Genomic DNA, 72,089 nt, shown 5'->3' on the forward strand with positions numbered 1-72,089 from the left:
CAAGACCCTTTGCTCTTTGATTAGGCAGTGGCAGGTAGTAACCTTTCTCTAAATGTCTACTATTGGCAAAGTAAAAAAATTTCCCAAGCACTAGGAGCAAGCTTAGAGCTAGTACCAGCTTAACTGATATTAGGGAAGACCCAAACGAAACTCAACTCCAGGTAGTAGGAAGTGCACCTTCACTATCTTCAATGACTTCGACTCAGAGCTCTTCAGGTTCTAACCAAGCCACGTTAATGCCAAGCCAGGCAGACATCTTTTCGTCTCTAAGAATTCAAGACCCAATTCGTTTCTTGTCACCTTATGATGGCACTCTAAATAAACTACACGACTTTATTAATAACGTGGAAGAAATTCTAATTTCACACAGACAAAACACCATACGGACGCACCCTCTTGAGGGCGATTAGACAGAAACTGGAGGGCAAAGCCGAGGATGCGATTCATACAGCAGGAGCTGGTCTTAATTGGGATGAAATTAAAGACGCACAAATTTTGTTCTGTGCTGACAAGCGAGACGAGCAAGCCCTAATGGCCGAATTATATGGTCTCGCTCTACTCCCAATCCAGATTTTGTTCAAGAAAAGCTGTGAAATTAAGACAGCTCTTTTCAAACTATTAGATACCCTAGACCTCGAACCGATAGTAATCAGATCAAAGAAGGAATTCTTCGGAGAAACCTGTCTAAATATTTTCACGACGGGCATTAAAGGCCCACTTGGCCTAGCGGTAAGGTCTATGAGACCTACCAACCTCCAAGAAGCCTTTCAGTGGGCCATGAAAGAAAGAGACATTTATTTCCAGGAGAAGAAAAGAAAACAAGAAACTAGAGTGACAGATTACAAAAGACAAACGGACTATCGTGGTTATCAGGGCAATCGTAAGAATAACTATGACCCAAGATATAACGAAAGAAAGAGGGACCATAAACAATATTCCTCGAATGACAGAGATTATTCCCCACGTAGAAAGAATAATAAATATATAATATTAGGGAATAATAAGAATATAAATTCGAAAATCTGAACTCCAATAAAAACAGGGGTTCTGTTCATAATATAGAACAAGATTCCGAGAAATACACCCAAAACTCCCAACTTCACAACATAGACGAGGACTCAAATTTTCCACAAAGTGCCTCGAGAGACAGACAGGATACTTAATAAAGAAACAACCCGGGTCCCCCCTACCATACATTTTGATCCACCTCAAATCTGGATATCCGCTAAAATTCCCCCCCTGAGTCTACTAGGGGCGACCATGTCATTCATCAGCCCAGAGTTGATATCCCACACAGACAGAATTAACTTGTCCGACCCAATCTCAATTAAAACCGCACTTAACGTGCATCAAGTTTTTCAAAAAGTAATAATACCCGTATTTGCAGAATTTTCTGATAACACGCGTTACCAACTAATACTATTCAAATTTCACCCATTCTTTGATGGGTTAATCGGGATGGACATTTTACAAAAGTTAGGAGCAACAGTTAACATTCCAAAAGCAATTCTAAAAACTCAACGTTTCAATATTAAATTACACTCGGAAAATAACACAACTTCAGAACTACACGTTTTAGACGAAGTTTCTAAAAACATAGTTAAGCTACCAGTCACCATCGATAACGGGGAATTCTGGTACGGAACTACAAAAATCTCCGACAAGTATTTTTTGAACAGTTGTATTATTTTTCCAACTGTTCTATGATTAAACGGCCCTAATAATTTATTCGCTGGGTTGGTAGGTCCTTTCGCCGGAGACGGGAACGGCTGCTGAGCTGGATTAGACCTCGCGCTAGGTGGTTGGGGTGCGTGTAAAGCTTGCTATGGTATTTTTCCTTAAGTTCCGTGATTGCGTTGGTAACTGATGGGATATTTAGGTCTCTTTGGATGTTTTCACTCCGAACGTACCACGGTGCCCCAGTGATGGTTCTCAGAATCTTTGATTGTGCTCGCTGTATGATGTCAATATTGCTGTTGCTGGCATTGCCCCATAACTGTGAGCCATAGGTCCAGATAGGTTTCAATATAGAATTGTAGAGCAAGACCTTGTGATCTAGGCTGAGCGGAGAACCAGAGTTGATGAGCCAGTGTAAGTTGTTGGCTTTGAGTTTAAGTTGGGTTTTTTTGGCTTCAATGTGCCTGCGCCATGTGAGTCTTCTGTCAAGGTGTACTCCTAGGTACGCTACCTCATCTGCTTTCGGGAGTGGTATGTTGTTCAACAAGAGCGGAGGACAGTCTTGTCTGTTTAGCGTAAACGTCACGTGCTTGCATTTTTGCTCTTTTACTTTTATTCGCCAGTCAGAGAGCCACTTCTCAATGTCGATGAGGTACAGTGCCAACTGTGCTGTAGCTTGGATAGGGGACCTTGAACGGCTAAGGATAGCTGTATCGTCGGCAAATGTGGATACCGTTAAGCGACTATTTGTAGGGATGTCGGCTGTATAGATTAGGTATAAGGTTGGTCCAAGAACGCTGCCTTGGGGGACTCCAGCCTCAATTGTATGATCAGTAGAAGTGGCAGTGTTGCACCGTACTGCAAACTTTCTGTCATAGAGGTAAGACTTTAGAAGTTTGTGTGTGCTTTCGGGTAGGGATGTTTTGATTTTAAACATTAGGCCGTCGAGCCAGACTCTGTCGAATGCTTGGGATACGTCTAAAAATACTGCTATACAGTATTCGCGATATTCAAATGCAGTTCTTATTTCCGTTGTAATACGATTCACCTGTTCAATGGTTCCATGGCTTTCGCGAAATCCAAATTGGTGGGCTGGGATTATATTGTGGTATATCAGATGTTGATTAACACGGATCAGCAGGCATTTTTCGAATAGTTTCGAAATACATGAGAGTAGACTTATTGGTCTGTAAGATGAAGCGACTGTGTGGTTCTTACCAGGCTTTGGAATCATTATGATAATCGACCTCTTCCATCGTTGTGGAAAGTAACCAAGTTTGGTGATGGCATTAAAGAGCTTGGTTATGTAGCGAACTGCAGAATGTGGCAGCTGGATGATCATTTCCGGTGTTATAAGGTCGCAGCCGGGGGATTTTTTCGGGCTGAGATTGTCTTTGATTATTTTAGTTACTTCTTTAGGACGAAACACAATTGGGGTGTGTTGCTGGTGGCGGTTTACGGGATAGGACGGTAGCGCGAATGTGCTAGTATCCTGGTTTGGCGTGAACACATTTTGTAGGTGAGCGGCAAATGTGGTGGCTCTGTCTTCATCACTACGGGCCCAGCCACCTGAGGAATTCCTTATCGGCAAAACGGTTTCAGTCGGTGGGCGAAGAGTTGAGTGGGCTCGCCACAGTGACTTTTGTTTTGTGCCTGTCGGTGTGAGTTGCTCTATGTATCGGCGCTGATCGTCGTCCTCTTCTTGTTTCAGAGCGTTGGCCAGTTTCCGTGTGGCTACTTTTAGCTTTTGTTTTGCAGTCGGGGATCTGGAAGATTGCCATTCTCTGCGTAAGCGTCGTTTTACGTGGACGAGTTGCTCGATTTGTACGTTGGTCTTTTTTGAATTAATTGTATTATTTGTTATTTTGGGTGTTGCAGTAAGAGCTGCTGCAGTAAGGATGGATTGCAATGCACACGTGCAGCTCTCTATATCAGATTCAGTATTGAGTTTTGGGCTTAGCTCAATATGTGAACTTATATATTTTTTATACCTGAGCCAGTTGGTTTTGTGAGAAGTCAATCTGAGTGGTGGTTTCACGTTTTCTGCGTACCGGCGGAGGTGAATTAGTACAGGCGAGTGATCAGATGACAGATCCGGCAGACATTCAGCTTTAACCAAACTGCGGGAAATATTTTTCTGCGATATTTGATACCACAAAAATTTGGTTTCTCCCGATTTTATGATTTGTTTAAACGGCGTACCAAGTATCCAAAAATCATCTGAGAGATCGCGTGCGGAAGGAGGCCGAGTGTCGGAGTGTTAACAGAAGGATCTCGGAAGTGTGAACGCGCGGTCAAACGAGAATACCATATGCACAATATTGACCCTGATGTTGAAAGAAGAAGCACCATTATCACCCCTGTGGAAATTCCGTTAAATTACGTTTCGGCCATTCCTTCGATGTGGCCGTCACTTCATTCCAGGGGGGGAGGAGTTACCGATATAGCAGTACAGAGTATAATAAATGAAATGAAAGTAAATGAAATTTTAACCAAGAAACCTCTGATTAAAGTGTGTGGTAATCTGCTGGATAGGCTGAGTGGTGTGGAGGCACCCGAGAAAGCAGCCCAGAGGATTGTGTGGCAACCGTACCATTAGTAGGCCAAGGCCAAAAAGGAAGAATACGGACCACCGCGCCCAGTTCAACTGTTCACTAAATTCACTCGTCACAAATGAAACATAAACGAGCATTAAACATAAACTAATATAAAAAAAATATTGTCCACAATTATTATTCGAATTTTCTAAAAAATCTTTATCTTTTCTCAGATTTTAAGATGAGTACACACCTCAACACGCATACATCAATTGTCAAGGTTGAGTGAAACCACATTTACATCCAGTTTACGCTCTTCGAAGATTAAAAATAAATACCGCAAATACCTTATAATTAGTTAGCGCTGATACGTTTCAAGTATTAAGTGAACAACTCCGGTGCCATTGGTGTAGTATGCGCCTATGTAATATTAAGAACATTTAAGTATAATAGCATACTAACATATAGCAGCACTTTGTTTCTATGTTTATGTTTATGTTTATGCAACCAATAAGGCCCAAGGCGGATGTAACACGATCGTACACTTGAAGGCTACAAAGTATAAGTGCATGGTCAGCATTCCCACGCCGACCAAATGCATAATACATAAGTACATAGATCGCTCTCTCGATAAGCCTAGATATATAAGATATACATAAGAAAGCCGCTCCGCCGCTGGCGTATCCGGCAGCGCAGCTACGCGGCTTAGCCTAAGACGAAATATATTCAAAAATCACAACGCAGACACTGTAAAGACGTTGAACTGGCAGAACCATTTCCGCCAAACAAAAAATTTAATAAAAATCAAATAAAAACCTAATTCAGCCTGACGGCTGCAATCAAAACCAAAAGACTTGTGTTATCAATGAACGACCCATTACATGGCACCCATTACATGGCGACCGTGACAGTCGTCCAACGATGGACAAATTAACGAAATAAAAAACACATATTGGAGGAAAACTGGAATGGAAGGCTGAGGAAGAAGACCGAGGAATCATTACATGGAACTTACAATTGCCAAAACTAAGGAAATATCTGAGTGAGTAGAGTTGTATTGAGTTATGGGAAAACACCGTGGCGGTCTAAATACCAAGCTGAACAAACGAATAGCCCACGTAAGGTGGCTAATATACGGTCAGCAAACGCCACCGGTTTGGTCGAAAGCTCTAAGGCTACATGCAGAGCAAGACCACTTGCTTCAATATCAGGAAGAATTGAAGACCCAAAAACTCGAGAAAACTTACTCAGAAAATACTAAAAATATAACAATAATTAATGAAGTTCCAAAACCAAAAGCATGTCCAGCACCAGCACCAGCACTAACGAAGGCTAAAAAGTCCTGCCCCCCGGACTGCGAAGGAGTCTGGAGTCCTCACTGCCTGGGGACTTGTGAGCAGCCATCAACATCATCAGCAGCCCAGAAATAGACAGCAGCGAGGGAGTATCAGCGTGCCACCCCCGGCGACGCCCAGCTGACACCAGGAGATGAACATCAGCAGCACTAAAATATTAAGTAATTAACAATAAATATAAATATATATATATATATAAGAAAAATTTTAAGACACATTGTAAAATGGAGCATAAACTACTATGCCCTGTTAACCCAATATGTCCCGTGAAGCCATAGCTAGATTCAGGCAGACAATAATGTAAAAGAAAATTTTTTTTTTTGACTAACATTGACAAAATAGAAAAAGAAAGAAAGAAAGAAATAATTCCCAATATAAATGTATATAGAGACAAATGGAATAAGAAAACTAAAAACATATATAAAAATAAAGAAGATTTTCTACCAAACTGTAAAAGTAGTATTGTAGTATGCACACATATCGGTTAATTACTGTACTGTATAATCATAACTTAAAAGCACATTGTAGCACTCCGTTACAATGTGTACTTATACAGTCAAGCCCTAGTGTATGTGTAATACAAAGCTCCCACCTGCATAGATATCTCTCTGTCTCATTAACTGTCTCTCTCTCTCTCTCTGTGCTTGCTCTTTTATTACAATCCGCAAACTCCGACCGACGTTCGTCTGCATCAAAGAATCGCTCCAAAGCAACTGAGCGTCTATAGAATCGCCGGCGCGACTTAATGGCTCGATTTTCTTATCGCCGAACCCCAACACCAATGCAACGAGATCCATGTGTGTGCGTGTGCGTGTGTCTGTGTATGTGTGTGGGCTTAGAGTCGAGTATAATGCTGATTTTCCAAATAGCTGATAACCGCGCTTAAGTACCATATAGTATAGTAGAATTCATTTTTGGCAATCTATAAAGCTATGCTTATTGCGTGACTTATTTTTATTGGTCCTATGGACCGTTTATTTTGCTATTTACAAAAAAAATATTTTGGCCATTCTCCACCTCCTGGCATCCAGCTCCTGCTTATCCTTCTCATGCTGCTTATCCTGCTCATGCTGCTTATCCTGCTCATCCTGTGATCCTGATCTGTGTCTCTCTTTCTCTCTCTCTGGTAGGTAGCCTCTTTATCGTCTTTTTGGCCGCACTGCTCTTTTTGGTGACTTGTGTGTGTGTGTGTGTATGAAAGTTTTCTTGCTTTTGGTGGAAAAAACCTATAATTCTGGTGAACACACCTCCGTGTAACTTGCTCCTCCTAGTATTCCAAACGTGTGTGCATTGCGTTGTCGTCGTCTTCAGTTCTTCTGTGTGAAAATATAATTTTCCGAAGCAGCCACTTCACAAGTGGTTTACTGGAGTGTATGCCTTCTTTTCGGCGGTGTTCTGGTTTCAAAACTATATTGGTTTATAGTTTGATTCTCTTCCTCCGTGTCCCATTCCTTATCGTCATCCACATCCATCACCATTATGCCATTCAGTGTGGGAAACTTTATGACGGGCAAAGTTATGCCCTGCTGATTGCCTTCATTCATCAGCTTCTGGATGAGATTGGCGATATCCTCGCGCTTCTTGGTTACTGTGAGCAGGTCAAACCAATCGATCAGCTCCCTAATGGGCAGCTTATAGTTAACGATGGGTTTTGTGAAGAATTGCTCCGCATACTGCAGCAGATAGAGGCCGCAATCGGTGAGATTCTCCTGCTGCGGCACCTCCACAATGAGACCTGGCATATTATCCCCGTTGAAGATGCGCGCCCGCTCTTTCGGATACTTTGCCTTGTACTCGAAGTTGAGGTAATCATGCAATATGGCAATATCTCGATCGCGTGAGTTGCCCTCCAACGAATCGAAGATGAGAATCAATGGCTGTTTGATTGGAATGTCTTCGCCGGGTGTCTGTACATCATGGTTAACCACGGAAGTCTTCAGGTTTGGAAAACATATGATGGCCAGTATCCAATGGGACTTCTCGTTGAATGGTATTATGATGAAATCCTTCTCGAATATATTCACGGTTCGTGTCCACTTCTTTACCCTTTCGTGACGCCTCTTGGCCACCGGCTCCTTCGTGTTGTTGGGACTCGTCTCTGTGGTCAATCTCATGTGGAAAAATGTGCTAAAGATGTGCGTCCTATCGCGCTGACCCTCTGGTATGTTGTTATTCTTTAGCCAGCGCAGATAAAAATCAATGATTATGTCGTTCAGAAATGAGCCTTCCTTGAGACACATATAGTCCTTAATGGTGATGCTCAGGCCACCGGATCCGGTGGGCGGATATGTGAAAAGCGTTGGATTCTCGTCGACGGAGAGTCTTCCCTCTGTTTGGCCATTGGCGGCGGCGGTGGTCTCCTCATCCTCGCTGCTCAACAGCACAATGACTTCATCGTCAAAGTCCCTGCTTATTATCCAGTTGATGTTCCGGCGCAGGCGACTCTTCTCTGCGCGTTCTGCAGGTGTGGGTATAGTGTCACTAGTTGCTTTCTCGGCTGGCGCCGGTATGGATGCAACATTCGGTTGCACCCGCGATTGAGATCCACCAGCTGTCTCTTCCGATTTCTTGCTAACAGTGGCATGTGCGACTTGGTCCTTCGACTGGATTGACTGGGAGCTTGCGACAGCGTCTCCAGCTGGTTGCACGCCCTGGAGACCATTGCTCTTCTTTGGAGAATTTGAGGTGTTACCCGTGGGGGTTTGATTTCCCTGTTTATTGCCAGATGAACCTGGGTTGTCTTGAGCACCAGCAACTTGATAACCATTGCTGTCCTCTGCAGAATGACACTTCTTCTGTTTCTTGGTCTTGGGAGTATTGGCGTCTTGATTCGCCGACGATATCGCTTTGTCAGCATTGGTGTCTCCCGGAGCGCGATGTCTTTTCTTGTGCTTCTTGCCTTTGGTTGCAGATGGCTGGCAACCATTGTTGGCCACCGAAGTCTCCGATGGCTTGACAACCGCACGAGATGGTGGCACTTCAACGGGCACCGCGTTGGGAAGAGCGGCACCAGCGGACGCCTTTGACTGATGCACCTTCTTGTTGAACTCCTCCGCATTGGCAATCGTATCGGCAATGGTATCACCGATGGCGAAGCCCACCGAGACCCCCGATGGCTTGACAACCGGAAGAGATGGTGGCTCTTCAACGGGCACCGCGTTGCGAGGAGCGGCATCAGCGGACGCCCTGGACTGATGCACCTTCTTGTAGAACTCCTCCGCCTTGGCAATCTTATCGGCAATGGTATCACCGATGGCGAATCCCACAGAGACCACCAAATGGATAATACCACCGGCATTCTCCATGCAATCAATCGTGATGTTATCCTCCATATGAAGGTTCATCTTGAGAAACAGCTTTTGCACTGTAAACGCATGGATGGGCAGCTTGAAGGTGACGATGTGCTGCTTTCCAGTGCTGTAGATAATGAGCACCTTGGCACTCCGTTTGTCCTTATCCGTGTCGGCTCGATTGATCAGCAATTGACGGGAGACTATAATGAAGTCGTTATGGGCGATTCGACTTACCATTTTCGGAGCCGATTCAACACAACATATGTACGCTAACGTTATGAATGTTATGAACGTTATGGGCTCATCTGAAACTGAAGTTTCAGAATACGATTGCAAAGTCTCGGGCTGCTTGATGTACAAGTTCACTGGATGGGTGAAGTCACCTTACACGGTGACTTCGATCACTTATTTTTTTTATTTTATTTTTTTTATTTATTGAATCTTTTTGTATAAGAACTAAAAATAAAAATAATAATACTCCTAGGTACGCTACCTCATCTGCTTTCGGGAGTGGTATGTTGTTCAACAAGAGCGGAGGACAGTCTTGTCTGTTTAGCGTAAACGTCACGTGCTTGCATTTTTGCTCGTTTACTTTTATTCGCCAGTCAGAGAGCCACTTCTCAATGTCGATGAGGTACAGTGCCATTTGTGCTGTAGCTTGGATAGGGGACCTTGAACGGCTAAGGATAGCTGTATCGTCGGCAAATGTGGATACCGTTAAGCGACTATTTGTAGGGATGTCGGCTGTATAGATGAGGTATAAGGTTGGTCCAAGAACGCTGCCTTGGGGGACTCCAGCCTCAATTGTATGATCAGTGGAAGTGGCAGTGTTGCACCGTACTGCAAACTTTCTGTCATAGAGGTAAGACTTTAGAAGTTTGTGTGTGCTTTCGGGTAGGGATGTTTTGATTTTAAACATTAGGCCGTCGAGCCAGACTCTGTCGAATGCTTGGGATACGTCTAAAAATACTGCTGTACAGTATTCGCGATATTCAAATGCAGTTCTTATTTCCGTTGTAATACGATTCACCTGTTCAATGGTTCCATGGCTTTCGCGAAATCCAAATTGGTGGGCTGGGATTATATTGTGGTATATCAGATGTTGATTAAGACGGATCAGCAGGCATTTTTCGAATAGTTTCGAAATACATGAGAGTAGACTTATTGGTCTGTAAGATGAAGCGACTGTGTGGTTCTTACCAGGCTTTGGAATCATTATGATAATCGACCTCTTCCATCGTTGTGGAAAGTAACCAAGTTTGGTGATGGCATTAAAGAGCTTGGTTATGTAGCGAACTGCAGAATGTGGCAGCTGGATGATCATTTCCGGTGCTATAAGGTCGCAGCCGGGGGATTTTTTCGGGCTGAGAATGTCTTTGATTATTTTAGTTACTTCTTTAGGACGAAACACAATTGGGGTGTGTTGCTGGTGGCGGTTTACGGGATAGGACGGCAGCGCGAATGTACTAGTAGCCTGGTTTGGCGTGAACACATTTTGTAGGTGAGCGGCAAATGTGGTGGCTCTGTCTTCATCACTACGGGCCCAGCCACCTGAGGAATTCCTTATCGGCAAAACGGTTTCAGTCGGTGGGCGAAGAGTTGAGTGGGCTCGCCACAGTGACTTTTGTTTTGTGCCTGTCGGTGTGAGTTGCTCTATGTATCGGCGCTGATCGTCGCCCTCTTCTTGTTTCAGAGCGTTGGCCAGTTTCCGTGTGGCTACTTTTAGCTTTTGTTTTGCAGTCGGGGATCTGGAAGATTGCCATTCTCTGCGTAAGCGTCGTTTTACGTGGACGAGTTGCTCGATTTGTACGTTGGTCTTTTTTGAATTAATTGTATTATTTGTTACTTTGGGTGTTGCAGTAAGAGCTGCTACAATAAGGATGGATTGCAATGCACACGTGCAGCTCTCTATATCAGATTCAGTATTGAGTTTTGGGCTTAGCTCAATATGTGAACTTATATATTTTTTATACCTGAGCCAGTTGGTTTTGTGAGAAGTCAATCTGAATGGTGGTTTCACGTTTTCTGCGTACCGGCGGAGGTGAATTAGTACAGGCGAGTGATCAGATGACAGATCCGGCAGACATTCAGCTTTAACCAAACTGCGGGAAATATTTTTCTGCGATATTTGATACCACAAAAATTTGGTTTCTCCCGATTTTATGATTTGTTTAAACGGCGTACCAAGTATCCAAAAATCATCTGAGAGATCGCGTGCGGAAGGAGGCCGAGTGTCGGAGTGTTAACAGAAGGATCTCGGAAGTGTGAACGCGCGGTCAAACGAGAATACCATATGCACAATATTGACCCTGATGTTGAAAGAAGAAGCACCATTATCACCCCTGTGGAAATTCCGTTAAATTACGTTTCGGCCATTCCTTCGATGTGGCCGTCACTTCATTCCAGGGGGGGAGGAGTTACCGATATCGCAGTACAGAGTATAAGAAATGAAATGAAAGTAAATGAAATATTAACCAAGTAACCTCTGATTAAAGTGTGTGGTAATCTGCTGGATAGGCTGAGTGGTGTGGAGGCACCCGAGAAAGCAGCCCAGAGGATTGTGTGGCAACCGTACCATTAGTAGGCCAAGGCCAAAAAGGAAGAATACGGACCACCGCGCCCAGTTCAACTGTTCACTAAATTCACTCCTCACAAATGAAACATAAACGAGCATTAAACATAAACTAATATAAAAAAAATATTGTCCACAATTATTATTCGAATTTTCTAAAAAATCTTTATCTTTTCTCAGATTTTAAGATGAGTACACACCTCAACACGCATCAATTGTCAAGGTTGAGTGAAACCACATTTACATCCAGTTTACGCTCTTCGAAGATTAAAAATAAATACAGCAAATACCTTATAATTAGTTAGCGCTTTCCTAAAAAAATTAAATTCCGCTGATACGTTTCAAGTATTAAGTGAACAACTCCGGTGCCATTGGCATACTAACATATAGCAGCACTTTTTTTCTATGTTTATGTTTATGTTTATGCAACCAATAAGGCCCAAGGCGGATGTAACATGATCGTACACTTGAAGGCTACAAAGTATAAGTGCATGGTCAGCATTCCCACGCCGACCAAATGCATAATACATAAGTACATAGATCGCTCTCTCGATAAGCCTAGATATATAAGATATACATACATAAGAAAGCCGCTCCGCCGCTGGCGTATCCGGCAGCGCAGCTACGCGGCTTAGCCTAAGACGAAATATATTCAAAACTCACAACGCAGACACTGTAAAGACGTTGAACTGGCAGAACCATTTCCGCCAAACAAAAATTTAATAAAAATCAAATAAAAACCTAATTCAGCCTGACGGCTGCAATCAAAACCAAAAGATATGTGTTATCAATGAACGACCCATTACATGGCGACCGTGACAGTCGTCCAACGATGGACAAATTAACGAAATAAAAAACACATATTGGAGGAAAACTGGAATGGAAGGCTGAGGAAGAAGACCGAGGAATCATTACATGGAACTTACAATTGCCAAAACTAAGGAAATATCTGAGTGAGTAGAGTTGTATTGAGTTATGGGAAAACACCGTGGCGGTCTAAATACCAAGCTGAACAAACGTATAGCCCACGTAAGGTGGCTAATATACGGTCAGCAAACGCCACCGGTTTGGTCGAAAGCTCTAAGGCTACATGCAGAGCTAGACCACTTGCTTCAATATCAGGAAGAATTGAAGACCCAAAAACTCGAGAAAACTTACTCAGAAAATACTAAAAATATAACAATAATTAATGAAGTTCCAAAACCAAAGGCATGTCCAGCACCAGCACCAGCACTAACGAAGGCTAAAAAGTCCTGCCCCCCGGAGTGTGAAGGAGTCTGGAGTCCTCACTGCCTGGGGACTTGTGAGCAGCCATCAACATCATCAGCAGCCCAGAAATAGACAGCAGCGAGGGAGTATCAGCGTGCCACCCCCGGCGACGCCCAGCTGACACCAGGAGATGAACATCAGCAGCACTAAAATATTTACTAATTAACAATAAATATAAATATATATATATATAAGAAAAATTTTAAGACACATTGTAAAATGGAGCATAAACTACTATGCCCTGTTAACCCAATATGTCCCGTGAAGCACAATACAAGTAGTATTGTAGTATGCACACATATCGGTTAATTACTGTACTGTATAATCATAACTTAAAAGCACATTGTAGCACTTCGTTACAATGTGTACATATACAGTCAAGCCCTAGTGTATGTGTAATACAAAGCTCCCACCTGCATATATATATTTGTCTCCAATATATCACTAGAATTAATTTCAATATAGATGTCTTAAACAACCACATAAGTAACATAGCCGAAAGCATCTTAATAACTAAGTTAAATCTTATACCCAAATTAAAATTGTCAGAAAACGAGATAAAATCTATCAACGAATTCATAATAAAACAAGATCATTCGAGCAGATGAATATAAAAAACACTTTCGAAGACATAAACCTGCACAAACTCTATATACAAGCCTTATCAGGCCAAGATGACATCATCACCATGAAGACTTCGGCTACAAGTCACCTCTTCACAATTTATATATTATTCGTATTCCTGACCATATGCACAATATTGACCCTAATGTTGAAAAGAAGAAGCACCATTATCACCCCTGTGGAAATTCCGTTAAATTACGTTTCGGCCATTCCTTCGATGTGGTCGTCACTTCATTCCAGGGGGGGAGGAGTTACCGATATCGCAGTACAGAGTATACACGATTCGGTACCACCCGCCAAGCTGCCAAAACAGTCATTGCCCTTATGAGCTGATTCGAAACTGCTACTATGTTGCAAATGCAGACACAGCACTTTGACAGGATGTGATTGCGACAATTCTCGATTAAGAAACAAGAACCGCCGCACCAGCACTTCGATATATACATGTTGCCAACGAACACTAGAATTCTTTTGTAAACATTTAGCTTAGCTTAAGTCTGGAAAGTAGAAGCACAATCAGTTCCATTCTGGACGCCAAAAACTGAGATTGACTTTTTTCGGAGATCTTCTTCGGCGCTTCTCTTGCAACGCCTTGCCTCCGTGGTACTGCTGGCTCCTTGACGTGGACGACGAGTCGGCCCGGCCGGGACTAGGATATTATGGGGCACGGTGTATCGTCCTGGGGCGAGGCAACGCTCGTCCTGGGACCACCTGTACCGACCACTGACTCCACTGTCCTTCTGGAACCCGCTTCGTCGCAGTCGTCTCCTCTGGAAGACCACCCGCCGGTCGGTCTGGGTTTAGGATGTTATGGTGCAGGGTGTATCGTCCTTGGGCGAGGCAACGCTCGTCCTGGGACCACCTTCGCTGGCCACTGACTCCAATGATCCTTACGACACGTCAGATCCTTCTCCTCCACTCCCAGGATCTCCACTTGCTTGTGGTGATTCGTCCTTCGGGCTTCTTGCCGCCCGATGCTTGCACTGCTCCTTTTCTTCTCGTTTGACCGCGCGTTCACAATTCCGAGATCCTTCTGTTAACACTCCGACGCTCGGCCTCCTTCCGCACGCGACCTCTCTGTCTCATTAACTGTCTCTCTCTCTCTCTCTGTGCTTGCTCTTTTATTACAATCCGCAAACTCCGACGTTCGTCTGCATCAAAGAATCGCTCCAAAGCAACTGAGCGTCTATAGAATCGCCGGCGCGACTTAATGGCTCGATTTTCTTATCGCCGAACCCCAACACCAATGCAAAGAGTTCCATGTGTGTGCGTGTGCGTGTGCGTGTTTTTTTTTTTTTTTTTTTTTTTTTTTTTTTTTTTTTTAATTCGTTTATTGAATTCTTATGATAAACTATATACAATACAACATAATAACATTTAGGAGGGCAAATCCAGGACTCCCCGCGGTATGGCCGTGAAGCATTGCTTCGCGAGGACGATCAGGATTTGCTCACTCGTGGACCCTCCTGGCTCTCTCGGCTCTTCTGAGCTCGGTGGTTATCGCTGCGGCGAAGCTGTTGACCGCTTGCCATTCCGCCTCCCCCTGCAGCATGAATGGGACTAGGTTGTCCGCATTCAGTCTGCCGCCAAGTACGGTTTCCAGAGAGCTCCGTTCCCTAGCGTATTTAACGCACGAGAAGAGAACGTGCTCAGCTGTTTCGCTCCGACCACCTCCGCACCATGGACAATCATCCGCATCCTCGTGTCCAAAGCGCATCAGGTAGCTGCGAAAGCAACCGTGCCCGCTGATCAGCTGCGTTAGGTGGAACGTAATATCGCCGTGCTTCCGCTCTAGCCACGGCTTGAGGGTGGGTATCAGCTGCTGCGTCCAGCGACCCTTGGGCTCGTTGGTCCACCTGTGCTGCCATGTCTCCAGGGTGTGCTGCCTTGCTTCAGCTCGTATTGCCTTCTTGGCGCCGGGGGAGAGTCTTCGACCGTGGGTTTGGTTGAAGACCACTTCGTTTTCCTTCGCTAACAGGTCCATAGGCGGTATCCCTGCGATCACCAATGCCGCCGCGTTGGACACTGTTCTGAAGGCGCAGCAGACACGTAAGGCCGAAAGTCTGTGGGTAGCATTTAGGCCCTGGGCGTAGCTTTCGGTACCAAGCGCTTTTGCCCACACCGGGGCGGCATATAGCATGGTCGCTCGGGTGACGCTCGTCAGCAGCCTTCTGCTCGCCTGTTTTGGGCCTCGGGAGTTCAACATTATGTTTGAAAGCGCCCGATTTACTCCTGCTGCTTTGGAGTTAGCGTAGGCAAGGTGTTCTCGGAACGAAAGCCTGGTGTCTATCATGACTCCCAGGTACTTGATTGCCCGAGAGGAGGACACCTTGGTACAGCCTACTTCGACAGTGGCCGTCTCCACCGCTTTCCTTGAGCTAATCAGGACAGCCTCGGTCTTCTCCGGCGCCAGCTCTAGCCCCATTGAACTGAGCCAGTGTTCGATGGCCCTGATGTTTTGGTTGCAGCTTTCTTCGGCCTTGCCGGGATACTTGTCGACAACGAGCAAGGCCACGTCGTCCGCGAAGCCTACGATCTCGCTCCTCCCGACAAGCGGTAGACGAAGTATTCCGTCGTACATGGTGTTCCACAGAAGCGGGCCGAGGACCGAGCCTTGCGGGACTCCACCGGTGACCTGGTGCCTGAAGACGCCTTCCGACGACTCGCACAGTAAGACCCGATCAGAAAAATAGCTGCGTATGATCCTGACTAGGTAGGCTGGGACGCTGAAGCCAATTAGTGCTTCTAGGATCCGGTCCCATCTCGCTGTGTTGAAGGCGTTCCTGATGTCTAGAGTGACCATGAGGCAGTACTCTTTGCTGCCACCCTTCCATCGGGTGCCGTCGATTGCTTGGGCCGCTACTTCGACCACTCTGTTGACAGCGTCTACAGTGTGCGTGTGCGTGTGTCTGTGTATGTGTGACACGCACACGTACACTGTAGACGCTGTCAGTGTGCGTGTGCGTGTGTCTGTGTATGTGTGTGGGCTTAGAGTCGAGTATAATGCTGATTTTCCAAATAGCTGATAACCGCGCTTAAGTACCATATAGTATAGTAGAATTCATTTTTGGCAATTTATAAAGCTATGCTTATTGCGTGACTTATTTTTATTGGTCCTATGGACCGTTTATTTAGCTATTTACAAAAAAAATATTTTCTATTAATTTGGTGACTCTAAATTTAGAATTTTTCTTGATGTTTGGCCATTCTCCACCTCCTGGCATCCAGCTCCTGCTTATCCTGCTCATGCTGCTTATCCTGCTCATGCTGCTTATCCTGCTCATCCTGTGATCCTGATCTGTGTCTCTCTTTCTCTCTCTCTGGTAGGTAGCCTCTTTATCGTCTTTTTGGCCGCACTGCTCTTTTTGGTGACTTGTGTGTGTGTGTGTGTGTATGAAAGTTTTCTTGCTTTTGGGGGAAAAAACCTATAATTCTGGTGAACCCACCTCCGTGTAACTTGCTCCTCCTAGTATTCCAAACGTGTGTGCATTGCGTTGTCGTCGTCTTCAGTTCTTCTGTGTGAAAATATAATTTTCCGAAGCAGCCACTTCACAAGTGGTTTACTGGAGTGTATGCCTTCTTTTCGGCGGTGTTCTGGTTTCAAAACTATATTGGTTTATAGTTTGATTCTCTTCCTCCGTGTCCCATTCCTTATCGTCATCCACATCCATCACCATTATGCCATTCAGTGTGGGAAACTTTATGACGGGCAAAGTTATGCCCTGCTGATTGCCTTCATTCATCAGCTTCTGGATGAGATTGGCGATATCCTCGCGCTTCTTGGTTACTGTGAGCAGGTCAAACCAATCGATCAGCTCCCTAATGGGCAGCTTATAGTTAACGATGGGTTTTGTGAAGAATTGCTCCGCATACTGCAGCAGATAGAGACCGCAATCGGTGAGATTCTCCTGCTGCGGCACCTCCACAATGAGACCTGGCATATTATCCCCGTTGAAGATGCGCGCCCGCTCTTTCGGATACTTTGCCTTGTACTCGAAGTTGAGGTAATCATGCAATATGGCAATATCTCGATCGCGTGAGTTGCCCTCCAACGAATCGAAGATGAGAATCAATGGCTGTTTGATTGGAATGTCTTCGCCGGGTGTCTGTACATCATGGTTAACCACGGAGGTCTTCAGGTTTGGAAAACATATGATGGCCAGTATCCAATGGGACTTCTCGTTGAATGGTATTATGATGAAATCCTTCTCGAATATATTCACGGTTCGTGTCCACTTCTTTACCCTTTCGTGACGCCTCTTGGCCACCGGCTCCTTCGTGTTGTTGGGACTCGTCTCTGTGGTCAATCTCATGTGGAAAAATGTGCTAAAGATGTGCGTCCTATCGCGCTGACCCTCTGGTATGATGTTATTCTTTAGCCAGCGCAGATAAAAATCAATGATTATGTCGTTCAGAAATGAGCCTTCCTTGAGACACATATAGTCCTTAATGGTGATGCTCAGGCCACCGGTTCCGGTGGGCGGATATGTGAAAAGCGTTGGATTCTCGTCGACGGAGAGTCTTCCCTCTGTTTGGCCATTGGCGGCAGCGGTGGTCTCCTCATCCTCGCTGCTCAACAGCACAATGACTTCATCGTCAAAGTCCCTGCTTATTATCCAGTTAATGTTCCGGCGCAGGCGACTCTTCTCTGCGCGTTCTGCAGGTGGGGGTATAGTGTCACTAGTTGCTTTCTCGGCTGGCGCCGGTATGGATGCAACATTCGGTTGCACCCGCGATTGAGATCCACCAGCTGTCTCTTCCGATTTCTTGCTAACAGTGGCATGTGCGACTTGGTCCTTCGACTGGATTGACTGGGAGCTTGCGACAGCGTCTCCAGCTGGTTGCACGCCCTGAAGACCATTGCTCTTCTTTGGAGAATTTGAGGTGTTACCCGTGGGGGTTTGATTTTCCTGTTTATTGCCAGATGAACCTGGGTTGTCTTGAGCACCAGCAACTTGATAACCATTGCTGTCCTCTGCAGAATGACACTTCTTCTGTTTCTTGGTCTTGGGAGTATTGGCGTCTTGATTCGCCGACGATATCGCTTTGTCAGCATTGGTGTCTCCCGGAGCGCGATGTCTTTTCTTGTGCTTCTTGCCTTTGGTTGCAGATGGCTGGCAACCATTGTTGGCCACCGAAGTCTCCGATGGCTTGACAACCGCACGAGATGGTGGCACTTCAACGGGCACCGCGTTGGGAAGAGCGGCACCAGCGGACGCCTTTGACTGATGCACCTTCTTGTTGAACTTCTCCGCATGGGCAATCGTATCGGCAATGGTATCACCGATGGCGAAGCCCACCGAGACCACCGATGGCTTGACAACCGGAAGAGATGGTGGCTCTTCAACGGGCACCGCGTTGCGAGGAGCGGCATCAGCGGACGCCCTGGACTGATGCACCTTCTTGTAGAACTTCTCCGCCTTGGCAATCTTATCGGCAATGGTATCACCGATGGCGAATCCCACAGAGACCACCAAATGGATAATACCACCGGCATTCTCCATGCAATCAATCGTGATGTTATCCTCCATATGAAGGTTCATCTTGAGAAACAGCTTTTGCACTGTAAACGCATGGATGGGCAGCTTGAAGGTAACGATGTGCTGCTTTCCAGTGCAGTAGATAATGAGCACCTTGGCACTCCGTTTGTCCTTATCCGTGTCGGCTCGATTGATCAGCAATTGACGGGAGACTATAATGAAGTCGTTATGGGCGATTCGACTTACCATTTTCGGAGCCGATTCAACACAACATATGTACGCTAACGTTATGAATGTTATGAACGTTATGGGCTCATCTGAAACTGAAGTTTTAGAATACGATTGCAAAGTCTCGGGCTGCTTGATGTACAAGTTCACTGGATGGGTGAAGTCACCTTACACGGTGACTTCGATCACTATATTCCTTTCATTTTGCAACCAGTGTGATTTATGAGATATTTGATACCACAAAAATTTGGTTTCTCCCGATTTTATGATTTGTTTAAACGGCGTACCAAGTATCCAAAAATCATCTGAGAGATCGCGTGCGGAAGGAGGCCGAGTGTCGGAGTGTTAACAGAAGGATCTCGGAAGTGTGAACGCGCGGTCAAACGAGAATACCATATGCACAATATTGACCCTGATGTTGAAAGAAGAAGCACCATTATCACCCCTGTGGAAATTCCGTTAAATTACGTTTCGGCCATTCCTTCGATGTGGCCCTCACTTCATTCCAGGGGGGGAGGAGTTACCGATATCGCAGTACAGAGTATAATAAATGAAATGAAAGTAAATGAAATATTAACCAAGTAACCTCTGATTAAAGTGTGTGGTAATCTGCTGGATAGGCTGAGTGGTGTGGAGGCACCCGAGAAAGCAGCCCAGAGGATTGTGTGGCAACCGTACCATTAGTAGGCCAAGGCCAAAAAGGAAGAATACGGACCACCGCGCCCAGTTCAACTGTTCACTAAATTCACTCGTCACAAATGAAACATAAACGAGCATTAAACATAAACTAATATAATAAAAAATTTTGTCCACAATTATTATTCGAATTTTCTAAAAAATCTTTATCTTTTCTCAGATTTTAAGATGAGTACACACCTCAACACGCATACATCAATTGTCAAGGTTGAGTGAAACCACATTTACATCCAGTTTACGCTCTTCGAAGATTAAAAATAAATACCGCAAATACCTTATAATTAGTTTGCGCTTTCCTAAAAAAATTAAATTCCGCTGATACGTTTCAAGTATTAAGTGAACAACTCCGGTGCCATTGGTGTAGTATGCGCCTATGTAATATTAAGAACATTTAAGTATAATAGCATACTAACATATAGCAGCACTTTGTTTCTATGTTTATGTTTATGTTTATGTTTATGCAACCAATAAGGCCCAAGGCGGATGTAACATGATCGTACACTTGAAGGCTACAAAGTATAAGTGCATGGTCAGCATTCCCACGCCGACCAAATGCATAATACATAAGTACATAGATCGCTCTCTCGATAAGCCTAGATATATAAGATATACATACATAAGAAAGCCGCTCCGCCGCTGGCGTATCCGGCAGCGCAGCTACGCGGCTTAGCCTAAGACGAAATATATTCAAAACTCACAACGCAGACACTGTAAAGACGTTGAACTGGCAGAACCATTTCCGCCAAACAAAAATTTAATAAAAATCAAATAAAAACCTAATTCAGCCTGACGGCTGCAATCAAAACCAAAAGACTTGTGTTATCAATGAACGACCCATTACATGGCGACCGTGACAGTCGTCCAACGATGGACAAATTAACGAAATAAAAAACACATATTGGAGGAAAACTGGACTGGAAGGCTGAGGAAGAAGACCGAGGAATCATTACATGGAACTTACAATTGCCAAAACTAGGGAAATATCTGAGTGAGTAGTTGTATTGAGTTATGGGAAAACACCGTGGCGGTCTAAATACCAAGCTGAACAAACGTATAGCCCACGTAAGGTGGCTAATATACGGTCAGCAAACGCCACCGGTTTGGTCGAAAGCTCTAAGGCTACATGCAGAGCTAGACCACTTGCTTCAATATCAGGAAGAATTGAAGACCCAAAAACTCGAGAAAACTTACTCAGAAAATACTAAAAATATAACAATAATTAATGAAGTTCCAAAACCAAAGGCATGTCCAGCACCAGCACCAGCACTAACTAAGGCTAAAAAGTCCTGCCCCCCGGACTGTGAAGGAGTCTGGAGTCCTCACTGCCTGGGGACTTGTGAGCAGCCATCAACATCATCAGCAGCCCAGAAATAGACAGCAGCGAGGGAGTATCAGCGTGCCACCCCCGGCGACGCCCAGCTGACACCAGGAGATGAACAGCAGCAGCACTAAAATGGCTCGCGACTTAATGGCTCGATTTTCTTATCGCCGAACCCCAACACCAATGCAAAGAGATCCATGTGTGTGCGTGTGCGTGTGTCTGTGTATGTGTGTGGGCTTAGAGTCGAGTATAATGCTGATTTTCCAAATAGCTGATAACCGCGCTTAAGTACCATATAGTATAGTAGAATTCATTTTTGGCAATCTATAAAGCTATGCTTATTGCGTGACTTATTTTTATTGGTCCTATGGACCGTTTATTTTGCTATTTACAAAAAAAAATATTTTCTATTAATTTGGTGACTCTAAATTTAGAATTTTTCTTGATGTTTGGCCATTCTCCACCTCCTGGCATCCAGCTCCTGCTTATCCTGCTCATGCTGCTTATCCTGCTCATCCTGTGATCCTGATCTGTATCTCTCTTTCTCTCTCTCTGGTAGGTAGCCTCTTTATCGTCTTTTTGGCCGCACTGCTCTTTTTGGTGACTTGTGTGTGTGTGTGTGTGTATGAAAGTTTTCTTGCTTTTGGGGGAAAAAACCTATAATTCTGGTGAACCCACCTCCGTGTAACTTGCTCCTCCTAGTATTCCAAACGTGTGTGCATTGCGTTGTCGTCGTCTTCAGTTCTTCTGTGTGAAAATATAATTTTCCGAAGCAGCCACTTCACAAGTGGTTTACTTGAGTGTATGCCTTCTTTTCGGCGGTGTTCTGGTTTCAAAACTATATTGGTTTATAGTTTGATTCTCTTCCTCCGTGTCCCATTCCTTATCGTCATCCACATCCATCACCATTATGCCATTCAGTGTGGGAAACTTTATGACGGGCAAAGTTATGCCCTGCTGATTGCCTTCATTCATCAGCTTCTGGATGAGATTGGCGATATCCTCGCGCTTCTTGGTTACTGTGAGCAGGTCAAACCAATCGATCAGCTCCCTAATGGGCAGCTTATAGTTAACGATGGGTTTTGTGAAGAATTGCTCCGCATACTGCAGCAGATAGAGACCGCAATCGGTGAGATTCTCCTGCTGCGGCACCTCCACAATGAGACCTGGCATATTATCCCCGTTGAAGATGCGCGCCCGCTCTTTCGGATACTTTGCCTTGTACTCGAAGTTGAGGTAATCATGCAATATGGCAATATCTCGATCGCGTGAGTTGCCCTCCAACGAATCGAAGATGAGAATCAATGGCTGTTTGATTGGAATGTCTTCGCCGGGTGTCTGTACATCATGGTTAACCACGGAGGTCTTCAGGTTTGGAAAACATATGATGGCCAGTATCCAATGGGACTTCTCGTTGAATGGTATTATGATGAAATCCTTCTCGAATATATTCACGGTTCGTGTCCACTTCTTTACCCTTTCGTGACGCCTCTTGGCCACCGGCTCCTTCGTGTTGTTGGGACTCGTCTCTGTGGTCAATCTCATGTGGAAAAATGTGCTAAAGATGTGCGTCCTATCGCGCTGACCCTCTGGTATGATGTTATTCTTTAGCCAGCGCAGATAAAAATCAATGATTATGTCGTTCAGAAATGAGCCTTCCTTGAGACACATATAGTCCTTAATGGTGATGCTCAGGCCACCGGTTCCGGTGGGCGGATATGTGAAAAGCGTTGGATTCTCGTCGACGGAGAGTCTTCCCTCTGTTTGGCCATTGGCGGCGGCGGTGGTCTCCTCATCCTCGCTGCTCAACAGCACAATGACTTCATCGTCAAAGTCCCTGCTTATTATCCAGTTAATGTTCCGGCGCAGGCGACTCTTCTCTGCGCGTTCTGCAGGTGTGGGTATAGTGTCACTAGTTGCTTTCTCGGCTGGCGCCGGTATGGATGCAACATTCGGTTGCACCCGCGATTGAGATCCACCAGCTGTCTCTTCCGATTTCTTGCTAACAGTGGCATGTGCGACTTGGTCCTTCGACTGGATTGACTGGGAGCTTGCGAGAGCGTCTCCAGCTGGTTGCACTCCCTGGAGACCATTGCTCTTCTTTGGAGAATTTGAGGTGTTACCCGTGGGGATTTGATTTCCCTGTTTATTGCCAGATGAACCTGGGTTGTCTTGAGCACCAGCAACTTGATAACCATTGCTGTCCTCTGCAGAATGACACTTCTTCTGTTTCTTGGTCTTGGGAGTATTGGCGTCTTGATTCGCCGACGATATCGCTTTGTCAGCATTGGTGTCTCCCGGAGCGCGATGTCTTTTCTTGTGCTTCTTGCCTTTGGTTGCAGATGGCTGGCAACCATTGTTGGCCACCGAAGTCTCCGATGGCTTGACAACCGCACGAGATGGTGGCACTTCAACGGGCACCGCGTTGGGAAGAGCGGCACCAGCGGACGCCTTTGACTGATGCACCTTCTTGTTGAACTCCTCCGCATGGGAAATCGTATCGGCAATGGTATTTCCGATGGCGAAGCCCACCGATGGCTTGACAACCGGAAGAGATGGTGGCTCTTCAAGGGGCACCGCGTTGCGAGGAGCGGCATCAGCGGACGCCCTGGACTTATGCACCTTCTTGTAGAACTCCTCCGCCTTGGCAATCTTATCGGCAATGGTATCACCGATGGCGAATCCCACAGAGACCACCAAATGGATAATACCACCGGCATTCTCCATGCAATCAATCGTGATGTTATCCTCCATATGAAGGTTCATCTTGAGAAACAGCTTTTGCACTGTAAACGCATGGATGGGCAGCTTGAAGGTGACGATGTGCTGCTTTCCAGTGCTGTAGATAATGAGCACCTTGGCACTCCGTTTGTCCTTATCCGTGTCGGCTCGATTGACCAGCAATTGACGGGAGACTATAATGAAGTCGTTATGGGCGATTCGACTTACCATTTTCGGAGCCGATTCAACACAACATATGTACGCTAACGTTATGAATGTTATGAACGTTATGGGCTCATCTGAAACTGAAGTTTCAGAATACGATTGCAAAGTCTCGGGCTGCTTGATGTACAAGTTCACTGGATGGGTGAAGTCACCTTACACGGTGACTTCGATCACTATATTCCTTTCATTTTGCAACCAGTGTGATTTATGCGATATTTGATACCACAAAAATTTGGTTTCTCCCGATTTTATGATTTGTTTAAACGGCGTACCAAGTATCCAAAAATCATCTGAGAGATCGCGTGCGGAAGGAGGCCGAGTGTCGGAGTGTTAACAGAAGGATCTCGGAAGTGTGAACGCGCGGTCAAACGAGAATACCATATGCACAATATTGACCCTGATGTTGAAAGAAGAAGCACCATTATCACCCCTGTGGAAATTCCGTTAAATTACGTTTCGGCCATTCCTTCGATGTGGCCCTCACTTCATTCCAGGGGGGGAGGAGTTACCGATATCGCAGTACAGAGTATAATAAATGAAATGAAAGTAAATGAAATATTAACCAAGTAACCTCTGATTAAAGTGTGTGGTAATCTGCTGGATAGGCTGAGTGGTGTGGAGGCACCCGAGAAAGCAGCCCAGAGGATTGTGTGGCAACCGTACCATTAGTAGGCCAAGGCCAAAAAGGAAGAATACGGACCACCGCGCCCAGTTCAACTGTTCACTAAATTCACTCGTCACAAATGAAACATAAACGAGCATTAAACATAAACTAATATAAAAAAAATATTGTCCACAATTATTATTCGAATTTTCTAAAAAATCTTTATCTTTTCTCAGATTTTAAGATGAGTACACACCTCAACACGCATACATCAATTGTCAAGGTTGAGTGAAACCACATTTACATCCGACCCTAATGTTGAAAAGAAGAAGCACCATTATCACCCCTGTGGAAATTCCGTTAAATTACGTTTCGGCCATTCCTTCGATGTGGTCGTCACTTCATCCAGGGGGGGAGGAGTTACCGATATCGCAGTACAGAGTATACACGATTCGGTACCACCCGCCAAGCCGCCAAAACAGTCATTGCCCTTATGAGCTGATTCGAAACTGCTACTATGTTGCAAATGCAGACACAGCACTTTGACAGGATGTGATTGCGACAATTCTCGATTAAGAAACAAGAACCGCCGCACCAGCACTTCGATATATACATGTTGCCAACGAACACTAGAGTTCTTTTGTAAACATTTAGCTTAGCTTAAGTCTGGAAAGTAGAAGCACAATCAGTTCCGATAATTGATTCGACCGCCGAAGTGTGAAGACGTTTTTATCGAGCTCCGCACAAAATCGGTTGTTTTGAGTGAAGTGAACGCCAAATAAAGTAAACTAAATAAAAAAATCCGAAAGCGAAAGAGACGCTCTATGCGATGCAAGATCGCTTAAATATATAGTGATTTGTTATCTTAAATTATAAAACTATGAGTCAGAACGACACTCGCGCTCAGCGACAGCGCGAGCAAGACGAACGCCGGCTCTCAATTCAACGCAACAACGCGTACTTCTCCTACGTCTCACCGACAATCCCAAACGCAGACATCGAGCGGTCAATAAACCTTCTTCTACCAACAAATCAAGAAAGAGCGCGCTCCTGCTCTCCCGCTCTCTTAGCTCCGACAGAAGCCCCGCTACCTCCAACAACAACAGCTGGAGATAGACCGAAAGCCCGCTCTACCTCGTCATCGGCTGCACCCGCTCACGCTCTGACTGAGTCAGCGAAAGCAAAACCGCAAGCAATAAACGGTACTGCTGCACTACCAGCAAAACAAAACGAAAACGTAAACAAAAAAGCTGGGTCGACCTGGCAGACTGGAATGGACCGCTACATTACAATAAAGCGAAAGCTCAGCCCGAAAAATTCAGATTTGGAAAAGAAGCCGAAAAATACACGCGACAACTCTACCTTGATCAAAAATGTAGCCCCTGCAAATACCAACAGATTTGCCTTGCTGGTAGACACCGCTGAGGACGTGCCGCTGGGATCCGTTGATATCGAACCGAAGAAAACAAAACCTCCGCCAATATACATCCGCGAGAAGAGCACAAGCGGTTTTGTAAATACTTTGATTGGCCTTATTGGAAAAGATAGCTTTCATATAATTCCCCTCGTAAGAGGTACTATCAACGAAATCAAACTTCAGACGAAAACGGAGGACAACTACAGAAAAGTCACAAACTATTTTACCGCACAAAAAATAGGCTTCTACACCTACCAGCTTAAAAGCAGCAAGGGCCTGCAAGTAGTCCTGAAGGGCATTGAGTCTGATGTTACGCCCGAAGAGATAACTGAGGCGTTAAAGGAAAAGGGATTTTACGCCAAAAGCGTGTTCAATATCAAAAACAGAAACAGGCAGCCCCAACCACTGTTCAAGATTGAGCTTGAACCAGAAAACAAGCCTCCTAGAAAAAACGAGGTTCACCCAATTTACAAACTCCAGCTCCTTCTGCACCGTAGGATCACGGTAGAAGAGCCGCACAAACGTAACGCTCCTGTACAATGTACAAACTGCCAAGAGTATGGCCACACGAGGTCGTATTGTACACTTCGCCCGGTATGCGTAGTCTGTGGAGATCTCCACGACTCCAAACAGTGTCAAACTAACAAAAAAAATGCATGCGAGAAAAAATGCAATAACTGTGGGGGCAACCACACAGCAAACTACAGAGGCTGTCCAATCTACAAAGAGCTGAAAATCCGTCTTCACAATAGAATGAACACGGCGCGGGCACACCAAGGAACAGCTACGCTGATACCATCAGAGACAAATCCTGAAGTAATTTTCTCGAAAGCAGCAAGTTTCGCTCCCTGGCCTACATCCAACACTAACAAGACAACATTTGCAAACGTCTTAAAATCAGGTATGACGCCTCCAACCCAAAATTCCCGAACTCCACATGAAGTGCACACAAAATTAGACACACAACAAAACTATAACCCAGCTGCGCAGCAGGAAACAAAAACTGAAGCTATGATGCAAGCCTTACAACAGAGCATGATGGAATTTATGACATTTATGAAGACCACCATTCAAGACATGATGCGTAATCAAAACCTTTTGATACAAATGCTTGTAGCCCAACAATCAAATAAATAATGGCTACTTTACGCATAGCTACGTGGAACGCCAATGGCGTCTCACAGCGCAAACTTGAGCTAGCTCAATTCCTACATGAGAAGCATATCGACGTAATGCTTCTTTCGGAAACTCATCTCACAAGCAAATACAATTTTCAAATAAGAGACTACCATTTCTACGGTACAAATCACCCCGACGGAAAAGCACACGGTGGCACCGCCATACTCATAAGGAACCGTATGAAGCACCACTTTTACAAAGAATTTGCGGAAAATCATCTTCAGGCCACATCCATCAGCATTCAGCTGGATGACAACACTCTCCTTACACTAGCGGCCGTATACTGCCCCCCCCGTTTCACAGTATTAGAAGCTCAATTCCTGGATTTCTTCCAAGCACTAGGGCCACACTTCATTGCAGCAGGCGACTACAACGCTAAACATACTCACTGGGGATCGCGACTTGTGAACCCAAAAGGAAAACAGCTTTATAAGACTATAATAAAAGCCACTAATAAACTTGACCATGTTTCCCCCGGGAGTCCTACATACTGGCCATCAGACCTCAATAAGCTGCCTGACCTGATCGACTTCGCAGTTACGAAAAATATTTCCCGCAGTTTGGTTAAAGCTGAATGTCTGCCGGATCTGTCATCTGATCACTCGCCTGTACTAATTCACCTCCGCCGGTACGCAGAAAACGTGAAACCACCATTCAGATTGACTTCTCACAAAACCAACTGGCTCAGGTATAAAAAATATATAAGTTCACATATTGAGCTAAGCCCAAAACTCAATACCGAATCTGATATAGAGAGCTGCACGTGTGCATTGCAATCCATCCTTACTGCAGCAGCTCTTACTGCAACACCCAAAATAACAAATAATACAATTAATTCAAAAAAGACCAACGTACAAATCGAGCAACTCGTCCACGTAAAACGACGCTTACGCAGAGAATGGCAATCTTCCAGATCCCCGACTGCAAAACAAAAGCTAAAAGTAGCCACACGGAAACTGGCCAACGCTCTGAAACAAGAAGAGGGCGACGATCAGCGCCGATACATAGAGCAACTCACACCGACAGGCACAAAACAAAAGTCACTGTGGCGAGCCCACTCAACTCTTCGCCCACCGACTGAAACCGTTTTGCCGATAAGGAATTCCTCAGGTGGCTGGGCCCGTAGTGATGAAGACAGAGCCACCACATTTGCCGCTCACCTACAAAATGTGTTCACGCCAAACCAGGCTACTAGTACATTCGCGCTGCCGTCCTATCCCGTAAACCGCCACCAGCAACACACCCCAATTGTGTTTCGTCCTAAAGAAGTAACTAAAATAATCAAAGACAATCTCAGCCCGAAAAAATCCCCCGGCTGCGACCTTATAACACCGGAAATGATCATCCAGCTGCCACATTCTGCAGTTCGCTACATAACCAAGCTCTTTAATGCCATCACCAAACTTGGTTACTTTCCACAACGATGGAAGAGGTCGATTATCATAATGATTCCAAAGCCTGGTAAGAACCACACAGTCGCTTCATCTTACAGACCAATAAGTCTACTCTCATGTATTTCGAAACTATTCGAAAAATGTCTGCTGATCCGTCTTAATCAACATCTGATATACCACAATATAATCCCAGCCCACCAATTTGGATTTCGCGAAAGCCATGGAACCATTGAACAGGTGAATCGTATTACAACGGAAATAAGAACTGCATTTGAATATCGCGAATACTGTACAGCAGTATTTTTAGACGTATCCCAAGCATTCGACAGAGTCTGGCTCGACGGCCTAATGTTTAAAATTAAAACATCCCTACCCGAAAGCACACACAAACTTCTAAAGTCTTACCTCTATGACAGAAAGTTTGCAGTACGGTGCAACACTGCCACTTCCACTGATCATACAATTGAGGCTGGAGTCCCCCAAGGCAGCGTTCTTGGGCCAACCTTATACCTCATCTATACAGCCGACATCCCTATAAATAGTCGCTTAACGGTATCCACATTTGCCGACGATACAGCTATCCTTAGCCGTTCAAGGTCCCCTATCCAAGCTACAGCACAGTTGGCACTGTACCTCATCGACATTGAGAAGTGGCTCTCTGACTGGCGAATAAAAGTAAACGAGCAAAAATGCAAGCACGTGACGTTTACGCTAAACAGACAAGACTGTCCTCCGCTCTTGTTGAACAACATACCACTCCCGAAAGCAGATGAGGTAGCGTACCTAGGAGTACACCTTGACAGAAGACTCACATGGCGCAGGCACATTGAAGCCAAAAAAACCCAACTTAAACTCAAAGCCAACAACTTACACTGGCTCATCAACTCTGGTTCTCCGCTCAGCCTAGATCACAAGGTCTTGCTCTACAATTCTATATTGAAACCTATCTGGACCTATGGCTCACAGTTATGGGGCAATGCCAGCAACAGCAATATTGACATCATACAGCGAGCACAATCAAAGATTCTGAGAACCATCACTGGGGCACCGTGGTACGTTCGGAGTGAAAACATCCAAAGAGACCTAAATATCCCATCAGTTACCAACGCAATCACGGAACTTAAGGAAAAATACCATAGCAAGCTTTACACGCACCCCAACCACCTAGCGCGAGGTCTAATCCAGCTCAGCAGCCGTTCCCGTCTCCGGCGAAAGGACCTACCAACCCAGCGAATAAATTTTTAGGGCCGTTTAATCATAGAACAGTTGGAAAAATAATACAACTGTTCAAAAAATACTTGTTATAGTTAAGATTTTTAAACTTATTGTTAGTTCTTATACAAGAAGATTCAATAAATACAAAAATGCTTATTAAAAAAAAAAAAAAAGTTCCATTCTGGACGCCAAAAACTAAGATTGACTTTTTTCGGAGATCTTCTTCGGCGCTTCTCTTGCAACGCCTTGCCTCCGTGGTACTGCTGGCTCCTTGACGTGGACGACGAGTCGGCCCGGCCGGGACTAGGATATTATGGGGCACGGTGTATCGTCCTGGGGCGAGGCAACGCTCGTCCTGGGACCACCTGTACCGACCACTGACTCCACTGTCCTTCTGGAACCCGCTTCGTCGCAGTCGTCTCCTCTGGAAGACCACCCGCCGGTCGGTCTGGGTTTAGGATGTTATGGGGTAGGGTGTAGCGTCCTGGGGCGAGGCAACGCTCGTCCTGGGACCACCTATACCGACCACTGACTCCACTGACCCTTATGGACACGTCGGGTTCTTGCCTTTCCTTCTGAAGGTCCTTCTGCCGGCCGGAACGGACTTAGGATGTTATGGTGCAGGGTGTATCGTCCTTGGGCGAGGCAACGCTCGGCCTGGGACCACCTTCGCTGGCCACTGACTCCAATGATCCTTACGACACGTCAGATCCTTCTCCTCCACTCCCAGGATCTCCACTTGCTTGTGGTGATTCGTCCTTCTGAGTCCTTCGGGCTTCTTGCCGCCCGATGCTTGCACTGCTCCTTTTCTTCTCGTTTGACCGCGCGTTCACAATTCCGAGATCCTTCTGTTAACACTCCGACGCTCGGCCTCCTTCCGCACGCGATCTCTCTGTCTCATTAACTGTCTCTCTCTCTCTCTCTGTGCTTGCTCTTTTATTACAATCCGCAAACTCCGACGTTCGTCTGCATCAAAGAATCGCTCCAAAGCAACTGAGCGTCTATAGAATCGCCTGCGCGACTTAATGGCTCGATTTTCTTATCGCCGAACCCCAACACCAATGCGAAGAGATCCATGTGTGTGCGTGTGTCTGTGTATGTGTGTGGGCTTAGAGTCGAGGATAATGCTGATTTGGTAATACCCTACAGTTTTCCAAATAGCTGATAACCGCGCTTAAGTACCATATAGTATAGTAGAACTCATTTTTGGCAATCTATAAAGCTATGATTATTGCGTGACTTATTTTTATTGGTCCTATGGACCGTTTATTTTGCTATTTACAAAAAAAAATATTTTCTATTAATTTGGTGACTCTAAATTTAGAATTTTTCTTGATGTTTGGCCATTCTCCACCTCCTGGCATCCAGCTCCTGCTTATCCTGCTCATGCTGCTTATCCTGCTCATCCTGTGATCCTGATCTGTGTCTCTCTTTCTCTCTCTCTGGTAGGTAGCCTCTTTATCGTCTTTTTGGCCGCACTGCTCTTTTTGGTGACTTGTGTGTGTGTGTGTGTATAAAAGTTTTCTTACTTTTGGGGGAAAAAACCTATAATTCTGGTGAACCCACCTCCGTGTAACTTGCTCCTCCTAGTATTCCAAACGTGTGTGCATTGCGTTGTCGTCGTCTTCAGTTCTTCTGTGTGAAAATATAATTTTCCGAAGCAGCCACTTCACAAGTGGTTTACTTGAGTGTATGCCTTCTTTTCGGCGGTGTTCTGGTTTCAAAACTATATTGGTTTATAGTTTGATTCTCTTCCTCCGTGTCCCATTCCTTATCGTCATCCACACCATTATGCCATTCAGTGTGGGAAACTTTATGACGGGCAATGTTATGCCCTGCTGATTGCCTTCATTCATCAGCTTCTGGATGAGATTGGCGATATCCTCGCGCTTCTTGGTTACTGTGAGCAGGTCAAACCAATCGATCAGCTCCCTAATGGGCAGCTTATAGTTAACGATGGGTTTTGTGAAGAATTGCTCCGCATACTGCAGCAGATAGAGACCGCAATCGGTGAGATTCTCCTGCTGCGGCACCTCCACAATGAGACCTGGCATATTATCCCCGTTGAAGATGCGCGCCCGCTCTTTCGGATACTTTGCCTTGTACTCGAAGTTGAGGTAATCATGCAATATGGCAATATCTCGATCGCGTGAGTTGCCCTCCAACGAATCAAAGATGAGAATCAATGGCTGTTTGATTGGAATGTCTTCGCCGGGTGTCTGTACATCATGGTTAACCACGGAGGTCTTCAGGTTTGGAAAACATATGATGGCCAGTATCCAATGGGACTTCTCGTTGAATGGTATTATGATGAAATCCTTCTCGAATATATTCACGGTTCGTGTCCACTTCTTTACCCTTTCGTGACGCCTCTTGGCCACCGGCTCCTTCGTGTTGTTGGGACTCGTCTCTGTGGTCAATCTCATGTGGAAAAATGTGCTAAAGATGTGCGTCCTATCGCGCTGACCCTCTGGTATGATGTTATTCTTTAGCCAGCGCAGATAAAAATCAATGATTATGTCGTTCAGAAATGAGCCTTCCTTGAGACACATATAGTCCTTAATGGTGATGCTCAGGCCACCGGTTCCGGTGGGCGGATATGTGAAAAGCGTTGGATTCTCGTCGACGGAGAGTCTTCCCTCTGTTTGGCCATTGGCGGCGGCGGTGGTCTCCTCATCCTCGCTGCTCAACAGCACAATGACTTCATCGTCAAAGTCCCTGCTTATTATCCAGTTGCTGTTCCGGCGCAGGCGACTCTTCTCTGCGCGTTCTGCAGGTGTGGGTATAGTGTCACTAGTTGCTTTCTCGGCTGGCGCCGGTATGGATGCAACATTCGGTTGCACCCGCGATTGAGATCCACCAGCTGTCTCTTCCGATTTCTTGCTAACAGTGGCATGTGCGACTTGGTCCTTCAACTGGATTGACTGGGAGCTTGCGAGAGCGTCTCCAGCTGGTTGCACGCCCTGGAGACCATTGCTCTTCTTTGGAGAATTTGAGGTGTTACCCGTGGGGGTTTGATTTCCCTGTTTATTGCCAGATGAACCTGGGTTGTCTTGAGCACCAGCAACTTGATAACCATTGCTGTCCTCTGCAGAATGACACTTCTTCTGTTTCTTGGTCTTGGGAGTTTTGTCGTCTTGATCCACCGACGATATCACTTGGGCAGTACTACTCTTCTTTGGAGAATATGAGGTGTTACCCGTAGGGGTTTGATTTCCCTGTTTATTGCCAGATGAACCTGGGTTGTCTTGAGCACCAGCAACTTGATAACCATTGCTGTCCTCTGCAGAATGACACTTCTTCTGTTTCTTGGTCTTGGGAGTATTGGCGTCTTGATTCGCCGACGATATCGCTTTGTCAGCATTGGTGTCTCCCGGAGCGCGATGTCTTTTCTTGTGCTTCTTGCCTTTGGTTGCAGATGGCTGGCAACCATTGTTGGCCACCGAAGTCTCCGATGGCTTGACAACCGCACGAGATGGTGGCACTTCAACGGGCACCGCGTTGGGAAGAGCGGCACCAGCGGACGCCTTTGACTGATGCACCTTCTTGTTGAACTCCTCCGCATGGGAAATCGTATCGGCAATGGTATCACCGATGGCGAAGCCCACCGATGGCTTGACAACCGGAAGAGATGGTGGCTCTTCAACGGGCACCGCGTTGCGAGGAGCGGCATCAGCGGACGCCCTGGACTGATGCACTTTCTTGTAGAACTCCTCCGCCTTGGCAATCTTATCGGCAATGGTATCACCGATTGCGAATCCCACAGAGACCACCAAATGGATAATACCACCGGCATTCTCCATGCAATCAATCGTGATGTTATCCTCCATATGAAGGTTCATCTTGAGAAACAGCTTTTGCACTGTAAACGCATGGATGGGCAGCTTGAAGGTAACGATGTGCTGCTTTCCAGTGCAGTAGATAATGAGCACCTTGGCACTCCGTTTGTCCTTATCCGTGTCGGCTCGATTGATCAGCAATTGACGGGAGACTATAATGAAGTCGTTATGGGCGATTCGACTTACCATTTTCGGAGCCGATTCAACACAACATATGTACGCTAACGTTATGAATGTTATGAACGTTATGGGCTCATCTGAAACTGAAGTTTTAGAATACGATTGCAAAGTCTCGGGCTGCTTGATGTACAAGTTCACTGGATGGGTGAAGTCACCTTACACGGTGACTTCGATCACTATATTCCTTTCATTTTGCAACCAGTGTGATTTATGAGATATTTGATACCACAAAAATTTGGTTTCTCCCGATTTTATGATTTGTTTAAACGGCGTACCAAGTATCCAAAAATCATCTGAGAGATCGCGTGTGGAAGGAGGCCGAGTGTCGGAGTGTTAACAGAAGGATCTCGGAAGTGTGAACGCGCGGTCAAACGAGAATACCATATGCACAATATTGACCCTGATGTTGAAAGAAGAAGCACCATTATCACCCCTGTGGAAATTCCGTTAAATTACGTTTCGGCCATTCCTTCGATGTGGCCCTCACTTCATTCCAGGGGGGGAGGAGTTACCGATATCGCAGTACAGAGTATAATAAATGAAATGAAAGTAAATGAAATATTAACCAAGTAACCTCTGATTAAAGTGTGTGGTAATCTGCTGGATAGGCTGAGTGGTGTGGAGGCACCCGAGAAAGCAGCCCAGAGGATTGTGTGGCAACCGTACCATTAGTAGGCCAAGGCCAAAAAGGAAGAATACGGACCACCGCGCCCAGTTCAACTGTTCACTAAATTCACTCGTCACAAATGAAACATAAACGAGCATTAAACATAAACTAATATAAAAAAAATATTGTCCACAATTATTATTCGAATTTTCTAAAAAATCTTTATCTTTTCTCAGATTTTAAGATGAGTACACACCTCAACACGCATACATCAATTGTCAAGGTTGAGTGAAACCACATTTACATCCGACCCTAATGTTGAAAAGAAGAAGCACCATTATCACCCCTGTGGAAATTCCGTTAAATTACGTTTCGGCCATTCCTTCGATGTGGTCGTCACTTCATTCCAGGGGGGGAGGAGTTACCGATATCGCAGTACAGAGTATACACGATTCGGTACCACCCGCCAAGCCGCCAAAACAGTCATTGCCCTTATGAGCTGATTCGAAACTGCTACTATGTTGCAAATGCAGACACAGCACTTTGACAGGATGTGATTGCGACAATTCTCGATTAAGAAACAAGAACCGCCGCACCAGCACTTCGATATATACATGTTGCCAACGAACACTAGAGTTCTTTTGTAAACATTTAGCTTAGCTTAAGTCTGGAAAGTAGAAGCACAATCAGTTCCATTCTGGACGCCAAAAACTAAGATTGACTTTTTTCGGAGATCTTCTTCGGCGCTTCTCTTGCAACGCCTTGCCTCCGTGGTACTGCTGGCTCCTTGACGTGGACGACGAGTCGGCCCGGCCGGGACTAGGATATTATGGGGCACGGTGTATCGTCCTGGGGCGAGGCAACGCTCGTCCTGGGACCACCTGTACCGACCACTGACTCCACTGTCCTTCTGGAACCCGCTTCGTCGCAGTCGTCTCCTCTGGAAGACCACCCGCCGGTCGGTCTGGGTTTAGGATGTTATGGGGTAGGGTGTAGCGTCCTGGGGCGAGGCAACGCTCGTCCTGGGACCACCTATACCGACCACTGACTCCACTGACCCTTATGGACACGTCGGGTTCTTGCCTTTCCTTCTGAAGGTCCTTCTGCCGGCCGGAACGGACTTAGGATGTTATGGTGCAGGGTGTATCGTCCTTGGGCGAGGCAACGCTCGGCCTGGGACCACCTTCGCTGGCCACTGACTCCAATGATCCTTACGACACGTCAGATCCTTCTCCTCCACTCCCAGGATCTCCACTTGCTTGTGGTGATTCGTCCTTCTGAGTCCTTCGGGCTTCTTGCCGCCCGATGCTTGCACTGCTCCTTTTCTTCTCGTTTGACCGCGCGTTCACAATTCCGAGATCCTTCTGTTAACACTCCGACGCTCGGCCTCCTTCCGCACGCGATCTCTCTGTCTCATTAACTGTCTCTCTCTCTCTCTCTGTGCTTGCTCTTTTATTACAATCCGCAAACTCCGACGTTCGTCTGCATCAAAGAATCGCTCCAAAGCAACTGAGCGTCTATAGAATCGCCTGCGCGACTTAATGGCTCGATTTTCTTATCGCCGAACCCCAACACCAATGCGAAGAGATCCATGTGTGTGCGTGTGTCTGTGTATGTGTGTGGGCTTAGAGTCGAGGATAATGCTGATTTGGTAATACCCTACAGTTTTCCAAATAGCTGATAACCGCGCTTAAGTACCATATAGTATAGTAGAACTCATTTTTGGCAATCTATAAAGCTATGATTATTGCGTGACTTATTTTTATTGGTCCTATGGACCGTTTATTTTGCTATTTACAAAAAAAAATATTTTCTATTAATTTGGTGACTCTAAATTTAGAATTTTTCTTGATGTTTGGCCATTCTCCACCTCCTGGCATCCAGCTCCTGCTTATCCTGCTCATGCTGCTTATCCTGCTCATCCTGTGATCCTGATCTGTGTCTCTCTTTCTCTCTCTCTGGTAGGTAGCCTCTTTATCGTCTTTTTGGCCGCACTGCTCTTTTTGGTGACTTGTGTGTGTGTGTGTGTATAAAAGTTTTCTTACTTTTGGGGGAAAAAACCTATAATTCTGGTGAACCCACCTCCGTGTAACTTGCTCCTCCTAGTATTCCAAACGTGTGTGCATTGCGTTGTCGTCGTCTTCAGTTCTTCTGTGTGAAAATATAATTTTCCGAAGCAGCCACTTCACAAGTGGTTTACTTGAGTGTATGCCTTCTTTTCGGCGGTGTTCTGGTTTCAAAACTATATTGGTTTATAGTTTGATTCTCTTCCTCCGTGTCCCATTCCTTATCGTCATCCACACCATTATGCCATTCAGTGTGGGAAACTTTATGACGGGCAATGTTATGCCCTGCTGATTGCCTTCATTCATCAGCTTCTGGATGAGATTGGCGATATCCTCGCGCTTCTTGGTTACTGTGAGCAGGTCAAACCAATCGATCAGCTCCCTAATGGGCAGCTTATAGTTAACGATGGGTTTTGTGAAGAATTGCTCCGCATACTGCAGCAGATAGAGACCGCAATCGGTGAGATTCTCCTGCTGCGGCACCTCCACAATGAGACCTGGCATATTATCCCCGTTGAAGATGCGCGCCCGCTCTTTCGGATACTTTGCCTTGTACTCGAAGTTGAGGTAATCATGCAATATGGCAATATCTCGATCGCGTGAGTTGCCCTCCAACGAATCAAAGATGAGAATCAATGGCTGTTTGATTGGAATGTCTTCGCCGGGTGTCTGTACATCATGGTTAACCACGGAGGTCTTCAGGTTTGGAAAACATATGATGGCCAGTATCCAATGGGACTTCTCGTTGAATGGTATTATGATGAAATCCTTCTCGAATATATTCACGGTTCGTGTCCACTTCTTTACCCTTTCGTGACGCCTCTTGGCCACCGGCTCCTTCGTGTTGTTGGGACTCGTCTCTGTGGTCAATCTCATGTGGAAAAATGTGCTAAAGATGTGCGTCCTATCGCGCTGACCCTCTGGTATGATGTTATTCTTTAGCCAGCGCAGATAAAAATCAATGATTATGTCGTTCAGAAATGAGCCTTCCTTGAGACACATATAGTCCTTAATGGTGATGCTCAGGCCACTGGTTCCGGTGGGCGGATATGTGAAAAGCGTTGGATTCTCGTCGACGGAGAGTCTTCCCTCTGTTTGGCCATTGGCGGCGGCGGTGGTCTCCTCATCCTCGCTGCTCAACAGCACAATGACTTCATCGTCAAAGTCCCTGCTTATTATCCAGTTGCTGTTCCGGCGCAGGCGACTCTTCTCTGCGCGTTCTGCAGGTGTGGGTATAGTGTCACTAGTTGCTTTCTCGGCTGGCGCCGGTATGGATGCAACATTCGGTTGCACCCGCGATTGAGATCCACCAGCTGTCTCTTCCGATTTCTTGCTAACAGTGGCATGTGCGACTTGGTCCTTCAACTGGATTGACTGGGAGCTTGCGAGAGCGTCTCCAGCTGGTTGCACGCCCTGGAGACCATTGCTCTTCTTTGGAGAATTTGAGGTGTTACCCGTGGGGGTTTGATTTCCCTGTTTATTGCCAGATGAACCTGGGTTGTCTTGAGCACCAGCAACTTGATAACCATTGCTGTCCTCTGCAGAATGACACTTCTTCTGTTTCTTGGTCTTGGGAGTTTTGTCGTCTTGATCCACCGACGATATCACTTGGGCAGTACTACTCTTCTTTGGAGAATATGAGGTGTTACCCGTAGGGGTTTGATTTCCCTGTTTATTGCCAGATGAACCTGGGTTGTCTTGAGCACCAGCAACTTGATAACCATTGCTGTCCTCTGCAGAATGACACTTCTTCTGTTTCTTGGTCTTGGGAGTATTGGCGTCTTGATTCGCCGACGATATCGCTTTGTCAGCATTGGTGTCTCCCGGAGCGCGATGTCTTTTCTTGTGCTTCTTGCCTTTGGTTGCAGATGGCTGGCAACCATTGTTGGCCACCGAAGTCTCCGATGGCTTGACAACCGCACGAGATGGTGGCACTTCAACGGGCACCGCGTTGGGAAGAGCGGCACCAGCGGACGCCTTTGACTGATGCACCTTCTTGTTGAACTCCTCCGCATGGGAAATCGTATCGGCAATGGTATCACCGATGGCGAAGCCCACCGATGGCTTGACAACCGGAAGAGATGGTGGCTCTTCAACGGGCACCGCGTTGCGAGGAGCGGCATCAGCGGACGCCCTGGACTGATGCACTTTCTTGTAGAACTCCTCCGCCTTGGCAATCTTATCGGCAATGGTATCACCGATTGCGAATCCCACAGAGACCACCAAATGGATAATACCACCGGCATTCTCCATGCAATCAATCGTGATGTTATCCTCCATATGAAGGTTCATCTTGAGAAACAGCTTTTGCACTGTAAACGCATGGATGGGCAGCTTGAAGGTAACGATGTGCTGCTTTCCAGTGCAGTAGATAATGAGCACCTTGGCACTCCGTTTGTCCTTATCCGTGTCGGCTCGATTGATCAGCAATTGACGGGAGACTATAATGAAGTCGTTATGGGCGATTCGACTTACCATTTTCGGAGCCGATTCAACACAACATATGTACGCTAACGTTATGAATGTTATGAACGTTATGGGCTCATCTGAAACTGAAGTTTTAGAATACGATTGCAAAGTCTCGGGCTGCTTGATGTACAAGTTCACTGGATGGGTGAAGTCACCTTACACGGTGACTTCGATCACTATATTCCTTTCATTTTGCAACCAGTGTGATTTATGAGATATTTGATACCACAAAAATTTGGTTTCTCCCGATTTTATGATTTGTTTAAACGGCGTACCAAGTATCCAAAAATCATCTGAGAGATCGCGTGTGGAAGGAGGCCGAGTGTCGGAGTGTTAACAGAAGGATCTCGGAAGTGTGAACGCGCGGTCAAACGAGAATACCATATGCACAATATTGACCCTGATGTTGAAAGAAGAAGCACCATTATCACCCCTGTGGAAATTCCGTTAAATTACATTCCAGGGGGGGAGGAGTTACCGATATCGCAGTACAGAGTATAATAAATGAAATGAAAGTAAATGAAATATTAACCAAGTAACCTCTGATTAAAGTGTGTGGTAATCTGCTGGATAGGCTGAGTGGTGTGGAGGCACCCGAGAAAGCAGCCCAGAGGATTGTGTGGCAACCGTACCATTAGTAGGCCAAGGCCAAAAAGGGAGAATACGGACCACCGCGCCCAGTTCAACTGTTCACTAAATTCACTCGTCACAAATGAAACATAAACGAGCATTAAACATAAACTAATATAAAAAAAATATTGTCCACAATTATTATTCGAATTTTCTAAAAAATCTTTATCTTTTCTCAGATTTTAAGATTTTAAGATGAGTACACACCTCAACACGCATACATCAATTGTCAAGGTTGAGTGAAACCACATTTACATCCAGTTTACGCTCTTCGAAGATTAAAAATAAATACCGCAAATACCTTATAATTAGCTAGCGCTTTCCTAAAAAAATTAAATTCCGCTGATACGTTTCAAGTATTAAGTGAACAACTCCGGTGCCATTGGTGTAGTATGCGCCTATGTAATATTAAGAACATTTAAGTATAATAGCATACTAACATATAGCAGCACTTTGTTTCTATGTTTATGTTTATGTTTATGCAACCAATAAGGCCCAAGGCGGATGTAACATGATCGTACACTTGAAGGCTACAAAGTATAAGTGCATGGTCAGCATTCCCACGCCGACCAAATGCATAATACATAAGTACATAGATCGCTCTCTCGATAAGCCTAGATATATAAGATATACATACATAAGAAAGCCGCTCCGCCGCTGGCGTATCCGGCAGCGCAGCTACGCGGCTTAGCCTAAGACGAAATATATTCAAAACTCACAACGCAGACACTGTAAAGACGTTGAACTGGCAGAACCATTTCCGCCAAACAAAAATTTAATAAAAATCAAATAAAAACCTAATTCAGCCTGACGGCTGCAATCAAAACCAAAAGATATGTGTTATCAATGAACGACCCATTACATGGCGACCGTGACAGTCGTCCAACGATGGACAAATTAACGAAATAAAAAACACATATTGGAGGAAAACTGGACTGGAAGGCTGAGGAAGAAGACCGAGGAATCATTACATGGAACTTACAATTGCCAAAACTAAGGAAATATCTGAGTGAGTAGAGTTGTATTGAGTTATGGGAAAACACCGTGGCGGTCTAAATACCAAGCTGAACAAACGTATAGCCCACGTAAGGTGGCTAATATACGGTCAGCAAACGCCACCGGTTTGGTCGAAAGCTCTAAGGCTACATGCAGAGCTAGACCACTTGCTTCAATATCAGGAAGAATTGAAGACCCAAAAACTCGAGAAAACTTACTCAGAAAATACTAAAAATATAACAATAATTAATGAAGTTCCAAAACCAAAGGCATGTCCAGCACCAGCACCAGCACTAACGAAGGCTAAAAAGTCCTGCCCCCCGGAGTGTGAAGGAGTCTGGAGTCCTCACTGCCTGGGGACTTGTGAGCAGCCATCAACATCATCAGCAGCCCAGAAATAGACAGCAGCGAGGGAGTATCAGCGTGCCACCCCCGGCGACGCCCAGCTGACACCAGGAGATGAACATCAGCAGCACTAAAATATTTACTAATTAACAATAAATATAAATATATATATATATAAGAAAAATTTTAAGACACATTGTAAAATGGAGCATAAACTACTATGCCCTGTTAACCCAATATGTCTCGTGAAGCCATAGCTAGATTCAGGCAGACAATAATGTAAAAGAAAATTTTTTTTTTTGACTAACATTGACAAAATAGAAAAAGAAAGAAAGAAAGAAATAATTCCCAATATAAATGTATATAGAGACAAATGGAATAAGAAAACTAAAAACATATATAAAAATAAAGAAGATTTTCTACCAAACTGTAAAAGTAGTATTGTAGTATGCACACATATCGGTTAATTACTGTACTGTATAATCATAACTTAAAAGCACATTGTAGCACTCCGTTACAATGTGTACTTATACAGTCAAGCCCTAGTGTATGCGTAATACAAAGCTCCTACCTGCATATATATCTCTCTGTCTCATTAACTGTCTCTCTCTCTCTCTCTGTGCTTGCTCTTTTATTACAATCCGCAAACTCCGACGTTCGTCTGCATCAAAGAATCGCTCCAAAGCAACTGAGCGTCTATAGAATCGCCGGCGCGACTTAATGGCTCGATTTTCTTATCGCCGAACCCCAACACCAATGCAAAGAGATCCATGTGTGTGCGTGTGCGTGTGTCTGTGTATGTGTGTGGGCTTAGAGTCGAGTATAATGCTGATTTTCCAAATAGCTGATAACCGCGCTTAAGTACCATATAGTATAGTAGAATTCATTTTTGGCAATCTATAAAGCTATGCTTATTGCGTGACTTATTTTTATTGGTCCTATGGACCGTTTATTTTGCTATTTACAAAAAAAAATATTTTCTATTAATTTGGTGACTCTAAATTTAGAATTTTTCTTGATGTTTGGCCATTCTCCACCTCCTGGCATCCAGCTCCTGCTTATCCTGCTCATGCTGCTTATCCTGCTCATCCTGTGATCCTGATCTGTGTCTCTCTTTCTCTCTCTCTGGTAGGTAGCCTCTTTATCGTCTTTTTGGCCGCACTGCTCTTTTTGGTGACTTGTGTGTGTGTGTGTGTGTATGAAAGTTTTCTTGCTTTTGGGGGAAAAAACCTATAATTCTGGTGAACCCACCTCCGTGTAACTTGCTCCTCCTAGTATTCCAAACGTGTGTGCATTGCGTTGTCGTCGTCTTCAGTTCTTCTGTGTGAAAATATAATTTTCCGAAGCAGCCACTTCACAAGTGGTTTACTGGAGTGTATGCCTTCTTTTCGGCGGTGTTCTGGTTTCAAAACTATATTGTATAGTTTGATTCTCTTCCTCCGTGTCCCATTCCTTATCGTCATCCACATCCATCACCATTATGCCATTCAGTGTGGGAAACTTTATGACGGGCAAAGTTATGCACTGCTGATTGCCTTCATTCATCAGCTTCTGGATGAGATTGGCAACTCATCGCCTACAAGGACCAACGCCGTGCAAGGCCCGCAAGGCCCCCACGGAACCTTCCGAAAGAATTATCGCACCTGGATCCTTAGTAGAGAGAGCAAACAGGACAAAATCCAGACGATCGGGAAGGATGGCAACAATAACTTATTCGTAAGATAGTCTTAGGAAAAACGAAAATTTAAAAAGAAAATATTAACAATACAAATTAACCAAAAATTCCAAGTAAAATTAAGAACACAAATTACACAAAATACAGTTATAAGAAAATGAAAGTGAAGTGATCAACCAAAGTGAATATATAACACACCGTAAAATTATAAACAACCAACTGACTACAAAATACTGTAGTATAACAATTTCCAACTTTGCGATTCCCACGAGGACCCTCCAAAGTAGAAGGAAGAAACCAGGTTTTTACACATAAAAAATTTGTTTTTAACTAAAATATTTCGGAATTTTGTTGAATCACTTTCACGAAGAAAAAGTGTATTTAAAAACAAACAAACATTTACGATATCTATTTGTACTAACCTGTATACAATACATACAATTAATACATTTTAAATTTTAAATTAATACATTTTAAATTTTCCAATTTTCCGTGACCGTTAATGGCAAATTCTAATAACTTAATTAGACAAAAACCGATACCAATGCCCAGAACCCAATACTTGAATAATTCAATTCCTCGAGCAACTCAGAACATGCAGACCAATGCACAACATGACATTCTTTAACAACCAAGCAGCAATACAACAACCGTACGTACAACAACCGTACGCACAACAATTATACGCAAGACAGCCGTTCACACCAAACCCAACTTTCATACCGAATCGCCCCACGGCACCAAAGCCGCTACCTCGTCCTGAGGTAGGCCTATGGACGTGGATCCAAGCACCCGCACAAGACAATTGAACTATATGAACAGACCATCGAACATGGAAATGGGTAAACGACCAGGAAACCCCATTCCCCCTTTTCCACAGGGTGACAAACGACAACGTACTTTCAATATAGAAAGTAACGAACAGAATGACGACACTACTACACCTAGTAGCAATGACCAGAACGCAGATAATAAACAAAAAAATATGAACAATTAGCGTACAGCCAAGCAGACTCAAAAGAATACGGACAAACGTTAGACGAATACCAAGAACAATACGAGTACTGTTACGGGACCGATGTAGGACAAGAACCATACGCCGACCTCCATTTTTTAGAGTAAATAGCTCCTCCTTACCTTATTTTGAGGTGAAAGTAAGAGCAAAAGTTCTGAGAATACTTATTGATACAGGATCTAATAGAAACTATATTAAACCTAGTTTAGTTAGCAACCCCGCTCCAACCGAGAAACCATTTCAAGCCGTTACAGTTGGAGGTAACGTTAAAATTACACACTATAAAATGGCACACCTGTTTAATATTCGAGATGTGCGTATTAAATGTGACTCACTTAATCATATTAGCCCCCGTACAGACCATTTCTCCGATCAACAAAAAAATAAGTTAGAAAATCTACTCCAGCCAACGATTGCTGGATTTTTTATTATTATATTTTCTCTCAAGTTTGTTATACTTCGCCCACTGTGTTGTGACTGACTCCTCTAAAATATTGTACATCGTCGCCAGACCCTGACTTAGCTACAAGTGTTGGCCAACTAAAAGCGGTGCGCGAAACGCAAATTTTACCTTTATTCGCCACCCATATTACTGCCAATTAATTCAATCAGCTTCATTTGCGGCCGATGAATTGGGAATATAGGGAAGTGAAGCAAGAAGTAGACAGTGACGATAGTGAGGAAATCGGATTTTGCCCCGCAGTGAGACAACCAGACTCATCAGAAATGAATGCAGAAATGGTCCAAGCGCTCATAACAAATGCCGTCAACGCCGCGCTAACCGCACAGGAGCAGCGCTGGCGGGCAGAAATTGAATCAGTTAGAAACCAGGTCAGCTTGTTAACTGTGCAGGCACCCCAAGTAGAAGTTTATGAAAGGGTAACGCCGGACCCCAGCATAAAGTGTGATGTCAAGTTAGATATTGTGAAATCGCTCCCAACCTTTAGCGGCAGCCACGATGAATACGTGTCTTGGAGGCAGGCCGCATCAGATGCGTACGAGGTATTCAATAGATACAAGGGCAGCGAGGCCCACTATGAAGCAGTGGTAATTATTAAAAACAAAATTTGTGGTAACGCGCGAGCGCTCCTTACGTCACATAATACTGTGCTAAATTTCGATGCAATTCTGGCTAGGCTGGACCGCACATACGCGGACAAAACGTCCCTATGAGTATTACGTCAAAATCTCGAGATGGTTCAAGAACGTGATGCCGATCTTATGGCATACTATGACGAAGTCGAGAGGAAACTCACGCTCGTCACAAACAAAATAGTTATGTCGCATAGTGCGGACACGGCAACTATCTTAAATAAGGAGGTTAGGGACGATGCCCTACACGCATTTATTGCTGGGCTGAAAAGACCGCTCAAAGCACTGGTGCTACCAGCACAACCAAAAGACCTTACGACTGCGTTAGCGCTTGCGCGGGAGGCTGAAAATAGCATTGAAAGAAGTGCATTCGCGGCGTCATACGCACAGGCCATCGAAGACAAGGCTCTTGTGCACGATGGCAACAGGCGTACTAATACATTTCAGGGAAAGCAATGGAAAGGAGAGGATAAAAATCCACACTTTATTCCTAAGTAATTCCAAAGCAAGCCCCAAGAGGACAGCCCCTGGCAGAAGCGCGGGGACCCCGAAATTGTAGACCATAACAAAGTACAGCCTATGGAGATCGACCCTTCGACAGCCAAATCTAGGCAGGAAACAAATTGGGGAAAGCCTCAGAATAATAGCAACAACAAAAGACGGAATTCATCTCAGCGTTATTCGGGACAAAGACGCCAGCGTGTTAATAATATAACTCAATCCCACGAGCAGGAAGAGTCAGGGTATTCCGTCACAGCTGAAGCGGAAGTCGCCAGCATTGAAGAAGGTAACGACTCAGATGAACTTAAAGATCTGCTACATTTTTTAGGGAACGCTCCCGACTGCCGTTTATCGAACGACAGTTGGCTGGTAGAACACTAAAAATACTTATCGACACGGGGGCGGCAAAGAATTACCTTAAGCCCGTAAAGGAGCTAAGAAATGTAATGCCGGTCGAGACCCCCTTTACTGTGAGCTCTATTCACGGCTCCAGTGACGTCAAGAACAAGTGCATAATGCGCATTTTTGGGTTAGACGCCCCAATTTTCCTGTTGGTCACACTGAGCACGTTCGATGCTATAATAGGCTTCGACTCGCTATCGCGAGCAGGAGTGGCATTGAACTTAGGCGACAGCGTAATAAAATACGCAAACGTCACTGAAAAGCTCAAATTCTTTGACTGTGAAAACGTTAATTTCACTAAAATTGATGACATAATGGTACCAAATTCGGTGAAAGCCGAATTTAAAAATGTTATTCTGAAAAGAATAAAGGTGCTAACTTTCAACACCTCGGTCACCGCCACTATTCGAACTAACAGTGACGAACCCGTCTACTCCAGATTATACCCCTATCCCATGGGGCAGCAGACTTTGTTAACAACGAGATCAAGGAGCTGCTGAGCAATGACATAATAAGGCCTTCCAGATCCCCATACAACAGCCCTGCTTGGGTAGTTGACAAAAAAGGGACTGACGATAACGGCATCAAAAATAAGCGCTTGGTAATCGACTTTAGGAAACTAAATGAACAAACAACTGCTGACCGCTACCCTATGCCAAGCATTCCCATGACTTTAGCGAACTTGGGAAAAGCCAGATACTTTACTACCCTAGACTTAAGGTCAGGGTATCACCAGATATACTTGGCCGAGAAGGACCGGGAAAAAACCTCTTTCTCAGTTAACGGAGGGAAATACGAGTTTTGCCGATTACCTTTCGGATTAAAAAACGCAGGTAGCATATTGTTAAGCACATCGATATAGTGCTTAAGCGACTGCTCGAGGCCAACATGAAGGTGGCACGAGAAAAGACTAAATTCTTTAAAGAAAGCGTAGAATTCTTAGGCTTCATAGTCACTAGGGGGGAACGAAAACAGACCCTGAAAAAGTCAGGGCAATACAAGAGTTCCCCGAACCCAAAAATCTGTTTAGCCTTAGGTCTTTCCTCGGCCTGGCGAGCTATTACAGAAGCTTTGTGAAGAATTTTGCCTCCATTGCCAGGCCTCTCACTCATATTCTCAAAGGGGAAAACGGTACAGTGAGTAAAAACATGTCGAAAAAAGTTTCTGTTACATTTGATGAAACCCAGCGCAATGCGTTTGATCACCTGCGTAACATCCTAGCATCAGAAGATGTCATTTTGACGTACCCCGATTTCAAATTACCATTTGACCTAACCACCGATGCTTCAGGCAGTGGTATAGGCGTGGTATTGGAAGAAATCATTTTGGAAGAAGCAAACCAACCGCTTCAGCGAGACTTCATAATCTTCGGAAATAGAACTCGCCATATCATTAACTTTAATGACAACGACTCGCTTGTAGAATCCGTTAAAGAAATTGTCAACGCCAATGTCGTGAACGCGATTCACTGTGATTTCCCTACCCTGGCGCGTATTCAACATGCCTTGAGGCAGGAGTTTCCTCCGACAAAGTTTTGGCATTGTAAAGCCTTCGTCAGTGATATTACCAACGTCAATGAACAGCTTATGACATAGCCATCAAAGAAAGGAATTTGTATTTTGCTGAAGGTTCGACGTACAACCAACAAAGGCAACCAATCAGGCAGAACGATCGTTTTCGCCCAAATTATAATCAGTACCAAAATAGGGACAGAGATCAGTTCCAAAACAGGGCCTATAATCAGTACCAGAGTAGGGAGCGTTACCAATACCAGAACAGGGACAATAATCGCTTCAATCGTAATACGTACGAGAACAATAACAGAAACTCTAGATATCAGGCCATCCTGCCAAACGATGATACGCCTAGTACATCAAACGCTGCGGCGAAGAAAAACACTAATACGAACAGGCCAATTACAAACGGACAAAGATTGTTTAACATCGAGACAAACAGCATGACAAACGATAATGAATCAACGCATAATTTCGAAGAGGAAGGAAATTTTCGGTCAGAAGCCTCGAAAACCAAACAGGATTCTTGAGTAAATTTCAGTTGGACGCTAACTTGCCCTACATAATTTTATCATTCCAAAATAATAACAACTTAAAATTCCTGGTGGATACGGGAGCTCAAGGCTCTTTTATCACCCCCCAATGTGTACCAGATAGTGCAAGGATCATTTTGGAAAAGCCTATTTCTATTAGTACAGTTTTACAAGAACACCCAATTTCACAGATGGCAATATTACCCATTTTCGAGCAAGTTAATGATCAAAGGGAATTCCCGTTTCTAATTTTTGACTTTCACCAATTTGTCGATGGTTTAATAGGCATGAATATTCTTACCCAGTTGCCAGCCATAATAGATATCGCACAATTGACTTTTACCTTGCCTAATACAGTTCTGCCCTTGAGGGTAGAGCATAATCGTTCTTAGGAGGTTTACGAAATTAAGGAGTGTCAAAGAAGGACAATTTTTGTGTGACCACATTCGTCTCGGTGACGACTTTTTCATCACTGGGGGAATTTACAGGGCGCACAACAACACCAGTTTAGTCGAAGTTAATAACTTTTCCGTGGAACAGAAGAGGTTCGTTTTGGTTTCGATGTTAGAGGTAAAGGAATTTAATGAAGACGAATTCGCCTACGTTAAGGTGATGACCAATAACATCGAATACAGGGAGGAAGATCCATCTTCTATACTCGACGCCATTCGTGTGGAGCATTTGAATGATGAAGAAAAACAACAACTTTATCGATTATGCAGAAGATTTTCAAACCTAGTGTTTCGGGAGGGGGATAAACTCTCATTTACAAACCAGGTGAAACACGAAATAAAGACGACAGACGAAAGACCCATATTTTGTAGACCATTTAGGTTCAGTCCAACGGAATCTGCGGAGATCCACAATCAGATAGGTAAACTGTTACAGCAAAACATTATTAAACACAGTCATTTACCGTGGAGCGCCCCAGTGTTTCTTGTTTCTAAGAAAATGGACGCTTCAAATACAAAGAAGTGGAGAATGGTAGTGGATTTCAGGAAACTGAACGAAAAAACGATTAAGGATAGGTATCCCATGCCGAACATTATGGATGTACTCGACAGAATCGGTAGGGCGAAATATTTCACGGCATTGGATTTGGCCAGCGGGTACCACCAAATTGAGATGGATCCCAATGACACACCTAAAACGGCCTTCACGGCACTAGGGGGGCATTACGAGTTTGTTCGTATGCCATTTGGCCTCACAAACGCTCCAGCAACATTTCAAAGAGTAATGGATTGCGTGTTAGCCGACCTCAATGGAGTACGTTGTTTAGTTTACCTAGACGACATCATAATTTTTTCACCATCCTTACAAGATCACATCACCCATTTGGACGCAGTGTTTTGCAGATTAAGTCAGGCTAATTTAAAGATTCAACCAGATAAATCGGAATTTTTAAGGAAGGAGATTGAGTATTTGGGACACATTGTCACGGAGGATGGAATTAAGTCAAACCCCAAGAAGATTGCGGCGGTGAAGGCTTTCCCAATTCCGACTACCAGGAAGGAGATCAAATCCTTCTTAGGCCTTCTGGGATATTATAGGAAATTCATTCGGGATTTTGCCAAAATAACGAAACCAATGACACAGCAGTTAAAGGGCAAAGCACCGCTATTAGTATCGGAAGAGTTCAAAAGATCGTTTGAAACGTGCAAGACCCTGATTTCAAGAAACCCTTTATATTGACAACAGATGCTAGTAATGTGGCGATAGGTGCGGTACTGTCACAAGGTACGGTAGGTTCAGACAGGCCAGTTTCCTTTGCGAGCAGAACACTAAATCCACGGGAGGGAAATTATTCCACCGTGGAGAAAGAAATGCTAGCAATCATTTGGGCCACCAAATATTTCCGTCCGTACCTGTTTGGTCAAAAATTTAAGATCATTACGGATCATAGACCGTTAACTTGGTTAATGAATTTCAAAGAACCAAATTCAAAATTGGTCCGATGGAAACTCCAGCTGTTGGAGTATGATTACGAGGTAGAGTACAAGAAGGAACCACAGAATGTAGTAGCTAATGCGCTAAGTCGCGTAAGAATTGAAACTAATTGCATATCCAACCCAACGTCTCAAGATGAAATAGTTAAGACAGCCGATAGACCATTAAATGAATTTAAATCACAATACACTTTTGAGCTTGGAAATGAAGACAGGACTAGGAATTATATTCTATTCAAAAACAAATTTAGACGTTCAATAGTTAAAGTCAAGTTCGACTTGCCCATAATGACCGAAATGTTGAAATAAATTCTTACGCCTAAAAGATTACACGCTATTTTCGCAGCCGACCCAATTTTTGACTTAATAAGGGAATCACACGCCCAACATTTCAAGGAGTACAAACTAATCAGATGTAAATCCCTTCTAACGGATGTTACGGGGAGGGAAGAACAAGAACAGGCTATCAAAGAGTACCACGTAAAGAATAATCATCGGGGAATTGAAGAAACCTTGAATCACCTGAAAAGAACTCTTTACTTTCCGTATATGAAACAGAAGATTGCCCAGATAGTTAATCTGTGTGACATGTGTCAAACACTCAAGTATGACAGAAGACCACCTAGACCAGAGTTTCAAAAAACCGAGACGCCGGGGGTACCCTTGCAGATTGTTCATATGGATATTTATACTATAAACGGACAGACCATTCTAACACTTTTTTTTAATTAATTTATTTATTAAGGCATACGGGGAAGTCATGAAGCCCCTTTGTGTCCTTCTTATCTATTAATTCAGCCCATTTTGGGCTCGCCGGCTAACTATAGTTAGCTTTTTCAAATTTACAGTAATTTAACTAGAATTACATAACAATCACATATAACAAATAGGATTTAAGATAAGCGTCAGCTTCTGCGGACCCTTGTCAAAGGAGATCGGGTAATGAGATCCCTCGGTTGCCTTCTATTGAGCCTCCTTGGTGGGCGAGATCTATTTAGAGCGCTGGCCAGCCGATTTCTGTGGCGCTCCAGCCTGTCACGGTATCTGCTCGAGTGCTGGTTTATTTCGTCAAGAACCGTTGCTAGTTTCAGGTCTCTGTGCAGAGTGGTGTTTCGAACAAACCACTCGCAGCCGGTGATAAGTCTTGCTACCTTATTTTGAATAGCCTGGATTCTTTTGATTTGGCTGTCGCATGCCAAGCCCCAGATTTGGCACCTATACTTCCAGTTTGGTGCTAAGATCTGTTTGTAAATTGTCAGCTTGTTGGATAGCGACAATTTACTGCGCGAACAAAGTAGCCAGTAGTGCTTCGCCACCTTAGCACGTAGGCGCGTTCTGATGTCGGTCACATGCTTGGAAAATGTGAGTCTGCGATCCAGAAGCACTCCAAGGTACTTTGCTGCGTTCGGCTGTGGTACGGGGGCTTCCTCGATGTAGACGGGCGGTGGCGTTTTCCGCTTTAAAGTAAAGCAGACGTTGTTGGATTTACTGCTATTGATGCCAATGTTCCAACGTCTTGCCCATTCCGAGAACCGGTATGCAAAGTCCTGGATACCATCGGCTGCGTCGTGCTCGCATCGGGACCTGTAGGTGACGCACACGTCATCGGCAAATGTGGCCAACATAGATTTCCCGTAAAGGCTTACATCCGGCTGCGGCATGTCGTGGCTATACAGGCAGTAGAGCAGGGGGCCGAGGACACTACCTTGTGGAACACCAGCTGCCACGTTGTGCTCGGTGGAAATTGCTGAATGAAAGCGCACAGCGAACCTCCTTCCTTCCAGGTACGATTTTAGCAGCCCAAAATATGGAGCAGGCAGCGTCTGCTTGATTTTCAGTTGGAGTCCAATGTGCCACACTCGATCAAACGCTTCTCGAATGTCCAAGAAGAGGCTGTTACAATATTCCTTACTGTCGTAGGCCGTCAGAATTTGCTCGACGACTCGATGGAGCTGCTCGACAGTACAGTGGCCAGCACGGAAACCGAACTGGTGCTCAGGGGTAATCCCCTGGGCTTCCATAATCCTTACAATCCGGACAGCAATCAGTCTCTCAAACACCTTCGAAATTGAAGGGAGGAGACTGATCGGCCGGTAGGAGGCGGGCTCCCTTTCCGGCTTGCCAGGTTTGTGGATCATGGTGATTATCCCGAGCTTCCACTGATAAGGGAAGTATTGCAACCTCACAATAGCGTTGAAAACCAACGTTATGTAGAGGATCGCTTGTCTGGGCAGGGCCTTCAATGTGGCGTTGCAGATGACGTCATGTCCAGGTGCTTTGTTGTTACTCTGGCGCACAATGACTTCGGCTACCTCGCAGGGTTCAAACGGCGTGATTGGCATATCCATTTGAAGCGCTTGGTTCAGCTGGTCCTGAGTTTCTTCAACCTGTTGCAGGCTGGCAAGCTTGAATGGTTGAAATCGCTCGGCGAGGTGCGCAGCGAATACCTCCGCTTGTCCCAAGTCGGTCCGACACCATGTCCCGTTGCTATCGACTAGAGGCGCCTTCCCCGTGCAACGCCTTTTGATTGCGCGCGTGGCCTTCCACAGCGAATGCGTCGCTTCGCTTTCGACTCCAGTATTGGCAAGCCTTTCGTCGAACCATGCGGCTTTGTGCAGCACCAACGCGCATCGGAGCCTACTCAGCGCTCGATTCCATTCCGTTTTGTCCAACGGGTGCCGAGACCTCATCCACCTAGTGCGTAAGCGCCTCTTCTCAGCTATAAGCAGCAGGATCTCCCTGGGTATTGGGATTCGATCTGCCGCGGGCTGCCGAGATATTCTGCGAGTTGCCAATCTAGCTACTGACTTTATATTGTTGGTGAGCAGTTCGATAGCATCATCAACGTCCTGTCCAGAGTTTAAGGCAGTGTTGAGGGGCAGTGTGGACTCCAGTTGCGATTGGAATACCTCCAGGTTAGTACGCCTAGTGATAAGCCGCTCCATCTTAGGGTAGGATATTGCCCCCGCATCCAGCGTAATTACCAGAGGCAGGTGGTCGGAGCTAAGCTCAACAACCGCACTTATGCTAGCGTGGATGCCCAGCACACCCTTTGTCAGTGCAAAATCGATGTATCCTGGTGAGCCTCTACTGCCGTACGGGTATCTTGTTGGTCCTCCTGTTGCTAGCGAGTCCACCTCCGAATTTAGGACGAGATTCGCTAATGCCTCTTTGGTTGCTCCTTCCCGCACCCCAGAGCCAGTGGGACGCGTTCCAATCGCCTGCAACAATGAACTTCGTCTGGAACTCTTCCAAAATGTCCTTAAACTCGTCCGTAGTCCATGCAAATCTCGGTGGGCAGTAGACCGCTCCAAAGCTTATAGGACCAAGTGCCGTTTCAATAACCGCCGGCGCAAGTTGCACCTTGGCAGTGGCTATTGGTGTTAGCGGAAAGTGGGCAAGGCTAGATTTGATTAAGATAGCTGCTCCGCCTTTGGCGTTGCCAAAGTGTAGTGTAGTTGGCAGTGTAGGCTACAAATCCGAATAGCTTAGGCGTCTCTGCCCCCTTGCAGTGTGTCTCGCTGAGCAGTAATACATCGATTTCGTGACGTCGCACGAAGCACTCTACTTCAGGCAACTTCGTGGATACGCCGTCGGCGTTCCACACTAGGATGCGCAGCGGCATCATTATGGCGCTTGACGCGCTTGGAGAGCAGTGAGCAGATTGATAATCTGCCCCTGCTGATGTGACTGTTGTTGCTGTTGCTTCATCATCATCATCATTAATTCCATCTGCTTCTCTTGAATCGAGCGCAAAGAATTAATGTTTTCATTAAGCGTCTGCAGGATGGCTTCAATGCTGCTGCTAGCATCCGTCGAGCGCTGAAGTGTACCCCTAGACGTTCTTGTCCGGCTGCGGCTCCTTTGACGACTGGGACTTCCATCATTGGGCTGTTGCTGTTGCTTCTGTTGTTGGTGCATCAGGCTCAGTGGTTGCTTGTGGTGAATGGACCCTCTAGCCACATCTGTATAAGATATTCCGCCTCGAGAAGAGGGGATCTCCTTACCTCCAGCTAAGCCCCGTGAAGTTGGTCGCTCGTTTACTTCTGTTCTTCCAGCCACTCCACTTCTGGGTCTGGATCGCTGCAGGAACGCTTGTAGCTTGCTGCAACCTTTATAGTTTGCAGGATGCTGACCGCCACAGTTGTAGCAAGTGCACAGCTCGATGCGTGGCCTGGTACAGTCCTTGGCTGGGTGTTCGCCGGCACATTTCACACAAATGTGGGCCTTACGGCAGTATTTGGCTGTGTGGCCAAACTGCTGACAACGATGGCACTGGACAATAGCGTTACGCTTGCGGAGAGGCTCAATAAATACTCTCATATGGCATAGTGCCTTTACCGCCAGGATCTCCTTATTGTTTGCCGCAGCAGCAATATTTAGGAAGAACATGTTGACTGGCGACGCTTTTGAGGTACCCGGTTCGTTTCCCCTAAGCGGTGTATGAATATCGAGAACCTTGTGCCCGATCTTTTCCAGCTCATCCTTGATTTGGTGATGTAGCGTACTGTGGTGCAGGCCTTTCACGCATACCCTGTAAGGCCTGTCCTCTTTAAGCTGGTAGCAGTGGAACTCATATTCTTCGATCTCGAGCCAGTTCACTATGGCGCTTTCAATGCTCTGCATCATCAGGCATACGTCGTCCACTCCCTCCATTACTATAGGAGGTGGTTTGGACTGCGCCTTTTTGACTGAACTAGTGGTACCAGCGGAGGCTGCATCCCGCTTAGCGGCAGCAATAGCAGCTTGATGACTGGTACTGGGCTGGTCATACAGATCGTCAATTTCATTGCCTACTTGTTTGTCGGCTGTGAGATGCGCAAGTAAACCAAATCGGTTTGAATTGCCGCCATATCTAGGTTCTGTAGTCGAAGGGTTTTCCCCTTGTTTGCCGATGCTTGATTTTGGTTTTTTCCTTTCAGTCTCCGGAGAAGCACGAGACTTTCGCTTTATTTTTTGAAAGCGCTGCGGGGAAGCACATTGGGGGCTCGGGAGAAACGCAACGATATCCAACGATTCATCAGCCGCAGCGGTTTCATTTAAAGGGTTCATATTGAAGTGTGCACCAAATCACCAGGGTTCTAGCCAAAACTTGAACCCTGGGATAGAAAGCTTTAAGCTCGCAAACAGCTGTTTGTGCGATCGCGTGGCAGCTGGGCAGCGGAGCCCCAGTTCGAGTAACTTAACTTTGTATTTTTGAATGAAAATGTTTTCGTTTCACTATTATTTCACTGTTAGTGACTTGGGGGGTCACTATTTGCTATATGCGCCAGTATTCTGGACTTGTCCATAAGTTTATTACCGCGAAAACTAATTTCACTTTATCCACTTTGTCAGGTGCGTATTGTTAGACACGAACCTTTTATGACAGCTCCATTCTAACACTGATTGACAAGTTTTCAAAGTTTGCCAGTGCTTATACAATCCCAGCTAGGAGTTGTATAAATGTGGTAAAATCCTTAAGACACTATTTTTGTGTCGTGGGTATACCAACAGAGCTAGTGTTCGACCAGGGCACGGAATTTTCTGGAAAGATTTTTACGGATTTTTGAAACCAATATAATATTGAGACACACGTGACTTCGTTCCAACAATCTTCTAGTAATTCTCCAGTGGAGAGATTACATTCATCCCTCATTGAAATTTACAGAATAATCTTTGAAAACAGGAAGGCTGAAAAGTTGGATTGTGACCACGAAGAAATATTATGTGAAACGCTAATTACATATAATAACGCCATAAATTCAGCCACGAAATTCACGCCGTTTGAATTATTTTCGGGGAGAACACACGTGTTCAATAAAGAAGTTTCTTTCGATACTGAACACGATTATTTGCAAAAATTAAATGAATTCCAAAACACATTGTATCCTAGAGTCAAAGCTCAATTACAGCAGAAGATGGAGGCTAGAATTGAGAAATTAAACAAAGATTGGGCCCAACCAATCTCAGTAGACCCAGAAGATATAGTTTTCAGAAAGGAGAATAGAAGAAATAAACTCACACCTCGTTTTTCAAAGCATAGAGTTCTAAAAGATAACAGAATCACGCTAGTTTCAGCTAGAAAACAAAAATTACACAAAGCCAAAATCAGAGACCAAATTATTAAGAAACAAATCCCTATTGATCTTTCAGGTTCACTTCCATCGCAGCCCAAGACTTAAAAGTACAGAATTTAGGCAATGAAACACCCTTACTAAAGATTAACCTGGGACAAGCTAGAGTTGTTCAGTCCTATAAATTCCTTGTCCACAGAATTAACCTCCAGGATTTTATCGATGGTACGATCAACTTCAAGAGAGCTATTAACAAGCTTGAGAGGAACACACAGTCGGAGTTTGCAATCGAAAGCTTAACAACAAAGGATGGACAATTAATGGATAGTGTGGAGACATTGTTGCCAAAGAAGAGAGACAGAAGAGGGGATTGGTTAATGGATTGGGAAATGTAATTAAAATCATAACAGGGAACCTAGACGACTCAGATGGACTCAAAATGCAAGATAGTTTAAAGACATTCTCTGAGAATCAGAAAGACCTCACGCTAGAGGTAAACAGGCAGGAGGTGATTAATAACGACATTTTGAATAGATTTGACAACATAACGAATCACATTAATAGGGAGCAACAAATAATCAAGAACTTTTTGAATACCTATAAAGATAACATGTTTAAGACTGTTAGCGCTGAACACCATCTTTTACATACTATGCAATATGTCTCTAGAATAAATATGAATTTGGATATTAAGATACACTTTAGAATAAAAATACCTACATTTAAGCAACACTTTTATAAATTCACACACACTATTCCACTTACCATTAATGAATCTAAGTTTTTAATTGTACCTAATTATATGGCCTATTTTAATGCTAAGGAGGTCTATTATTTTTCCGAATTATGTACCAAAGTCTATAAATATTATATTTGCGAAAATACAATGTCTATCAAAGAGGATGTCAAAGCCGAATGTCTCAGTAGCATCCTTACGATGGAGACGGCAAATTGTAAAACGAAAGATATGGGTAATCAAGAAATAATAACTGAAATAGAACCAGCACATATTTTAATTTTAAATACACAAAACACTATTATTGAATCTAATTGTACCACAAACATATCCATAAAGGGATCCGCTTTAGTAACGTTCGAAAATTGTAAAGTATTCATAAACCAAATTCCTTATGACAAGGAAATATAATTATATGAAGAAAAGTTAGATGCCCATATTCCAATTATAAAGAATATAAATTTCACCGAGAGTACAGAAGACATTAATTTACACAAATTAAATTTAAGATCCATCCACGCCAATAACTCGATCATTTATTGGAAACAATTCACAACAACAAATCTGGGAGCATTATACATATTACTAATAGTTGGAGTAGCAACGACAACATGCCTCATCTACACAAGGAGGAGGGTGGAATTTACTACAGTAGCAGAGCCAAGTTTCGTGACGACGACTCCTTCGTTGTGTCCGTCACTTCAATCCGGGAGGGGAGGAGTTACCGGTTCCAACCGGCACACAGACCCTCCAGCAAAGCCGGCTTACCCTGGAATTGGTACAAAGTAACCAAAACATAAACACTGGGTTGAATTAGGCCGCCCAACGACCGTCCAGCGAACGGCCGTTGCCAGCAGCGGAGAAATGTTTACATTACATTTCAACAGGAAACCCCTACTCCTCCGGACTGGGTAATAGGAGCACGACATCAGCAAAGAACTAACCCACTCAAGTATAGGCAACACAGCACTTCACATTTTCGGCCACCCACTTCAGAGTCTGCGACGCAGCATTTATGGTTTAGACTTACACATGTAAATTTAAGGCACACTATGTATTTCCTATTTACTCTTCTCAGCGGAGGTCTCGATTGTGACCGCCGCTGAAATAAAGATCAGTTCAGTTTTGTCATCGAACAAGAACAAACGTTTTTTTTCTCCAACCAACTTCGGAACTTCGGGCAGCTACACTAAATCCTCAACACCAAGCAAGACTTCCTAAAGGACTTCGCATCTTTAAACATAACTCGCGAGGGGGTGACGCGGGGACAGGCACGCGGGCCAGCATACGACGCGGGGCTGCTGCAGGCGCGGGACGGGGAGGCACTCGCAGAACGCAGGCGGGCCTCAGTTGACAGCGCAGGCAGGCATCCAGGGGGGCGCGGGGCCAGGGGCAGCCGCCCCGGAGCATGAAGGGGGCATACATGTGTTGGATCGATAGAGGTAGCGATCGGCACGAGATGGCAGCGCCGGAATATCGACAGTGGCAACGTCGCGTTGATATCGATAACAAGAGATCGATTATGTGGCCAGGCGGAAAAAGGGATGAGCGGTGAATGGAAGGCGGGAGAATTTGAATGTCGAACAGATGGAGCAGAATCGACAGCAGCACCGGATGGAAGGAACAGGGAAGCTGCCTATACGAAGGGACACCAGGGCGGAGGACCGCCGGGACCAACAGTTTTTTTAAAAAACTTACGAAGGAAGGGAGAGATGTGAGGAGTCTTGAAACTCCCCACAAATCTCATGTAGGGGAGCGGCCTAGCAACAGCCGCGATGAAAGACCGTGAGCTAACGGTACCGCTTTGGACCTTGGACTCCAGCGAGGTCAAACGGTAACGGTGCGTGAGCAAAGAGGACGCACCGTGAATCAACGGCACAATACGTGGACCTTGTACCCGAGCGGGCCGTGCGCAAAAAGGGAAATAACGGGATCCCTGCGGCCTATAAAGGGTAGAGGCGAGCACGGATGCGGGACAGTTAATGAGACAGAGAGATCGCGTGCGGAAGGAGGCCGAGCGTCGGAGTGTTAACAGAAGGATCTCGGAAGTGTGAACGCGCGGTCAAACGATAAGAAAAGGAGCAGTGCAAGCATCGGGCGGCAAGAAGCCCGAAGGACTCAGAAGGACGAATCACCACAAGCAAGTGGAGATCCTGGGAGTGGAGGAGAAGGATCTGACGTGTCGTAAGGATCATTGGAATCAGTGGCCAGCAAGGGTGGTCCCAGGACGAGCGTTGCCTCGCCCAAGGACGATACACCCTGCACCATAACATCCTAAATCCGTTCCGGCCGGCAGAAGGAGCTTCAGGAGGAAAGGCAAGAACCCGCCGTGTCCACAAGGGTCAGTGGAGTCAGTGGTCGGTATAGGTGGTCCCAGGACGAGCGTTGCCTCGCCCCAGGACGATACACCCTACCCCATAAAATGTCGTGTCAGATATAACTGATAAAAACGAACAGTACGAAATTGTCACTGCAGAGCACAAAACAAGTCCTTCGAGACTACTATTTTTCAAAAATGACCGGCATGACAAAGGAAGTGGTTGCTAATTGCAGGGTATGTACCAAAGCAAAGTACGACAGGCATCCGAAAAAGCAAGAGCTCGGGGAAACGCCCATCCCCAGTTATACTGGCGAAATGGTGCACATTGACATATTTTCAACAGACAGGAAGCTGTTCTTGACGTGCATTGACAAATTCTCTAAGTTTGCAGTAGTGCAACCGGTTACATCTAGGACCATAGTGGACATCACAGGCCAAGTTGAACGGTTCCACAGCACCTTGGCAGAAATAGCCAGATGCCTGAAGTTGGACAAAAAGACAAATGACACAGTAGAGCTAATTTTGAGAGCCATGGTGGAATATAACAAAACCGTGCACTCAGTTACTCGTGAGAGACCAATTGAGGTTCTTCACTCAGGGGCCCACGAGCGCTGCCTGGAAATCAAGGCAAGATTAGCAAAGGCTCAGCAAGACAGCATCGGAAGATGCAACCCTTCCCGTCAAAACCGTGTGTTTGAGGTAGGAGAACACGTGTTTGTAAATAACAACAAGAGGTTAGGAAATAAACTAACTCCACTATGCACGGAATAAAAAGTGCAAGCAGACCTGGGAACGTCTGTTCTTATTAAGGGGAGGGTGGTCCACAATTCGAATTCGCTGTTATGATAGACGAGACAGAAAAATTATCCGAGTCTTTTCCCCAATCGCATATGCGTAAGTTACTAGAGGTCGATACGGACCACCTTAGAACTTTGTTGTCCGTCCTTAAGGTCCATCATAGGATTGCCAGGAGTCTAGATTTCCTAGGTACAGCTTTAAAGGTAGTGGCTGGTACTCCCGATGCCACGGACCATCGAAAGATAAAGATCACTGAGGCTAAACTAGTTGAGTCTAATTCCCGGCAGATAACAATAAATTCCGAAACCCAGAAACAGATTAACAAGTTAACTGACACCATCAATAAGGTGATCAGTGCCCGTAAAAGCGACTTGGTTGACACTCCACACTTGTATGAAGCGTTATTGGCAAGAAATAGGATGCTTTCTACTGAAATTCAAAATTTAATTCTCACTATTACTTTGGCCAAATCAAACATTGTAAATCCCACGATTCTTGACCATGCCGACTTGAAGTCTCTTGTAGAACAGGACACCCCTATCATCAGCTTAATAGAAGCATCCAAGATTAGAGTCCTCCAGAACAGTATTCATATTTTAATTGCCTATCCCAGAGTCAAGTTTAGTTGCAAGAAAGTCGCCGTTTACCCTTTATCCCACCAACACCTCATCTTACGCCTCGACGAGGATACGTTGGCCGAATGCGAACATGACACCTTTGCGCTCACAGGATGCACAGATACCACACACTTCACGTTCTGCGAGCGGTCTCGGCGCGAATCTTGTGCGCACTCACTCCACGCAGTGAGCGCAGCCCAATGCCACACTCAACCCAGCCACTTGCAGGAAGTAACTCCCGTAGATGACGGCGTTGTGATTATCAACGAAGCTTCAGCTCGCGTTAGCACCGATGGCAGCCCAGAAATACTGGTCGAGGGAACGGCGACCATCAATGGCTCCGAGTTCGTAAACCTACGGAAAGCATTAAGCAAGCAGCCAGGCATTGCGCGAGTTACCACATCAGCTATACCCACGTCCTCTTCCCCGCCCCCTAAACCTCCACGAGCAAACTGTTAGCGTCAGCACCCACACCATTGCAGCAGTCTACATTCACGAGCCGCCTCCACCACCAAATTCCACAACATAGTAACTGCAACATAGTTCGTCGTACTCTTGTGCCAGAGTACAAGCCACTTCAGACGACAACTCAGCAAACGGAAACTCTCCCCAAATCTGCTGGGTCAGCAGATCGACGATCCCCAGCGGGCCACTTGGATTCTTTTAAGTTAGATATAGAGTCAGTATTAAGCTAGCCATTGGCAAATAAAGAACCTTTATAAATTTCCGAAGACATTTATTCTTTTCATTGGGAACTTGGACAATTGTGGAAATTTACAGGAACATCACCCTGGACAGGAACACACTCCACCTACCATCATACATAACTGGCGCAGTCGGAAACCGAATCAATGCAGCTCCTCTGCAGTATAATTATATGCAAGTGAGTAGAGTGAGAATAGAGATGCCAACATGTATATAAAAAAAAAAATAATATAAAAAATATTAAAAAAAAAAAGCAAAAAAAAAACACAAGCACATTCCTTATACACACAAAACAAATGCCAAAGTGTACACATACAAAATAAATGCCAAGATATATACAATACATAAATAAATTCTACAAGTAAAAAATAATACAAAGTAATGTGGTAGGATGAACACTCATAAGGCCCACTGTACCATGTAGTAGCATAGTCTTAGGTATGAAGCCCTTAGTGGCAGAGATAAGCATACGATCATATCCCCGTTAGGAATAAGAATATTATTGTTATCTCGCTCTTACTTATAAGCTAGCATTAAGAGATAAGAATGTATACCTAGCTCACTCACACTAGCTCACGAATAAAGGCAGTGTGAAATTATTTAAAGGATTGAGTGCATACATTCATTTTTCGGCGTCCACAGTAACAAGTTTATTATTTCAAATGTACCCGCAAAAAGTGATGCAAAATGTTCTACAGTGAAACTACAAATTAGTGTCTGACCACGAAAGAGTTCAAATAGAACAAATTTGTTGGTCGGAATATATATTAAATACACCTGGGCACATAAGGTTCAAATAGCGCAATTATGGTGCCCAGAGTGAAAATGAATTGCAAATCTGAAAAATAAATTACACTCATGTCTAATAGACCAAAATATGTACAAGTGCGTGATTGAGGCTCAAGGTCGAGCATAATAAGTGAACCGCGTCAAACCTGTGCGAAAGCAATTCAGCAGCGACGATACACTGGCGTGTCGAGCGGTTGCGTTGCTGTTCAAACGGGTTACAGCCGGTCGAGCATATAGTCATGTATACCCTTACATACCCTCTTATTAGATTAAGTTATGTTAGAATACACATGGCGCTAAGCTTTTTGTCTGAGCTTAGCTTTATTTTTAGTCAGTAGATAAGAAGACCTCGATCTGTACACATCATTGAATAAACCCTCAATTTGTTAAGCGAAACCTTTCGTTTTGTTTTAACCCCTCTTTAATCGACAAAGAAGTCGATGGGTGCTTAACTGAGGAGTTCAACCTTCAACCTACAGACGACAACGAAGTCGTTTCTGGAGGCAACGATCTTTTGGACACAACGGTCTCTGCTCGGAAGGCCCTATCAACCTTCCACATAACTGGCGACGAGGATCAACACAGAAAAAATAAGGAAACCAGCCATACGTCAAGAAATTTAATCGGAACCACAGTAAGCTGTTCTTATGTAATTTAAGTCCGGAAATCTTCAATACGTTAACCAATGCACGTGGCCGAGTATAAAGAGGAACATAAAACATAACTGGAAAGCTTTGGAACACCTGCATGTACGGAGTGACGAAACCCAACCTGGAGAAGAAGAACTTAAGCTGATAAAAATTTTTTTCTTCGACAAAGCTCTTTATACTAGCTAAGATAAGAAACTAAAAGCTAACTATTAATACTTGCGAACCTCGAGAGAAAACAAAGAAATCTAAAATGAACGAAAATAGCTTAGCCGCATTTAACTCAACAATGAACTGCATCAAGTTAATACAAAATTTTGATGGTACTGATACAAATCAATTGCCAGATTTAATTACACAAATAGAAAATATCCTTCCTTCTTTTGATGTTTTCGACACGAATACAAAAAATATTTTGTTTGGCTTTATAAAAAATAAATTTGTGGGATTATGCAGGCCAGTGATTCACAGGCATGGAAATATGACAGAGTGGGAAAGTTTTAAACGTGTAATTCTGAAAAATTTCGGGGAAAAAGAAACAAGCGATGTCTTAATGGATATGTTAAAATTGTGTCGAGTGGAATCAACTATAGAAGAATATTATAACAAAATTAATGAAATTTCGAATAGGGTACACAACCGGATACTGATCCATGACGACAAAACATACACCACATTAGAAGTGAACCGAATTGCACTCCGCGTTTTTAGAGACAACTTGCCTGAACCTACAAAAACGTTAATATTCGCGAGAAACCCAAATTCCGTAGAGGATGCCTATAAAATCATTGAAGATGCTCGGCATCAAAGCTACACATTATACGGACCAATTCGAAGAAATAATAGGTACAATAAACCCAACTTCAGAACCAATTTCAGTAATGATAATAGAAATGTAAACGAACCAGTCGTTACAGAAAGAAGCCTTGATGAAGCCAATAGGTTTCAACAAAATAATGTTGAACAACAAGAAAATTCAAGAACTGAAGGTACGCCTAGGGTAAATAATAGAAGGCAGGGATATCAATATCAATCGAATAATAGCTCAACTTCTAATTCTGCTCGAGTCTCAACAAATAGTCGAAATGTGCAAAGCTCTGAGCAAAGCAGGCGTAGTTTCCAGCCAATGGATATTAATCAATCAAGTGTAAATTTTCAGATAGAGGATCAAGACGAATACCATATATAGAAGTTCAAGGTAAAAAGAGGCCATTATTATTTATTATTGACACTGGAGCAGAATTCAGTGTAATAAATGATAATTTGTGTCACCCGAAGTGGAAAACAGACATTGACATAGAAGTAAAAGCAATGGGAAACAAAATTAAAATAGGAAAATTATGCAGGTTTCCATGTTTTCAAGAATTTGAAGCTGAAGGTTATATTTGTGAATTTCTAGAGTATAATTTTCACAACTATTTCGATGGGCTAATTGGCTGTAACATACTTAATGACTTGCATGCAGTCATCGATTACTCAAACAAAAAGATTCAACTCAATAATGTTTATTTAGATCTTTTAGTTCAGGAAAACCACTTGGATCTTGGCATACATAACTTAATTCCAATGAACTTAATTTGTCCACAGGCCAGATCCTCAATAAATGAGCTTATACAAAAATTCGAACATATTTTTTACAAAGAAGGCCAAGACCTAAGTTTCACAAGTGAAATCAAACACAGGATTATTACAAAGAATGATCTTCCCATTTATTCGAAAACATACAAATACCCAGAAATTCACAAAGACGAAGTTAACCGGCAAATAGCAGAAATGTTAGATCAAGGAATTATAAGACACTCTAAAAGCCCATATAATAGTCCTTTGTGGGTTGTTCAGAAAAAAATGGACCAGTCCAATAAGCAAAAGTGGCGGCTCGTCGTAGACTACCGTAAACTTAATAAGGAAACCATTGAAGATCAATTCCCGATCCCAAATATAGACGAGATTTTCGACAAATTGGGCGACTGTAAAATTTTTTCAACTTTAGACCTTGCAAAAGGTTTCTATCAGATAGAAATGGACAACAAAGATGTGCACAAAACAGCCTTTTCAACAACCAGTGGCCATTACGAGTTCCTTCGTATGCCTTTCGGACTACGAAACGCACCTTCAACATTTCAAAGGCTAATGAATAATATCCTTAGCCCCTATACCGGACAATTTTGCATTGTTTACATGGATGACATCCTTATATTTTCTAAGAATATAGGGGAACACGTCAATCATTTAAGCTGTATCTTCAGCTGTCTATCTAAGGCAAATTTAAAACTCCAATCAGACAAATGCGAGTTTGCCAGAGAGGAGATTGAATTTCTCGGACATACCATTAATTCAGAAGGTCTAAAGCCAAGTCAGAAGAAAATTGACGCAATTTGTAAGATAAATTTACCGACAAACCAGAAACAAATTAAAAGTTTTCTAGGCATCACAGGTTATTTGAGGCGCTACATAAAAGACTACTCCAAAATTGCCCAGCCCTTAATAAAATACTTAAAGAAAAATTCTAAAATAAACACACATGATCAAGAATACGTAGAAGCTTTTCAAAAACTAAAAATCCTAATAACAAGCGATCCGATAGTCGTTTACCCAGATTTTAACAAACAATTCACGATAGTTACAGACGCAAGTAACTATGCATTAGGCGCCGTGCTCATGCAAGATAATAAAGTAATTTCTTATGCTAGTCGTTCTCTTAAAAATCATGAACTTAATTACAGTACAATAGAAAAAGAGCTTCTTGCAATCTATTGGTCAACAAAATTCTTTAAATATTATATTTATGGAAGAAAGTTTATAATTAAAACCGACCATAGACCCCTAGTTTGGCTTAATAATCTAAAGGAACCCAACCTAAAGTTACAACGTTGGAAAGTGCAATTAAACGAGTTTGATTTTGACATAACATTTATAAAAGGTAAAGAAAACGCTTTAGCAGACGGACTTAGCAGAATTGTCAAAGCATCAACAGAAGAGTATGATAAAAATGCCCAAACAAATATAGAAATTAATAACTTAGATATATTTATGCTAGAGAACACTAACACATTACCGGAAGTTACGCCTAAGACAAAAATTATAAATGAAGATTTCTCGAAAGATCTAATTCATATATTTGCCAACGATATTGACGATTTGGAAACTATTCACAGTGCGGACTCAGACGATCTTAATTTTATTAGTATTACAACTAATTGTCTAAACGTTTTTAAAATCCAAATACAAATAATAGAAGCGGAAAGCGATTTAAGTACCTTCAAAATTTTGCATAACAAGAAAATACGACATATCTTTAAATCAAGCGGAAATCAGGAAAATATGCTTAAGTTCATGCAAGAGAAACTGCCAGAAAAAGGCTTAGTTGTAATATTTTGTGAAAATTTAAGTTTATTTGTAAAATTTCAAGAAATTTATAGGCAGTATTTTTCAAGTAATAAAAATTTAAGAATTCTAAAGTCAGGTACATTGTTAGAAGACATAAATGATAAAGAAAAACTCCTGAAGATTATCGAAAACGAACACATAAAGAATAATCACAGAGGCATTAACGAAATTTTTATATCTATAAGAGAAAAATACTATTATCCAAAAATGCAAAAGTTTATTCAAAATTATATTAACAATTGTAAAATTTGTAATTTAGCCAAATATGATAGACAACCTATAAAATATAATTTTAATATTACAGAAACGCCAGATAAAATAAACGATATAATTCACATAGACATCTGGTATCCTAAAAGAAACATTATGTACGTTACATCAATTGACAAAATGTCTAAATATGCCACTGCTCAACATATTAAAGACAGATCTTGGATTTCTTTGCTCAACGCAATCAAATTAAGAATTCAATACTTAGGAAAGCCGAAAAAGATTGTAACTGATAACGAATTCGATATTGTCGTAATTAAGCAATTTCTCCTCGAAAATAACATAGATATACACTTTACAACTCCTTATAAGAAAACTGGAAACTCTGATGTGGAAAGATTGCACTTAACCCTAAATGAACATATGCGATTGTATAATGCTGATCCAAACAATTTTGACACTATTCAAGAAAATGTTTATAAAGCAATTGTTTGCTATAATAACACAATTCATTCAACCACAAATATTAGACCGATAGATTTATTTAATAATATACTTTGTCACGAAGACATCTCTAAACTATCCGAAAAGCTAGTAAGAAACAAACAAACTTTAAATGCAAAACAGGATAACATAAACGAGTCAAACTTCTCAAATATATTTGTAAAAAATAATCAAGTAGGAAAATCAAATCCAAAATATAAAGAAATAAGTAATTACACTCAATACGGTAACTACTTGATTAATAATAAAGACAATAAACGAAAAATCTATAAGGATCAGGTGAAACGGAAATATAAATATCAAAATGAAGATTGTGAAACCTAACATTTCTGTACTCCTATTATTTACATATGTATTACTTAATGAAATAATTTCAACCACATACTTGAAACTTACGCTGGGGGAGTCATGTATACCCTTACATACCCTCTTATTAGATTAAGTTATGTTAGAATACACATGGCGCTAAGCTTTTTGTCTGAGCTTAGCTTTATTTTTAGTCAGTAGATAAGAAGACCTCGATCTGTACACATCATTGAATAAACCCTCAATTTGTTAAGCGAAACCTTTCGTTTTGTTTTAACCCCTCTTTAATCGACAAAGAAGTCGATGGGTGCTTAACTGAGGAGTTCAACCTTCAACCTACAGACGACAACGAAGTCGTTTCTGGAGGCAACGATCTTTTGGACACAACGGTCTCTGCTCGGAAGGCCCTATCAACCTTCCACATAACTATATGTTCGAAACAACTCAAGAGTGACGATACACTGGCGTGTCAAACGGTTGGGTTGTGTCTCAATTGATATTTTACACACATTCATATTTTTTCAATTTCATATATACACAATTAAATTCAAAATAGATTAAACACATACACATACTTTTAATTCACTTACACAATTAAATCTAAACACAACATATTACACATACACCATATTTAAGTTTACACGTATAATTAAGTTCAATACACGATTACATATATAACAACATTTAAACACACAACATTATTCACAATTAAAGGATTTCTCTAAGAGAGTAAATGTCTCAGATTTAAAAAAACAAAAAACGTTAGGGAATATCAGGTGGCCTTACAAGCCGTTACTAGGCCCTCTACCAGTAGTGCCCCTAGCACGATGGATACTTCTTCTGGCTCAAGCCAATCCACACCAATACCTTCCATAATTTCCCCTCTAGACATTTGTCAATCTTTAAAAATTCCGGATGGTATTCGTTATCTCATTCCGTATGAAGGGAATCCAGCTACCCTAAATGACTTTATAAACAATGTCAAGGAAATTCTGCTTCTTATTAGAGGCACGGATAAGACTCCGTATGGGCAGTTTTTATTAAGAGCAATAAGGAACAAGATAGAAGGAAAGGCAAATGAGCTATTAATATCGTCAGGCGTAGGCTTAAACTGGGACGACATTAGAGATACCCTAATAAGGAAATTCGCGGACAAAAGAAGTGAGGAAACACTAAATTTTGAGTTACACGGACTGGTACATAAAAGATTGCCACTGCAGGAATTTTTCGAACAAATTTTAGACATCAAGGCAACGTACTGGAGAGTTATAGAAAACACGGAGATATAGAAGTCAGCTTTAAAATTTAAAAAGGAATCCTTTGAAAACCTGTTTGTATACATTTATACATGGCATCAAAGGTCCATTAGGAGCGACTGTTAGAACCTTTAGACCTAGAACCCTCCAGGAAGCCTATGACGTGGCTATCAAAGAAGGGGACATTTTCCTGAGAGAAAGTCGCAATAGGCAAATACAGAACCCAAGATATAATAATAGCAGCTACAACAGAAACGACTATCGTAGAAATGAAGGACCCCGGAATAGCAGAACTAATAGGAGACCAAACTACTATGGAAATTATGAAGCTAGGGATCAATCCTCGTATCGCGATAAATCCAGGGATAATGGCAGGTCTTATAATAAAATGAAGGCGATCATGCCAAAACAAGAGGACAGAAGTCGTGAGGACAGAAATAATCAACATTCAAAGAATTACGGAAATTCGGGACAGCAAAGACCAACACCACTGAATCACATTGAAGCAACAAATGAACAGGAGCTACACAATATTGATGACGGAAATTTTCAGTTAAAGGCCTCGTCGGACAGACGGGATACTTAGAGAAATTTGAAGTTGGAGGTTCTCTACTTTACATTTTAATTAATTTCGGTTCAAATAGACCACTAAAATTTCTAGTGGATACTGGTGCCACTTCATCTTTCATAAATCCAGAACTCGTTAAAGAAGAGAACCAACAAATACTTGAGAGACCGATTTTAATTATCACAGCCATAGGCTCTCATAAAGTAAACAAAATGACCCAAGTCAAGCTATTCAATAAATACAACTGTAATGAAAATTTTCCATTGTTGCTCTTCCAATTTCACAACTATTTTGATGGCCTTATAGGCATGAATACTCTGAATACAATGTCAGGAGTAATAGACATTCCGAGCAAAACTCTAATGACACCCAGCTTCACAATTGGACTTTTCCAACAAGTAAAACAAAAAGCAAAATTATTTAACATTGAGGAATCTTCCAAGAAATTGGTAACTACCAGTTTCAATTAAGGAAGGTACATTTTTGTGTGAAGATCAAAAAATTTCGTACGATTTATTTATCACAGGTGGCTTATACACAGCCCACAACTATTACAGTTGTATGGAAGTGACAAACTACTCTGTTAATGAAAAACAATTATATTTAGAGACACCATTAGAAGTGAACTATTTTAACACGGACGAATTTATAATAATAAACGATGTTAAGGACTATGGCTCGGTAGTTTCGGACAGTAAGAAAGAGGGTAACAGCAATCTAAGATAAGGACATTTAACCTTAGAAGAAAAAGCTGCATTCGCAAAACTACACAAACAATATCCAAATATATTTTACAGAGAAGGAGATAAATTAACCTTTACCAATATAGTCAAACACAATATTAATACTACAGACGAAATCCCTGTATTCAAAAAATCATTCAGATATAGTCCGTCAGAAAAGACAGAATTAAGCGAACAAATCAATAAACTTCTGGAACAAGATATAATTAAACACAGTCATTCACCCTGGAGTGCTCCAGTTTTCTTGGTCCCAAAGAAACTAGACGCTTCAAACAAACGAAAGTGGAGATTGGTCGTAGACTTTAGATTACTAAATGAAAAGACTATCAAAGATAGATAGCCAATGCCACAAATAAACGAAATACTAGACAAACTAGGCAGGGCCCAGTATTTTTCAGCCTTAGATTTGGCAAGTGGTTACCACCAAATTGAAGTGGACCCTAAGGATAGACCGAAAACAGCATTTTCCGCAGTAGGTGGACATTATGAGTTTGTTCGAATGCCATTTGGCTTATCCAATGCACCCGCAATTTTCAAAAGGGTAATGGATAATGTCTTAGCAGAGTATAATGGCAAGTTTTGTTTGGTCTATCTAGATGATATAATAGTATTTTCGACCTCGCTCGAGGAGCACATGAATCATCTAAATTCTATTTTCAAGAAACTCACGCAGGCAAATCTAAAACTTCAGCCGGATAAATCAGAGTTTCTAAAGAAAGAATTAGAGTATCTTGGTCACATTGTGACAGAAAAAGGTGTTAAACCTAACCCAAAGAAAATAGATACGATTAAGGCTTTATCGAGAAACTTAACGTCGTTAAAACCCCACCCTTAGAGGTACAAGAGGGAGACACAATCTTCAGAAAAGAAAATAGAAGAAACAAATTAACACCCAGATTCACCAAACACAAGGTAGCTAGTGATAACGGAATAACTTTGACTACCAACAAGAGACAGAAAATACACAAATCAAAGATTAAGAAAAAGACTAGACGTAATAGTGACTAACTTCTGTATAATAATATCGTTACACATTATGCATGATAGCAGCTCAACTGCTTCATGTCCAACATGTTAAGGAAAATACGCCCCTAGCAGAAATCAATCTGGGAGAAGCGAGAATCATTCAGACCTATAGTTCAGTGGCACATGTAATAGAACTAACGGAATTGACTAACTACCTAAACAAACTAGAAACCAACTTATACAACTTACGGGACGAAGATTCGAAGGATTCGATATCTTCATTACAAAGGAAAATAGTTCAAGCTAAAGAAAAAGTTTACTCACTGACCCCAAACCAAAGAAAAAAGAGAGGTTTGATAAATGGATTAGGTCACGTAATTAAAAGAGTAACAGGAAATATGGATGCAGATGACGCATCCGCTATTGCAACCAATTTCAACAAGGTATTTGAAAACGAAAAGACCATTAACAAAAACCTCTGGCAACAAATAGCCAATAATAACGACATAATTTTAAATTTCAATAATATGTCCACACACTTTGTTAAAGAACAAGAAAAGATTGAGGAGTACATTAACCATTTTTGAAATAGCATTTCTAAGGAATTAATGATAGAAGATAAGAAAATCAAAAGTTTACAAATATTAAATATAATAAATAACAATATAGACATTCTTCAGAATCATATAAATGATATAGCCGAGAGTGTTTTATTAGCTAAACTCAGGATATTCCCAAGTTTTATTTTACCTATAGGAGAACTAAAAGATATTGCACAGAGTTTCAAAATTCAAAATTTTTCAAAAAATTCCGAAGAACATATATACAGACTACTCGACTTAGAGGTAAAATCCAAAAGAACACAAATTATTTTTCAAATAAAAATACCTATATTTGATAAGAACATCTATACACTATCTCATTCAATTAACTTACCCATAAACGGCTCTAACTTTCTCATTCTACCTAAATTCATTTTGCATGATAACAATTTTAATTTTACAACGAGTTTTCAAGAGCAATGCCCGAGGATACATGGAACTTATATCTGCGACCCCAGATTGGCGGAGAATATTATGTACAACAAGGAGTGTGTTAAACAGATTAAATTAGGAATGAAACCAAGCTGCGAGGCAAAGAATGTGAACACCGACGAAATAGTGGTGGAGCCGGAGCAACAGTGGATCGTGGTCATCAGCAGGAACCAAACGTGGGCCGAACCGAGTTGTGCAGAACCCTTCCTCATTGAGGGAACAACAATTATTAACCATATCAACTGTTCCATACTCATTGATGGAGTCAAATATGATGACACCGAATTATTTTACAAGGAAAAGATCAAACTGTCACTACCGGCAGTCAAAAATATAACAATAAATGCGACAGTGGAGGATTTGAATCTTGATAAGATCGTGTTTCACCTCCAAGAAAACAACGCAAAATTTTTTCGAGTCAAGCAATCTACAACCGATCTTCGATTCCTGACCTACAAATCGGTCATCTACATATATACATATATCCTGGTCATCTTTATAATCTATACCTTGGTAGTAAAAAGAAAAATCACTTACTTACCCAATCCTGCACCATCGGTCAACTACGTTTCGCCCATTCCTTCGTTATGGCCGTCACTACATTCTAGGGGGGAGGAGTTACCACATCAGCTATACCCACGTCCTCTCCCCCGCCCCCTAAACCTCCACGAGCAAACTGTTAGCGTCAGCACCCACACCATTGCAGCAGTCTACATTCACGAGCCTCCTCCACCCCCAAATTCCACAACATAGTAACTGCAACATAGTTCGTCGTACTCTTGTGCCAGAGTACAAGCCACTTCAGACGACAACTCAGCAAACGGAAACTC

The 72,089-nt window shown here is 43.5% G+C and overlaps 1 protein-coding gene across 1 annotated transcript; it reads right to left on the reverse strand.

The window, feature by feature from the left end:
• Positions 1-36,742: 36,742 nt before the first annotated feature.
• On the reverse strand, positions 36,743-37,601 carry LOC117142317 (sentrin-specific protease 7-like; the record flags this gene model as incomplete). Its single annotated transcript, XM_033306223.1, is given in 2 exon segments — positions 36,743-37,088; positions 37,477-37,601. Coding segments are annotated over 2 exon segments (471 nt in total), but the record flags the coding sequence as incomplete, so codon positions are not given.
• Positions 37,602-72,089: the final 34,488 nt, after the last annotated feature.

This window comes from Drosophila mauritiana, chromosome 3R (genome assembly GCF_004382145.1).
Source record: "Drosophila mauritiana strain mau12 chromosome 3R, ASM438214v1, whole genome shotgun sequence".
In the NCBI taxonomy this organism is placed as follows: domain Eukaryota; kingdom Metazoa; phylum Arthropoda; class Insecta; order Diptera; family Drosophilidae; genus Drosophila; species Drosophila mauritiana.